This window comes from Ascaphus truei, chromosome 6, assembly GCF_040206685.1.
Source record: "Ascaphus truei isolate aAscTru1 chromosome 6, aAscTru1.hap1, whole genome shotgun sequence".
NCBI classification, from domain to species: Eukaryota; Metazoa; Chordata; class Amphibia; order Anura; family Ascaphidae; genus Ascaphus; species Ascaphus truei.
This window is the reverse complement of record NC_134488.1, coordinates 128,853,067-128,914,014: the sequence shown is the minus strand read 5'-3', so window position 1 is coordinate 128,914,014 and position 60,948 is coordinate 128,853,067. Positions and strand designations below refer to the sequence as shown.

At 41.3% G+C, this 60,948-nt stretch overlaps 1 protein-coding gene across 4 annotated transcripts; it reads left to right on the top strand.

The window, feature by feature from the left end:
• The first annotated feature begins 5,400 nt into the window (after nucleotides 1–5,400).
• LOC142497893 (myelin-associated glycoprotein-like) lies at nucleotides 5,401–29,786 on the top strand. 4 transcript variants are annotated; one of them, XM_075606296.1, is made up of 8 exons: nucleotides 5,401–5,486; nucleotides 6,947–7,087; nucleotides 10,102–10,464; nucleotides 15,778–16,071; nucleotides 18,351–18,438; nucleotides 19,379–19,445; nucleotides 21,273–21,344; nucleotides 29,536–29,786. In XM_075606296.1, the coding sequence occupies exons 2-8, from the start codon at nucleotides 7,033–7,035 to the stop codon at nucleotides 29,644–29,646; spliced, it is 1,050 nt and encodes a 349-aa protein (XP_075462411.1). In that variant the 5' UTR covers nucleotides 5,401–5,486; nucleotides 6,947–7,032; the 3' UTR covers nucleotides 29,647–29,786. The 4 variants fall into 4 exon arrangements, with proteins under 4 accessions (XP_075462411.1, XP_075462413.1, XP_075462415.1 ...); XM_075606298.1 differs by lacking the exon at nucleotides 29,536–29,786 and adding an exon at nucleotides 28,750–29,259; XM_075606300.1 differs by lacking the exon at nucleotides 10,102–10,464.
• The last annotated feature ends 31,162 nt before the right edge of the window (nucleotides 29,787–60,948 follow it).

Below are 60,948 nucleotides of genomic sequence, written 5' to 3'. Positions count from 1 at the left end.
TGCTAGTTTAGGTAAGAATGTAGAATTATACATTGTCAAAGGCTTTACATATACAAATAAAAAAAAGGGGGGGGGTTGTAGTATTGCTGCTTTAAAACCCTCCTTTCTGTTCTAGCATTAATCTATTTTTGCTGTATTTTATACCCTCATCTCGTCCCTTCCCTGAGGGTTCCTTCTTATTTTCCCTCATACCCTTAATTTCTCTTTTATTGTTCTACTCTCCCATGGGTTTCCTTTCATACGTCTCTGTTCCATCTCTTAAAATGTTTATCATTCAAATTATTCTTTCTGGTGATGTAGGAAGAGCATTAAAGGTATTTGAATTTCAGTGACCCTACAGATCATGGGTCTAGAAACCTCTCCATTGGGTCTTTTAGGCGGGGCTCGTTTCAATAGTCTATGCAAACAGGAAACATTCTGGATCTTCGGAATGGAAATTAATTTTCCTGCTGTCTGAATAAAGGTCTTCATGTTTCCACTATAGTTTGAACACTTTCGTTCATTTCCTTCCTTCTTAAATATTATTAATGGGTCCATTTGACTTTTATACCAACTCTTTTTTTTTTTTAGTGATTTTATTCATAATTTTAACTTAGATTTTTCTAATAGTAGATGTTTTTTCCTACATTAATAAATGATTCTTAATTACAAATATATTTTTATTATATAAATTGTGATGATTATGTATTCAAGATACTGGTACATTTACTGATACTGATATACACTAAAACTCTTGAGTCTAATATTGTACCTTACTGTGTTGCCCTGTCATTCTGTTCCCCTTATTCTGTCCCCCATAGGGTTATAAGCTAGTAACTGTGTGTGGGGGGTTAACTATGCAAGCCCAGTGGGCCAGTTAATGCATTCTATGCTGTTTTCCCTTTGACTCATGGTCCTGTAGCTGTCTGTGCAAGCTTATAAGTGGGTTGCCTTGTATGGGTGGCCCCTTATGAGAAATTGCTGCAGGACAGAGACTTCTGGAACATGAGGAAAAAGAAGGATATTTGGGAGCAAACAGTGTTAACCTGTATTGCCTGCCAGCAAGGTATTAAAGCTGAGTCTAGAAGGCATGCATGTTAACGCAAGTTTTAAAATCCCAGCTCACAGATCCCAGTTTTAGAGTGTCAGCTCTATGGATCAAATGTTACTGTTACTGTATTGGATGTAGGGGCTGGTGTCCTAGAATGGGATTTAGAGCCCCAATTCACAGACCCCACATTTGAAGTCCAAATTGTAGAGTGCAAGCTCTAGGGAACAAATATTAGATGTAAAGTGTTTTAAAACTACAATTAATTTTGTATTTGTGCTGTGAGCTGAACTGCATACAGGACAAAAGGCAGCCAGAGGTGAATTAGCATTTCAATGCCACCAGCCCAAGTATAGGGATTCCCTGTGTTAATTGCAACATGGTGAGGGGGAAGGGCTATGGACTTGCTATCTTCAGAGAAAGCCTTTGTTTCATCTAGACACAGGGGAGCAAGGAAAAAAGGGGGTATGGGCTATCCAGGAAAACGGTTGCTGGATTTCAAACTCATAAGCACGATTTCCATTGACAAGTTTTGAATTTTTCCCTCCTATCATTGAATGCACAACCACAATCCATGCTCTAATTTGCTGCCAGCCCCCTCAATGTATTAGATAGGCAGCAAGACCTATATAAGGGAGAGCAGTGTAGCGGATAACTCTCTTTTCTGTTGGAGATTTGAAGACAAAGAGCTGCTGGCTGGCTTCTCAAAGGTGCTTCTGGGTGAAAGAGCTATTCACACAGAGACGCATGGAGAAGCCCAGCCAGCAGGCTGGAACCAACCGGAGCGGACAGGGTAAACGCCTTTTGCTGAAGCAGATGCCCGCAACTAGGAAATGGCTAGATCTCAACCCCCAGACCCCAGCAAGTGTGAATATTCTCTGTATTTTGTGTTCCTGTGTGTTTCCAAGGTCTTATCCAAATAAACCTCATTTTATTTCACTGCCTTGTGACTGATCACTTAAATATAAATGTGTTAAAAGACCTGGTCTACCGTGACACTGACCTCCAGACCATTATAGAAGAATACATCAAATACATCCTGCAGCCTATTCTATAAGCCTTCAAAAAAAAAATGCTGGGCCGGTTAGGCAGTCAGTTTTTTGAGCCTCGACAACCTGTGATAGCAAAATTCCCAAAACTGGTGAGTAGCCAGCGATGGGATGTTCGCCTCTCTCAAACGGACTAACCCGGTAACCTGCAGCGATCTGGCTGATGCATTTCTCGCCAGCGATCGCAAGATTTTAATATAAATTTTAATACTAGTGTAGTTGAGCAGGGGGTCTCTGGAGCAGAACCGCATGGATTTCAGGTCCAGGGACCCCCTGCTTCCAGAGATACAGGCCCCGTTACGGGGTGCTGGTATCTCCTATGTATTTAAATGTCTCACGTCAGGCGACCGTGTGATTTAAATGCATAGACGATACTGGCACCCCATAACGGGGCCTGTATCTCGGGAAGTGGGGTGTCCCCGGACCTCAAATAAATGTGGTTCTGCTCCAGAGACCACCTGCTCATCTACACTAGTATTCAAATTTATATTAAAACAGCTTTATTGCCTTAGCGGCTAGCCACTAAGTCAATGAAGGGGTTAAACCTCAATAGCCTGTTTCTTGAGGCAGAGGGGATGGCCTAAGGGGGTAGTAGTCCCAAGGTGGGAGGTTAGGCCTTCCTGGAAGGTTGCGGGAGGAGTTAAGTTAAACCCTTCATTACCATAGCGGTGGGAACCGCTATGGTCATGATGGGGTTAATCAGTCTCGCTACTCCCCGGAAGGCCTAAACACCAACCCTTGGGGTAACTACCTCTTTCACCAATCCCTCTACCCCCAAGAAACAAACATACTACCCACCTCCTCTACCCACAAACACCCCCCATAACACATACAGTACATTCATGGGCAAAATAACTATTATCCTGATATGGATAATAGCTCATTTGCCCATTATAAAATCAAACATTAGTCAGCCGGCATAAATAAAGTAAATCCAACTTTCTACTTAAACCTGCCAACATCATCCTCGCCAGCATACTCCAGGTCCATGTCCTCCATTGTCAGCAAGCGTACATGAAAAAATACAATCTAATGGCCCCTAACCCCTTAATCACCTTATTACGGGATTAACCCACCCAACCACCCTCCCTGGGCCTACTTTACCCACCCTCTACCCATTGGTGTCACCTACGATCCGCTGTTACGCCGCGACCGGAAGTGACGACATCATCCCGCGACCGGAAGCGAAGCAGCGCCACCCGCAAACGGAGGTGGTGATCGGATCGGAGCTCCAGACGGAGATGTGTGGTGAGAGACGGTGTTTGCCTTCGTCCAACCCGCGTCATTTAGCTTTATAGTGCAAATGCTGTTTTAACTTTGAGACACTGTAAGTGTGCATTTTATACGTTTTTTTGATAAAGGGTCATTACCGACAGAACTGTACTCTGTGTGTTCTTCTCCCTTCTCTCGCTGAGGTACATCCCGTGAAGCACGGAAGCCAGTGATACACATCCATCATTATATTGATCTCTATTGCCTGAAAACTACTATCTTCTTGTGAGTAGGAATAACACAGGAGCCAAGCTTTATAGGGATATTCCCAGCACTGTTTATACATCTGCACTTAGAGCCTTTTTTATGTTTTTTTCCCTATTCTCCCCCTGGATCGTGTGATACAAGTTGTTACTGAATTAGTCAACTCATTCAGAGTGAGTCACTCAATGCTACTAGACGTGTCCATTGAGTGGTGATACACACAGATATAATACTCAAAAGATTGCTGACTTAGTGCTCTAGGTTTGGTTATTGATAAATGTGAGCAACATTTTCACTTAAAGAGTATGTCCCCCTCTGCCCCTTTCCACCTCTTTCCCTCTCCAGATTTTTAGTGATAAAAAGAAACATTGCAAATTTGCGGCAGGATTGAATTTTTGCTACTGTAACATTTCACCCATCTCTACCAGTGCCTGTCATAGGGCTGCAGTGTAACCGGGTAAGGGAGGAGGCATTGGATATTAGGACACAGGCCGGAAGGTCAGTAGCTGTAAAATGGTGAAATGTGTGTGCTGTGGGTTACAGGACAGCAGCAGAGGGTGGTGTGATTCACCCCTCCCAAAGTTGCTAAATATGTTAAAGTAGTTAAGGATGAAATTGATGCTCTGGGTAAAGTCATGTAATCTCTGTTTAATCATATCTAATCCCTCGTTATACCCCTTCATGAACACAATACTCTGCACTAACATGCCTCTATTACCGCAATTGTCTCCACTGCTTTGTCCCTTCTGAAAGCATTCTCTCTTGCAGTGGCCAGTACAGTATATCGGGAATGCTCTACCAACTCCCTTTTCACCAGTCCCCCAGTGTCCCTATGTTCAAAACCCAACTAAAAGAAATAAGTGGCTGTTATATAGGACCTCAAGGATCGCTTTGAATGTCATACATTTATTGTTTAAAGGTGACTCGGATAAGTAATTAATTAAGAAATAAAACCTGAAAACTCATACGCTCCAAATACAAAGATAATAGACTGCAAGCATAAAAAGAATCCATAAATAAATAATTAAAATGCAGAATAAATAAACATACACAAACATACCTAAAAGGACAAAATGTAAAAAGAGGCTACGGATGTACTGTTGGAGGAGACAAGTCAATAATATATATATATATATATATATATATATATATATATATATATATATATAATCCAAAAATAAATAGATGATACCGTTCTGTGGCTAACGAAATGCTTTTATTTGTGCGAGCTTTCGAGATACACTGATCTCTTCTTCCGGCGATGTTACAATGAATGAAGCAAGCAAAAGCTATACTATAAACAGTGTCTATTGGAATGTTATCTGTGCTGGTCCTTCCCCCGGTGTGGATGTGTTTTATGGCTGGAGGTGTCAAAAGGTTCCTGAAAGCAAGTGATGAAAGAGTGTGTATGTGTATCAGTGTGAATTAACATAGTGCTTCATTCATTGTAACATCGCCGGAAGAAGAGATCAGTGTATCTCGAAAGCTCGCACAAATAAAAGCATTTCGTTAGCCACAGAACGGTATCATCTATTTATTTTTTGATTATTGAAGCTCGGCTAACACGGTACTGATACCTCTATATGTATATATATATATATATATATATATATATATATATATATATATATATATATTTAAAAAAAAACAGAATACCTATAAGGCTTTTAAGTGCACGAGGAACTAGCGTCAGTTTTATTTTTTAGCCCTCTTGCAAATAATTTTGTCTGTGTTTGAAACACAGCATTTTCCAGAAAAACGATGGTTTGCCCAATGCCCTCCAGCCACGTGTCAGAAACAAAAGGGTATTAGCACATGTAGCCACTTCCCTAAACAAGGTGTCCTTCCCAGAATGTGAAGTCATTCGAGCCATTAAAGTGTTACAGTATTTATTACAGGAAGTTTGCATTCAGATGAGGAGGCAATGGGGACCTGTAAGTACCGTATCTATTCTTATTTATGACACTGGAAATATTTCGGTACTTGAGAGTAAAAAAATATACTTTGTTATATTGTGCCAGGGATTCATTTTTCTGTGCATTGACTTGTTACACTTTCCTACTATACTTATATTACACAAAACAAAGACAATTTCCACAGCTTGTGGTCTCGGATGCTGTGTGAAATACATATTGCAAAAGGTGCACCCTACACTACCGTATCTTACAGCGGAGGTACATGCTCAGACAAAAGCAACATTAAGCACATTATGATTGATAAGTCATTTCTGCAGCCTCCCAAACTGCTGTAATTTGTCAGACTGACTAGCATTGATCAGCGCTTATTTGTAACATTAAAGCAGCAGTCCATGCGGATTACTATTGTTTTGCATTTAAATGAAATTGTTTTGCCTTTGCCAACGCTGTTTTTGGTTTTACAATCCAATACGCCATTCAAAGACTGTATAAAATATTCAGGCCCATATCCACAAAAGGGTGCTAAGTTTAGCGGTGTATGAATTTGAGCTCAGAGGTGTGCTAAAGCTTAGCACCCTTTTGTGAATCTGGTGTTTTATGTCCGGGAGGTTAAAATGTAGTTGTCCCCTAAGCCAAGTACAGTCTAAAGGTTACCATGGTAACTACAGAAGCCAGCGATTAAAACCATGATTTTTAACACTAATTATTTTTCATTTTTAGAGTAGGACCTGCCCATGGGGCAATATAGTAACATTATATGAGTTAAACTCATGCAGGCTTCTGGGGAGGTTGAAGCTTTAATATAAAGTACTGCATTATTCAACCTACTTCAATATAATGTATTACTGTAAGTTTAACATCACATTTTCTCTGCTAGGTCCCCTAATAAATTAACGACTGTCTTTAGATTTACTGTGTGTGGCTAATAGGGAGCTTCATAAATCAACCCCTTGGTCACAGAATATCATTTTGTGTTTAAAATTATTTGTTACGGCACTTTTTGTGACGAAAGAGGGACATATGGCTGTCATCGCCAAAAAGTTGGATAGGTCCAATATTGTCCATGATATATAGGAATAGGGGAAGATAAATGATCTCTACGCTCCCTCTCTCTGTCCTTCTCCTAAAAGTGTGTCTTTAAAATGCTCTCCCTATGCTTACAGTTGGGGTATGATATTGCTTTAACCCTTTGAGGGCCGGATGGGTGGAGATGCCAGAGAGTTACGGCCCCCTCTGCCCCTCTGCACTCGCAATCAAGTGATCACTCCATCAGGGAGGATGGAATGGAAGTGGGTGGGCCACCCTGCAAACGCTTCACATCGTTTCAATGCTCATTGAAAGAGCAGCGGCTGACCTGTCCTTAGTTTGTGACGTTGCTACTACATCATGGGACACAGAGGTTGCTGCAAGCCATGACGTACTATCTCCCTCTATAGGGCACTTTATCTTTCCTGACATGTTTTCATGTCTTGCTGTAGGAATAACCAGCAGAAGCAAAGAGACAGAGGCAGATAATACAAACCCACCCAGGAGAAGAAGGCGGTGTGGGAGAATCCTGTAGAAGATGAAACTTCATTACAGCCCCGGGGAGAAGATTCTTCTCCTGTTTGTTCTTCAAGGTAAAGCAAATAAAACCAGATAAGAGATTCCTTAATGTGCAGCTCTTCTTAGTGTAGCCAGGTTTTCCTTTTTGACTACTATTCTACCCTCCCTTACACATGAGCCCTGGTATCAGTGCAGGCAGTGTTAGATCCAATCCGGATTTTCCCCTGCAGTAAATTACATATTTACATAGTTACATAGTAGATGAGGTTGAAAAAAGACGTACGTCCATCAAGTTAAACCTATGCTAAACAGATACTTTATCTTTTATCTATACTTGCTTATTGATCCAGAGGAAGGCAAACAAAAAAACCCCAGTGTCATATCATCCAATGATATCTCATAAAGGGAAAAATAAATTCCTTCCTGACTCCAAGAATTAGCAATCGGATTAATCCCTGGATCAACATCTTTCCCATGTTTACTTATTTGGTATATCCCTGTACTGTTTTCCTTTCAAAAAAGGTGTCCAACTTTTTTTTGAACAAATCTATTGTATCTGCCATCACAGTCTCCGTGGGTAATGAATTCCATATTTTAACTGCCCTTACTGTAAAGAACCCTTTCATTTGTTGCTGGTGAAAGCTCCTTTCCTCCAACCTTAAGGGATGGCCCGAGTCCTTTGTACTGCCCGTGGGATGAACCGTTTTTTGAAAGCTTCTTATACTGTCCCCGAATATATTTGTATATAGTTATCATATCCCCTCTTAGACACCTCTTTTCTAATGTAAATAAATCTAATTTAGCTAGCTACTCCTCATAAGTTAGATTGTCCATCCCCTTTATTCATTTGGTGGCTCTTCTCTGTACTCTCTAGTTCCATAATGTCTTTTCTAAGGAGTGGTGCCCAAAATTGAACTCCATATTCAAGGTGTGGTCTTACTAATGCTTTGTAAAGGGACATACTTATGTTTACTTCCCTTCAATCCATTGCCCGTTTAATGTCAGATATAATCTTGTTTGACTTTGCAGCTACTTCATGACTTTGGGCACTATTACTAAGCCTGCTGTCTACAAGCACTCCTAAATCCTTTTCCATCAAGGATTCCCCCAATGTATCCCCATTTAATTTGCAAAGTGTTTACCCATAAGAGTTTGACCAACATTGATAAAGTCAACGAGAAATAAGAGATTTACGATTTAACTTTTGCCATTTTCAATTGAACTTTGAAGTTCCCCAGATGAGAAAAAACTCTGGGTTTTGCAGGAGAAGAGAGAGAGAGAAAAAAAATCAGAGGGAAATACCGAATGCTAAATGGGAACTGCAATCATTGCTCTTCTCACCTCAAAAAGCCCTATTTTAAACTTTGAATTTGGGAGGGGGAGGGGGGGTGAAATTAAATATATTTAATTTGTACAGTAAGTCACCAGGTTGATGTTGTTTCCCAAATGCATAACCTTACATAATCTGTATTAAACCTCACCTGCCATTTACCTGCCCACGTTTCCAGTCTCTCCAAGTCCTTCAGGAGAGAAATGACATCCTGCTCTGATTCTATTACCTTACACAATTTAGTATCATCAGCAAAGATGGAGACTTTGCTCTCGATCCCAACCTCAAGGTCATTAATAACCAAGTTAAAAAGCAGGGGTCCCAGTACCGATCCCTGAGGTACTCCACTCACGACTTTAGCCCAACCTAAAAAAGTTCCATTTATGACAACCCTCTATTGTCTGTCCTTTAACCAGTTTTCAATCCAGGTGCATATATTATTACTGAGTCCAATTTTCTTTATTTTCTACACCAACCTCTTGTGTGAAACCGTATCAAAAGCCTTTACAAAATCTAAGTAGACCACATCAACTGCATTACCCTGGTGTAAATTCCTACTTACCTCCTCAAAGAAACAAATAAAATTAGTTTGGCATGATCTATCCTTCATAAATCCCTGCTGACTATTACTATTAATGTTGTTTTCCATGAGGTATTCCTGAATATTATCCCGTATTAAACATTCAAGTAGTTTCCCCACTATTGAAGTCAGGCTTACAGGTCTGTAATTCCCTGGTTGTGATCTAGCTCCCTTTTTAAATATAGGCACCACATCTGCTTAACGCCAATCTTGTGGTACTGAGCCTGTGGAAATGAGTCCTTGAATATTAAATGTAAGGGTTTGGCTATTACTGAACCTAACTCCTTGAGAACTCTTGGATGTATGCCATCGGGCCAGGTGCCTTATTTACTTAGCCGCTTATTAACTTCTTCCTCAGTTAACCAATTGTTTATTAATATGTAGGTTGTGGCTTCCTCCTGCGGCACTACTATTGAAATGTATTCTTCCCTGGTAAACACAGAGGCAAAGAATGTATTTAATACCTTTGCTTTTTCCTTATCTCCAATAATCTGCCTACCCATCTCACACTGCAAGGGTCCTATGTTTTCTTTTCTCATTTTTTGTTTTGTTATTAAGGTACTTAAAGAACTTTTTAGGGTTGATCTTACTTTCTATCATAATCCTTTTTTCATTATCCATTTTTGCTAATTTGATTGTGCTTTTGCAATTTTTGTTACATTCCTTATAATTCTGATACAATGTCTCCGTCCCTTCTGACTTCAAGAATCTAAACGTCTTCCTCTTCCTTTCCATGTCCTCCCCTCCCTGCACATACTGTAGGGTTCTGTACCAGGTCACAAACCTCATAAACCAGGAAAAATATGTATTTTTTTTATTTGTCATGAAAAAATCTGAGCTTAGGTCAGTGTTTGCAAGTGTTTCGTCAAGCATGAAGACAATCAACATTGAAATTGTTTATAATAAGATAGCTTAAATCACTAGATTTGCTTAATTGTGAGACTGTAAATATGGCACACATCATGCTCACTGTCTGGAGATATTTCTGAAAAGCTTACAAATTTGGCAACATTATTAGCCCTTTGAGGCTTGGCAAGTTAATGAGCTAGTCATGTTTTTTTTCATAGGTAAGTTTAACTGTTCTTGCTGCATACTGTACATCACATTGTCTTCTACCTGGGGTGTTATCTTGCCTGCTGGGGATAATATCTCTAGTAACACTGCTGTGTCTTTCTCAGGGGCTTTTCCAGGCTCAGGCTGTCAAGATTGGTCTTTTTCATTCCCACAATACATCACAGCATTGAAGGGATCCTGTGTGGAGATCCCCTGCACATTCACCCGGACCAAGGATTCGGCAAAGTTCAGTTTGATTTGGTACTTGTTCCGTCGTATTGGTTACCCGCAGGCTTTCAATAATAATAACCCCTCTGCAGTGTTACCGCAGTACCGGGGCCGCACCTCTCTGGTGGGAACTATAACAAACAGCTGCTCGCTGAGGATTGATGATGTTAGAAGTGACAGTGAAAAATATTATCCCGGGATAAATAAAGAAATAAACTCATTCAAACTTAATAAAGGTTCTGTTCTGATCCAAGTCACAGGTAAAATTTGTTAATTGGTAAAACATAAGGTGTAATTCAGTAAGAGGTAGTTACAGTCACTGTGCAGCCGTAGTTTCTCCATCGTAACCCAAAGTGCAAAAATTATATAAACTACACTAGAAGCTAATGGAGAACACTTTTGCTAGTGTTCTGGTTTTTCTTCTAGCTTTTGGTTGTTTCAGGAAGGGCACTTCTCATGGTCAGGGTAGTCAAAATCTGGTCATAGGTTATTTTGGTGCAGGGCTGAGTGAGAGAATTCAAAAATAGACGCTAGGGAGTTTTATATAAAAAATCTACTAAAAGTTAATTTAACTAAAACAATTGTGTATTTCTCCAACACAAAAAGACACCACCCTCTCCCAAAAAAGCGAGCCCTCTGGTAAGTCTTGGATTTTGCACAGAAGGGGTATACATCTTGTTGGTATTGGGAAAAGATAGATGGGTCACCAGGAACATAATCTTAGCACACTTGGGTATACCTCCATGGCACCCATCCCACACAGGTCCCATTAGCTAGGGATCCAGTAGGGTAGATGGTATATATATATATATATAATCACAAAAAGAAAGAACCGCTCTGGGGACTAAAAAATAACAAAATACCCCCTATAGATTAGAGAGATCCCAACATGATAATAATAGACACATGCTAACTCTAATGGTGCTGTGAGGTGTATCATATATAAAGACAAAAATTAAAACAAAAAAATCTCCAAGGACACAACACACAATTTAATCCACAAAATGAAAAAGGTTAATTAAAGACAGACTATCAACCATAAAATGTACAAAAAAAGGCAAAACGTTCACCTATGGATACAAAAATCAGATATCTGCCCCATGAACTCTTAGATACACATGGCTACAAAATCTAATGCATGACTGTCACGGGAGACCAGGTTATTTACACCTTTTTTATCATGATCATTCATTGAGCTAAACAAGTAAAGAAATAAATTGTAATTTATTCAGCATAATTCGCTTACACACAATGATACACAAAATAAACACAAAAAGACACACTTACTTTGGGACTGGGATCAAAAAATAAACTTTCCTAGGTGCAGGGAACTCTTTGGGAGAGTTTTACCCTGACCGTGACATAGCCCGGAAACTCCTAGAACTCAAATCGGCATAAAGTTCCACAAGCCACCGCTACGTTCTCTTCTGAGAACTGGGTCCCTCCTGACCGTGAGTTTATCCAAATCTCCTGGAACTCAAAGCAGCATAAAATCCCATCCGCGTCCGCTACGATCTTTTCTGAGAACTTGGACGCAAAATTCGGGACTTAGACTCTGGCGGGCTTTAAGGCTTGAAATCGAAGTCGGTTGCTCTGCTATTCACACGCACAGAAGCAACTTTGAAAAGCCCACACTATTACTACCAGAGACTATGAATCTGATTGGCTCATCTTTCTTATAGTATTCTGAGTTTCATTCACAAAACTCAGCAGCCAATCAATGCGTGGGAAAATTCCCTAGCAGCCAATCAGAACCAAGCCGGCTAGACAAGCCGGATCTGCGGGAAATCCGAAATAGCCAAGAGACATGCGCAAGCCTGCCACTTCTCTCCCTGCCCATCTCAATGCCACCCACTGGGCAGGCTCGACCAAGTCTGGCAGAGCAAGTGGCATCCTGGAGGACTGCCATTGATCTCCGGATCTAGTACTCTGCCTTTTCCTGCTGACCCGATGCTATTCACACCTCTGGGCTTCCTCTGACTGCTTTTAACTCCGATGTCCAGCAGACTTACAAGAGCCTATGATTTAGCTCGGGCAGACTGTTTGGACATTGGTTCCGAATGTAAAAAGCACACTAAAGCATATGTAAAATGTAAAAACATACTAATATAAGTATATTTTACTACACTTCTAAGTCTTGGGGAACAGGGGACAGAAAAGGAAATATGTTGTAGTTTTCTTTCTATCTGCCTTATTTCCCCACACACTTCCTCTTGGACTCAGTCTGGGCTCTCAGAGTCCCCCCTCAACCTTATATACAATTGGGGCACCCACAAACCGTAGACTGGTTGCGGGTCACCTTGGCACTAGCTGGGGTACCCCCCTTAATCTATGGATTCCCTCAGCCACAGGAATACACTTATCCCTGTGCCTCATTCTCCTTTCTGGGCTGTGCTGAAGCCGGGTACCCTAGTGCTGAGTCGCGCTTGTGTTTTCAAAGGGAGATATTGCCGGGACAATGTGCCTACATGTATCCGAGAATCAGGCCGAATTCCCAGGTACATTTATAGGGGAACCGACAACTCCGGACCCCAACCTCCTAGGCACATTCTGTCAACGGTTCCTCTGCAACCCCTCCCCCCACTTGAAACTCATCTCCTAGCAATCCCTGCTTCCTGGCATTCCAGGAAAGGGAAAAACACAAATACATACAGTATAACAGAATGGTACATTGTTACTGGGCACAAGAGCAAACTCTCTTGGACCCTTACACGTGGATCAGGGGTAACTAAAATGGGCTTGACCTTTATTTGAGAGACTGGTTACCCCTCCTGTCACATTGACCACTGCAGGGACACAAGTAAACTCTAGTAATAGGATTCATCAGGGACACAATTAAGGTTCCCTGCTGAACTTAAGGCCAGGCGGTCTAAGTGATTTTGAATTGCTGAAGCAGTGGATAGACAGAAAAATGTAAAATGTCAAACCTGCACTATACAACCAGACATAGAAATATAACCCTCAATATAGGTAGACAGTATCCATAACATATGCATAACACTATAAATACTAATAGCAAGGTGCATAAGCAGCGTGTGTTCCCACAAACCAAACAAACACTGCTATACCATGAATTGGCTGATAGATAAGCTGCAGCAAAATACCGCAATGTCAGGGCAGTACTAAGAGTGCAGCTGTGAGATTGCACATATAAGCCTGATGTTACTATAAATGACCACAATCCAGCCAGATATTATTATAAATATTAGGGAGAAGAGAAGAAATGCCTTTATACACCATCTGTATTCCATGCAATATAGTGTCTCACAGTGAGCTGTGCTCAATCTGTAGAGCTAAAATGGTGCCAAAGATTCAGCTGGGGGAGCTATACACAAGGCTGCAAACTGATACCTTATTTTGTTACTAATAACTATAATGTAGAATCCCTAGTAAATACAAGGCTCATGTATTCAGCACTGTAAAATGCGCCCTTATGTATCAAGGTCCTTGGTGTAGCTCAACCCTGCACCTCTCTCTGAATCTAGTGGGTTCCTCATTCGGCCCAAATCTTAGTTAAACTGACTACAGTAGGAAATTTACACACGGTGCACAGAGCAAGTTGCCCAGTGTTAGCATACACAAATACACACCCGACTAGACCTTTGTTTAAGTCGCGCTATTGATTTCCTGCTGACATCATCACCCCTTTGGTTAGTTTCTGCCTCAGATTTTGGCCTATAGGTCCAAGCCAATTTTAGTTTAGAATTTGAATTCCGGACCCTCGAACCAGTCAAACGAAATGTTTGGTTATCAATGTAAAACAAACTTATTCAATGAACCGTTTCAAATTAATTTACTGCGTTTGCATCAATACATTATTGAACAGTACACTGTATGTGCCTACATTATAGTCCCAAGCAATGACTTTATCAGGAGGTAAGGACTTTGGTTAAAGGATGATGTGGAAAATCAAACCCGGTATCAGCTTGCAAACTTATCAATCAGGGTCTGCCTTTGGAGTAGTATTAAGCCGCTGCTAGTAACTTTCACCGAAGTCCTAAACTCCTGATTAAGTCATTTTTTGGGACTCTGACTTTTCAGATTTTAAAGAAAATCAGTTGATTTTATAGGCAGCTGTTTTAGATCTTCAATTTAACCCATAATAACTGGTATTGTAACTTTGTATGTTTTGTATAGCAATATTGTATCACTGCACATCTGTTGCACACATGCTCACATACTGACACAATAAGTGTGTAATTATTGAGAGTCCAATTCGGCACCAGGTGGAGGTAATATGTCCCTAAATTATGATGCAAACATATTTCATATATAGGTGCATTGTAAAAGTAGTGTAAATGATGTCCCGATGTCAGTGCCAGCTGGCTGTGTCCCTTAGGCTAATCTTATAGTGATGGCAACAGCGTCGCGACCGATGACGTCACCCGTCGCTGTTGCCATTCGCTGGAGTTGCACTTTAGTTTTGGGCAACGTCGCTGGCTGTGAGTTGCAACTGAACAAACCACAAGACGTCTGTAACAATAACTTCATTTATCCCCTGTAGGCACTAACAGATGTAGGCACTAGGACAGATTAATTTGTTGGTTGATGTTCATACATTTTCAATACATATTTGTCAAATGCAGATGGTTGGGAGGAGCACACGATCTGACGGGAGCAAGGAGAGGACCCAAAATATCAAAAAATTAAACTTTATTGTGTCATGAGACCTAAACTCCAACGCGTTTGGAACGCAAGTGCATTCTTTATCAAGGAGATTGATATTCCTTGATAAAGAACGCACTTGCGTTTGAAACGCGTTGGATTTTAGGTCTCATGACACAATAAAGTTTAATTTTTTGATATTTTTGGTCCTCTCCTTGCTCCCGTCGGATCGTGCGCTCCTCCCAACCATCTGCATCCTACTACTACATTTGGAAGCTGTACATCCAGCCAGCTACACAGAGGAACTTTGAGTACTTATTCTGCTACAGGGGAACTTCCAATGAGATTGACCGTGGGGGATTATTCCTACCCATTACCTGTCTTCAGGAGGTTCACTAACCCATTATTGTTAGCTGCATTACTACAACTCATCATTATTGTCTTCTGACAATCCCCGGATGGTGGTTTTGGCAATTATTGGTTATTATACCCAGCATTTGAGCATTTCTCCACGTCTATCTATATTTGCCAAATGGCCTGTTTAGTATTTACAGGTGGAAAGCTTGTACATTAATTAAAAACCACTACTCCATTTTTTTATACTTAATATAGCAGCTCCCCATCTTTTCTATGGAAACAAAATCTCTGCCCAATCTGCTTTATCACTGTGTTGGCGCATCCCTTTTGCCTCCCTGATTTTCATCACATTTCACACATTTGGTAAACACTTTGAATGTCGTGTTTTAGATTCATCCTTTTTTTTTGGGATCCAGAAATCACATTCCATGTATGGGAAAATTATTACATCTGTGCAACCACGTACATCTGTAATCAAGAACACTAAGCGCGAGAACACTGACAATGTGCATGAAAATGATACTATCAGGGCAAATAATAACAATTTTCCAGATATGTGTCTGATATGTTTATACATATATACAAACGTTTTTGTGGTATGTTTCCTTTAGATGCCCCAGATGAGCCATTACTAACTGGAACATGGGATCTAACTGAAGGAAATACTATCAACATCACCTGCTCTGTAAATCACACCTGTGCCTCCGATCCCCCTTCTGTGCAATGGAACAAGGCTGGTCACCGTATCAGTGTACGTCATGAAGACCTCACAGGAGGACATTGGAGAGTTATATCCCAAATTCAATATTGTCCTTCCTCTCAGGATGATAAAACACAGCTGGAATGTACAGCTGCATATCCAAATGGACAAAAAACCCATAAAGGAGCCACCTTATCCGTTAAATGTAAGTCCATCCGTTGCCATACGCTGTGTTGCTTTGCCTAAGAATTAATAGCTGCTGTGACTTTAGCAATGAAATTATATTGACAAGATTGTCACAATTAAATTATAGGAGAGATGCATTAGGGACATTTCTGAGCAAAATTAACACAAATGGCCAGGTCTATTAAGCAACATCAAATGATCAAAAATAACACTATTTTAAGAAAAACAGTATTGGTTTTTTTTTTTGCGCTGTGCATTATGGCCAAACATCTCCACTTTGGTCTCATCTGTACAAAGGACATTGTTCCAGACGTCTTGTGGTTTGTTCAGATGCAACTTTGCAAACCTAAGACGTGCTGCCATGTTCTTTTTAGAGAGAAGAGGCTTTCTCCTGGCAACCCTTCCAGACAAACCATACTTGTTCAGTCTTTTTCTAATTGTACTGTCATGAACGTTAACATTTAACATGCTAAGTGAGGCCTCTAGAGTCTGAGATGTAACTCTTGGGTTTTTTTTTGCAATTTCTCTGAGCATTGCACAGTCTGATCTTGGGTGAAGTTTCTGGGACGTCCACTCCTGGGAAGATTGGCAATTGTCTTGAATGTTTTCCACTTTTGAATAATCTTTCTCACTGTAGAATGGTGGACTTTAAATTGTATGGAAATGGACTTATAACCCTTCCCAGATTGACGGGCAGCAACAATTGCTTCTCTAAGATCATTGCTGTTGTCTTTCCTCATTGGCATTGTGTTAACACACACCTGAATGCTCCAGACCAGCAAACTGCTAAAACTTCGGCTTTAATAGAGGTGGTCACGCTTGCTGATGATCAATTAATCAAGGGCATTTGATTAGCAGCACCTGTCTGCTACTTAGCATCTTAATTCCTATGGAAGCAGTAAGGGTGTACTTAGTTTTTCACACATAGCTTCTCCATTTTGGCTTTATTTTTGTTAAATAAATCATGACACAGGGTAATATGTCATGTGTTGTTGTTCATCTGAGGTTGTATTTACCTAATTTTAAGTCCTACTAAGGAACAAATTCAAAGAGGGTGTACTTTCTTTTTCACACAAGTATATATATATGTGTATGTGTGTGTGTGTGTGTGTGTGTGTGTGTGTGTGTGTGTGTGTGTGTGTGTGTGTGTGTTTTAATTCTTATACAGTAGCTCCAACTAGGTACTTACATTGCAATACAATAACAATAGAGGGAATATTATAAGATAGAAGGGATAAGTGAAGAGTCCTTGTCCCTTACAGTACAATCCAATCAGCATGCGAGGAAACTTACAGAGACAGTAAGAGTAGATGTGAGTGTATGTGCTAGTGTGCATAAGAGCATACTGTAGCTTAGCGAGTAGTGTGTCCTTAATGGTGATACATCAACCTATGGCGTTGGACCTGTTCTCAGTCATGTTGTGCCAGATGGGAAGGAAGCGCCTGTCGCATATTACTCAAGAACCTTAACTATCACAGAGTGGAACTCTGCACACATTGATAGAGAAGCTCTCACTGTCATAGCTGGAGTAAAACAAATTCACAGTCACATCAATGGACATGTGTTTCAAATTCATACTGACCACAAACCCCTTTTAGGTACTGTATACTCTGAAAGAAAACCAACAGCTCCAGCTGCTATACTGTATGTTACATTGCATGCCACAGTGCAGTGCCATGCTAAGTGAGAAATGACTACATACTTACCTGCAAATCAGGGAAGTTTATTGCAAATGCTGATGACCTGAGTAGCGTTAACAGGTACCAGACTGTACCATTCAGCCCCCAGTTGAAGTACTGACGTTGGAAGCTCTCTTGCGCTGCCCTGTTTATGTCTGTACGCAGTTTTAGTTGTTGGTTCATTTAAGTCAGATCAGTCTGTAACAAGATTTTGCGTTGCCTGTTTCTGCAGCAGAATAAAGTGTGGTAAGGTATAACTGCCTACTAAGTGACCAAGCAAACTCTTTCCCACAAATACCCAAAAGGTGCTTTGCCATACGCGAGGGCTCAAACCTTCTCCTGTATTTGTTGATTGATTTCAAATGTTTTAAATATTTGCTTATTTTTGTCATAATACTGTGATGATTTTTTTGTACAAGGAGGTACAGTCTTGTAGTCTTCAGTGGAAGGCATCATCTTTTTAAGTTGGGTGACCCTAGTTTAAGACCAGTCGCAGTCACATGTTACAGTACTTTCAGCTTATCACTTTATTCCAATGTGCTTCATGTACCAAAGATTCAATGATATTCTCTACAACAGAAATGTTATTGTATAAATATTTGTGTTCTTCCATTGACAGCTCGGATGTATATAAATGTTGCTGTATCTGTTGTGTCTGGAATCGTCGGTCCTGTCCTACTGCTTCTGATCATCTACTTGTGTTGGAGGTATAGTAGTTTAACCCTTTTACACTATAAGGTCATTCTCCGTAATTTTCCTGTAATAGGGTAGTAACGGCTAGATCTTGGATTATCTCCTTAGAACAATGTCCTATAGTACTTTATTAAACTTTTCACATTGTTGTTTTATATACCAAGAACTATAAAAAGAATAGCATAACCAGCTGGCATGGTAAATGGTCTAAAAAAGATTGAACTAGACTAAATACAGTACTGATGCTAAAATGGATATTTCTTGTTTAAAGCTCCATTTTTCATGGTACTCCAGAAGTCTCCATCAGATGCCCTCAAATATTTTGTTTTGTTCAGATGTCTTCAAAGTTCAAGATTTCTGAACTAACAATTTCATCTTCTAAAAGGTAACTGACCTATGATGAACCTGCATTTGTTCTCAACCAATACAGCTAGCAAAACATTGCTACATCAATGAAACACTAAAATAAAACATGTCCTTAGACAAATCGAAGATCCATGCTTTTTTGTTTACGTATTTTGATATCCTCTAAGTGAGTTGAAAGTCAGGAAAGGACATTGGCCTAGGTATCAGAAGATACCGAGGTCACCATTAGAGATAAGATGAGAGACTGCATCATCACAAGGTTTTGTCCAGGTATTTTCATCTAGTCTGGGGATGTTATCATGCAAAATATCTCACAGGTCCCAATAGCATTAAATTAATTATGTTTTTCTTCATGGTAAAATTGCTAAACTCCGGAGACCATAGCAGTTCATGGTGATCTTTGAATGTGCAGATCATGGCCGATTACAGCCTACAAAGTGGCTTTATGAAGACGGTTCACCACATACTTCTTTTACTCCTCTATCCCGTTCTCCCAGTTCAGCGGATGCAGAAGAAATTAAATGTCGGCATTTTGCTCACTATCTGTAGGTATACTGTAGGTTTACTGCATTTCTCTTCATGTTTTAGAAAGAGAAAATCTTGCTGGGTTTCTGGTGATGGGAACAACATCAGAGAGGAAAGATTTCCACCAAAGGTGAGTGAGAATGAACAAGATTAAGCAGATTGACCACCTTCATGGTTTCATTTAATAACCTAGCTTATAAGAACGAATGGGCCAGATGCTCTATGCTCTGTTTGTGACTTAACGCCTTGTTAAGTGCTAACAGGGATTTTAAAAGATCCCAAAAATACCATTAAGTACTGTCTTATTGCGAAAATTATTGCCATTAATGTTAATGATGGGCAAAAGAGGTGTGGAAATCCTCAATGCAAAATATCCACAGTTGGCCATTAAACGTAATACGGGAAAAAACACAATTTTTTTTAGGTCATAGCTAAACCTGACCGTAGTTGCTTCTAGGTTCGTCAGGTATATAAAAAGCCAAAGTGAACAACCTGGATTATGAAGGGGAAATAAAGGAACCAAAACCTATGTATTAACCTGTTAGAAGCCGTTGTGTCCATGCATCCATACTGCATTCCTTCACTGTCACCAAGGTAACCAATGCGCTAATATAAACACTTTACTGGCCTTACTACCCATTGTATGGCATAGAGGTACAATACAATATAATGCATAACTTGTTATATATATTTTGTTGGTTGTAGAGTTATTTAGAGTATCTTGTGTTTATATTTGGCATTTGACTTATTAGCCACTTTTGGTTATAAGTGATAATGGCCAGTAGTGTCAAGGGAGAGGGGGGGCATTTAGGTTTGTTGAGGGTTTGGTGGTATGGGGGGCAGAGGGGGGTGGCAAACCCCTTTTATATCATAGTGGTTGTACCTCTATGCCATACGATGGGTAGTAAGGTAATCGGGATGTTTGTATTAACCCCTTGGCTACCTTAGTGACCATTAAGGCATGCCTAATGTCCCACTTTAATAATTTTTTTATATATTTGTTTTACAGTGCAATACATAAAAATACAGAAGTATGCAAAATTACTATTATCCAGATATGGATAATAGTGCATTTGCCCATTAAAAATAAAACCAGCCAGCCTAATGTAAACCCCTGCCAGGATGAAGGCCGTCCTCATCACCGTCCTCTGCGTCCATGTCCTCCGTTGGTAGGAGCATCACAATAGAAAACAAACGAATAGCCCCTAACCCCTTAATCACCTTCGCGGTTAGTAACCTCTATAATAATGAAGGGGTTAACCCCCATCCCCCACTATCCACCCAGGCGGCCTAACCACCCTCCCCAGAGCAACTACCCCACCCTTGCTACTCATAAATTGGCACAGTGTGCTCCCGTTTGGATGAGCATCTATAGAGGGACTTCTTGGAGAGTTTCATTCTGGGTATAAGAGATATTATCCCCCCTATTTTCATTCACTTTATCACTGCATCACATTCTTTTTAGTATTAAGAACACAGAAGTAGCGCTGATGAAATTATAATGTTGTTATGATTCACTATGTACTGTATATAGTCAGTGTTCGACAAACCTATACATTTGCACGCCCCGGGCGAGTGGATTTAACATCGTGGCGAGCTCCTATTGGCCCAAGCAGGACACGTGTGGTATTAGGGGGCGAGTAGATTTTTTTGTTCGGCGAGTAGATTTTTTGGTGATTTGTCGACCACTGTATATAGTTATAGATACCAGGTATATATCAAAAGAATTTACATTTATTAGTGGTCCACTTTGCAGAAGGTTACTGTAAGTTGCAAGAAAAATCCTTAGTTAACCGCTGTATTATTTGAAGTGACAAAAGCTTTCTGTGATAGCAGATATACAAATGTTTAAACCCTTCTACTTCAGGCCAATCTACTAGTATACACATAAAAAACATCTATATTTAGTCGTTGAAAATGTAGAGCACAAAGTAAACATTTTTATGATTTTTGCCAGGATGAACCATCTCCTGAAGGATTATACATGGACCTTATGAAGAGAGACCCATCAGAATATGATGAACTGAAGGTAAACCATCTGACCGATTTATTTGTCTATTAGTTACTTGTGACGATAGGGGGTATCCGCCTTTATTAATAAAGGTCACGCCAAGCTGATTACCCCTTAAACATGAGTGTCAGCTCTTTGGTCTAATATTGTACCTTACCGTGTTGCTCTGTAATTCTGTTCCCCTTATACTGTCTCCCATAGGGTTATAAGCCAGGAACCATGTGTGTGGGGTTAACTACTGTATGTAAGCCCAGTTAATGCTACTATGTAGCATATTCTATGCTACTGTATGCTATATTCCCTTTGATTCATGGTCCCATAGCTGCCTGTGCAAGCTTATAAGTGGGTTGCCTTGTATGGGTGGCCCCTTATGACAAATAGCTGCAGGGCAGAGACTTCTGGAGCATGAGGAAAAAGAGGGATATTTGGGGGCAAACAGGGTTAACCTATATTGCCTGCCAGAATAGAACAATGGTGCTCAAAGTGCTGTATTTTGTGTGCTTCTGAAGGGAGGGAGACACTGGGTATTAAGGTATTGTGCATTGATATACTCAGTCCATAATGATGGGGGTGGGGGCACCAGGAAGCCCTGAAGATTAGGGAAGTTGTCCTAGGACACCCTCCTTCACCTCATTGGGATAGCCCCTTAAGAGTACTCACAGTCTGTTCACCTCCAGAGTCTCCCTTCCAATGCGTGCTGCTATATAAACGAATTCCAGAGATGTAGGTGTGTAGCGCACAGCATCCAGCAGAGAACAGGTCTGGCAAAAACTTTCTTTATTGGCAAGGCATTAAAAAGAGGGGCGCAACCCTTCAACGCGTTTCGTGCAAAGCACTTTGTCAAGAAGTGCCTCTACACGATATACAGCCATTTAAATACACAAAGTCTGTCAAATCTCGCGATATCTCGTGACGTCATCAGACCGCTACTATCCAATCAAAAGGACATTCCCCGCGCATGCGCGCCGCGATCGAGCCCAGCGTCAGCAAGATCACCGCATACCACGCCTCTCACTATCCCTGCGATGTGCACCCGCTGGTAAACACAACGCTGATCAAGAGACCAGCCATGGGAGCGGCAATCAAGCACACCGGACCCCCCGCCACGCGCATGCGCATGCGGACATTCCAAACATGCCTGATCTACTGACTGATCGGTGCAGCTGAGCTGTCAAGTGTAAAAGAAGCAGACTCATCTGCACCGCTCCCCCAGCAGGGCAATAACAGGTTAATACAGTACACTACACATAAAAAGGCGGCCCATATCCACACAGATCTACGTTTAGCATGGCCCATAATGTTGCTATGCATCAAAGCAATTTAAACAAATACAATTTATTATCTAAACACTTAGCTAAACTACTCTAAACAAGATACCTCATTAAAATATAAGTATAAGCTATACTCATGTAAAAACAAATAGCTCCCCCTTGATGAACATGATCATTATGTATATATGAACAACAATAATAATTTGCATGTTAATTATTTCTACTGTGGAGAGCCTAATAGAAAAAACACAGAAATGTATACTTTTTGACAATGTACACAAAGGTATTGTTGAAAGCCATTATACTACAATGGAAGTGAGGGTCTACCAATAGTTTTATATTTGTGCCAGGTTTTGAGCAATTTTTTCATTTATTAAAGATTTTAGATTTATAATTGATACTGTTCTTATCCCAAACCAACCATATAATGAATCATCAACACAAGAATTTGTTATCTATAGACAATTCGTATAAACAAGTTCAATCATATAAACTGTCATATGATGTCCACACAGTGTATTACAAAAATCATTATCAGGTCTGTTCCCAAAGAATGCTGTCAAAATTGAAATACATTTTTATTATTATTATTTTTTTGTAGATATTAGAACAATTCTATTTAGATTACACGAATCCGTACTTTTCTATCATAAAGTCCATGATTACTTTATGAAGTGGTTTATAGTCCACTCCACATTAATTCCTTCTGGGAACCTTGTTCTGAGCGTAAAGATCCAAAAGGATTCTCTACAATTCAGAGTCTTGAGAACATCTCCCCCTCTCTCTTGTTTTTTAGTTTTCTCTAAACCTATGAACGTGAAGTTCTTTATGCTGCCCTTACTACATTGCGTAAAATGTTTCGACACTGGGTGTTCCAGATCCCCTTTGCGAATTAGTCTACAATGTTCTTGCATTCTAATTTTTAGAGCCCTCGTAGTTCTACCAACATATCTCTTCCCACATCCACAACTGATAAGATAAACTACAAAACTTGTATTACAGTTAATATAGCTACCAATGTTAAACTTTTTATGTGGACTGTGGGAAAAGAAATGCTGCGAGGGCTTCATAAATTGACACATGTTACAGCTATTGCATCTATACGAGCCCTTCGTCAGGAGCCGGTCAGGCTCACCCATTTTGGTAGAGATAACACTTGGTGAAATAAACGTGGCCAATGTCTTAGCTCGCCTGTATACACACTTTGGGCCGGACTTTGTATACTCACTCAGAATGGGATCCATTCGTAATAGTTCCCAATGTTTGTTTATTATCTCTCGAACCTGACCACTTGATCTATTGTATTGAGATATAAATAGGGGGCACACCTTGTCATTGTGGTGAGTTGTATTCTTCCCCTTTTGCTCATTCCTCATCCTGGACCCAGGGGGAAGTGTGTTTTCTCTATCCATTTTCATTACTTCTGTTACAGTGGATTGGAGGGTCTCCCGATCATACCCTCTTTCTATGAATTTCTTGGTCAGCACCTCAGACTGGGCCTTGAAATCACTCATTGTGGAGCAATTCCTCCGTAGTCTGATGTACTGACCTTTGGGTATTCCCTTTACCACTGATCTGGGGTGACAGCTGTCCGCTCTAAGAAATGAATTCCTTGAGTTCGTTTTTGTATACACATCTGATTGTATTTTTTGGTCCATATCAATATAGAATAGAATGTCAACGTAGCTAATGTGTTGTGAGTGATAATTTATCGTAAAGTGAATATCTAAAGTGTTTTTATTAATTTGATTAAAAAATTCCAATAGTGTTTCTGTGCTCCCGTGCCATATAAAAATTAAGTCGTCTATAAAACGTTTATAAAAAATGATATTGTGTCTAAACAGATTGGTGCTATTGTAAATGAAAGTGTTTGCCCCCTCCTATGCCAATTTATTTATGGGGTGGTGGGAGAACACTTTCATTTACAATAGCACCAATCTGTTTAGACACAATATCATTTTTTATAAACGTTTTATAGACGACTTAATTTTTATATGGCACGGGAGCACAGAAACACTATTGGAATTTTTTAATCAAATTAATAAAAACACTTTAGATATTCACTTTACGATAAATTATCACTCACAACACATTAGCTACGTTGACATTCTATTCTATATTGATATGGACCAAAAAATACAATCAGATGTGTATACAAAAACGAACTCAAGGAATTCATTTCTTAGAGCGGACAGCTGTCACCCCAGATCAGTGGTAAAGGGAATACCCAAAGGTCAGTACATCAGACTACGGAGGAATTGCTCCACAATGAGTGATTTCAAGGCCCAGTCTGAGGTGCTGACCAAGAAATTCATAGAAAGAGGGTATGATCGGGAGACCCTCCAATCCACTGTAACAGAAGTAATGAAAATGGATAGAGAAAACACACTTCCCCCTGGGTCCAGGATGAGGAATGAGCAAAAGGGGAAGAATACAACTCACCACAATGACAAGGTGTGCCCCCTATTTATATCTCAATACAATAGATCAAGTGGTCAGGTTCGAGAGATAATAAACAAACATTGGGAACTATTACGAATGGATCCCATTCTGAGTGAGTATACAAAGTCCGGCCCAAAGTGTGTATACAGGCGAGCTAAGACATTGGCCACGTTTATTTCACCAAGTGTTATCTCTACCAAAATGGGTGAGCCTGACCGGCTCCTGACGAAGGGCTCGTATAGATGCAATAGCTGTAACATGTGTCAATTTATGAAGCCCTCGCAGCATTTCTTTTCCCACAGTCCACATAAAAAGTTTAACATTGGTAGCTATATTAACTGTAATACAAGTTTTGTAGTTTATCTTATCAGTTGTGGATGTGGGAAGAGATATGTTGGTAGAACTACGAGGGCTCTAAAAATTAGAATGCAAGAACATTGTAGACTAATTCGCAAAGGGGATCTGGAACACCCAGTGTCGAAACATTTTACGCAATGTAGTAAGGGCAGCATAAAGAACTTCACGTTCATAGGTTTAGAGAAAACTAAAAAACAAGAGAGAGGGGGAGATGTTCTCAAGACTCTGAATTGTAGAGAATCCTTTTGGATCTTTACGCTCAGAACAAGGTTCCCAGAAGGAATTAATGTGGAGTGGACTATAAACCACTTCATAAAGTAATCATGGACTTTATGATAGAAAAGTACGGATTCGTGTAATCTAAATAGAATTGTTCTAATATCTACAAAAAAATAATAATAATAAAAATGTATTTCAATTTTGACAGCATTCTTTGGGAACAGACCTGATAATGATTTTTGTAATACACTGTGTGGACATCATATGACAGTTTATATGATTGAACTTGTTTATACGAATTGTCTATAGATAACAAATTCTTGTGTTGATGATTCATTATATGGTTGGTTTGGGATAAGAACAGTATCAATTATAAATCTAAAATCTTTAATAAATGAAAAAATTGCTCAAAACCTGGCACAAATATAAAACTATTGGTAGTCCCTCACTTCCATTGTAGTATAATGGCTTTCAACAATACCTTTGTGTACATTGTCAAAAAGTATACATTTCTGTGTTTTTTCTATTAGGCTCTCCACAGTAGAAATAATTAACATGCAAATTATTATTGTTGTTCATATATACATAATGATCATGTTCATCAAGGGGGAGCTATTTGTTTTTACATGAGTATAGCTTATACTTATATTTTAATGAGGTATCTTGTTTAGAGTAGTTTAGCTAAGTGTTTAGATAATAAATTGTATTTGTTTAAATTGCTTTGATGCATAGCAACATTATGGGCCATGCTAAACGTAGATCTGTGTGGATATGGGCCGCCTTTTTATGTGTAGTGTACTGTATTAACCTGTTATTGCCCTGCTGGGGGAGCGGTGCAGATGAGTCTGCTTCTTTTACACTTGACAGCTCAGCTGCACCGATCAGTCAGTAGATCAGGCATGTTTGGAATGTCCGCATGCGCATGCGCGTGGCGGGGGGTCCGGTGTGCTTGATTGCCGCTCCCATGGCTGGTCTCTTGATCAGCGTTGTGTTTACCAGCGGGTGCACATCGCAGGGATAGTGAGAGGCGTGGTATGCGGTGATCTTGCTGGCGCTGGGCTCGATCGCGGCGCGCATGCGCGGGGAATGTCCTTTTGATTGGATAGTAGCGGTCTGATGACGTCACGAGATATCGCGAGATTTGACAGACTTTGTGTATTTAAGTGGCTGTATATCGTGTAGAGGCACTTCTTGACAAAGTGCTTTGCACGAAACGCGTTGAAGGGTTGCGCCCCTCTTTTTAATGCCTTGCCAATAAAGAAAGTTTTTGCCAGACCTGTTCTCTGCTGGATGCATTGCGCTACACACCTACATCTCTATATTGCCTGCCAGCAATGTATTAGAGCTGAGTCTAGAAGGCTTGTATTCTAGAACAGGTTTTGAGCCCAGTTCACAGACCCCACGTTTTAGGTCCAAATTGTAGAGTGCAAATTTAATGTTGCTGTGTTTTAAAACTAGTGAAGAAAAAGAAGTGTAAGCGCAAATAACACTACTCAAGGTGATAAACAAAATAAATACTGTCCTTTACAGACAGTGCAGTTTACAGAACAGGACACAATCCCAGTCCAGATAACAAATGATGAAAACAACAGGGGAGCAAATTTAATCCAGGACATAATAAGAAATATAAAACAGAAAATAGTGCAACACTGTATATCAAAGTGTAACAGTATGGGTTAATCTTTGAATGTTAGACTCACGTGTTCCACGTGATAAACAGGCAGTTTGGTTATATAGAGTGACCAACACTGAATTCATCCATGGGAGTACTTCACACCATCACAAATTATGTCTCAGATGAGCCATAGGAGAAATAGATGGAGCGGAACACCACATACAAGAGGAGAAAGCAAATATAGTGTAACGATGCTTTAATTAATATAAAACACAAAGTAATGCACCTAAAGTACATACAGTGTCTTTGTGGTGGGAATTCAGACCACCCTGGGTCACAACACAGAAGCTAGGCAGACGACAATCCAAAAACAGCTTCAGATGCTGCTGCACGGCCGATAGGCAGTCACTGGGCTGAGTAATGAAGTCCACCAGCAGTGAATGAATGCCTCCAAAGTCTCTGTACTGCACGACTCCACCCTAAGCGTTTTGACTGTCCGTCTTCCTCAGGGGCTAATCTAATGTAATATGGTGTCTCCCTCCCTTAAATATGCACTGCTGCCTTCCAAAATTAACTCGCGTTGCATCATTGATGACGTCACAGCGCTCACCGACATCCGAAACGTCATCACGCAATGACGTTCCTGAGGCTGTATACATCTGAGCAGAGTCCTCAGTGATTCCCTTACAGCAAAGTTTGTTATTGCTACAGAAACCAACACAAGCTTTTAAGCTGACATAAATAGGTCACCTCATTTTCAAGCAATACTCCAACATGGGGCTACTAGACTATACAGTAAGTAAACACAGTTGCATACTACCATCTCGTGAATACACATCATGTTAAATGGCATAACTTTAAGAAGTAATGGCATCTAAAACACAAGAAGCCTCTATATAACCAAACTGCCTGTTTATCACGTGGAACACGTGAGTCTAACATTCAAAGATTAACCCATACTTTTCCACTGTGATATACAGTGTTGCACTATTTTCTGTTTTATATTTCTTTTTATGTCCTGGATGAAATTTGCGCCCCTGTTGTTTTCACCACGTGTTTTAAAACTACAATACATTTTGTGTTTGTGGTGTGAGCTGAACTGCAAGAAGAAAAAACAGTTTTGTGACAAAAGGCAGCCAGATGTGGATTAGCATTTCAATGCCACCAGCCCAAGTATAGGAACTCCCTGTGTTAATTGTAAAAGACATGCAGGTTTGTGGCACATGTTAAGGCGGAAGGGCTGTGGACTTGCTATCTGGAGTAGAAAGCCTTTGTTCCAACTAGACATTGAGGAACTTACTCAGTAGGGGGTATGGGGCTAGCCGGGAAAACGGTTGTTGGGTTTCAGGAACTCAGAGGCACGATTTTCTTTGGCAAGTGTTTGAATTTTCCCCTACTCATTTAATGCACAAACACAATCCATGCTCTAATTCGCTGCCAGGCCCCTCAATGTATTAGTTAGGGTCAAGCCCTATATAAGGAAATGTAGTATAGCAGATCTGTCTCTTTTTTGTTGGAGATTTGAAAAGACAAGGAGCTGCTCGCGAGTTTCTCAAAGGCGACTCTGGGTGAAAGAGCTATATAACCCCCAGAGAAGCATGGAGAGGCCCAGCCAGCAGGCTGAAACCCACTGGAGTGGACAAGGTAAAGCCTTTTGCTGAAGCAGGCACCTTGCAACTAGGAAAGGACTAGATCTTAACCCCTAGACCCCCAATAAGTGTGTATATTCTCTGTATTTTGTGTTCTTGCGTGTTTCTGATGTCTTATCCAAATAAACCTCATTTAATTTCACTGCCTTGTTATGCCTATTGACTGATCCCTTAAATATAAATGTGTTAAAAGACCTGGTCTCCCGTGACATTATTGAAAATGCTTATCAAGGAAATATACATTGACCTGGTTTGAGAAAGTCTTGGCTCACGTTAGAGAGACTTTGTTGTAAACAGAATCAACAATTACATAAGTGATTAGAGATTAGAAACGTCCAAACATTGTGCTTCACTATTTTAATTTATTTCCGGGTTTTAAGCAAGAATCACGTAACATTTTAATAAAAATGTAAATGGAATTAACTGGCTCGTGTGCCTTGTCTCTGATTTTTTGGCAGTATGTTGATGCTTTTCTACTAATTTGTAACAGTATAATAAAACCTGGACTTTTAATGCAGGTTATTTCCTTTGGACAATTTTGCTGTAACTGTATTTTTTAAATGAAATTGCTACTGTAAATCTTCTCAATTTCCCATTGAATATTTGGCACCTCTATTTAATAATCTCCATTATTCATGTGCTTCTCTGTTTTTCAGCCCAGACCCAATTACCCAGTACATGCCAGGAGATCCAATTTATTTGATTCACCCGTGTATGTAGAGGTCTATTCAATAAGCAAAGGTGTAAAACCTACAAAACTCCACTAGCTCTCATACAAGCAAAATGTTCAATGTTCATTTCAACAACTTGGATTCAGTTCAATCATCAGTCACTTCAACTATAATGTGTGGGTAAACACAGAAAATCAAAGTCATCGTAAAATAAAATATGCCTTTATTTGAATTAATACCAGACTTATTACAGGTTGTGATGCCTATTAATTGACCATAGATGGTGCTATATAAATTAAGATATACACACATGATAATTATTATACATGAGTATAGTGTATATGTCGTTGTAAATTCAAAACCTACAAAATCTCTTCCTCTCTGTTGTGTTCTTTGTAGAAATGATATATATGTTCTTGCTCTTTATATAATACCAGCCATGAATGCTGTACGTCACAGAATTAGTGTATATTGATACAGGGTTATGGAAAAGGGGAAAAAGTATATACTATAGTTCTAGCAGAAACATGCAAATAAAGCAGAAATACCACGATCAAAGCAATAGTCAGGAAATTGGGCACATTGAACACTGCATATTTTTAACCCATGTTATTTACCAAGTCTCCATTTTAAAGGGACAATATCTTCAAGGACAAAAGGGAACTAATGGCATGTTCAATAGCCTAAATGTATGCAGCTGACACAATTATTAAAATATCTGGGAAGCATGTCTAGCCTTCTGATGAATTTCAACATGTTCCATTATATATTAATGTATCTCCAGCATATGAGTGCCCTGCCAAATCCTAAGACTAAAATATGTGGGGGTATAATGTATCTTCTGACAGAAACCAGCATTATGTGAGCTCCAAACAGACACTGTCCCCTAATAACCTGTATCTGTTATTGCTGAGACAGGCAGAAGTCAGAAGCATCACAGGATAGTGTTACAGGCATATATAGCTTCCTACTAGGGGACCAATCCCAACTTCTGCACGTCCATAGAGAATGGGATGGAGATGAAGCCCAGGCACCTGGACCTCTAAGGAGCTAAAGAGAAGTGAGAGAAAATGGAGGACAGTTAGAGAGAGAAGATGAAGTAGGAAATCCCTGTTTATGGCTAAATTATATTTATGCCACTGGGGACATTTTCAGCCCAAAATGTTTCAATGGGGAGTTTTGGCTGAAATTAATAAAAAGAGCAGCTTCGGAGTAACTAGAATTTACCCTTTTGTCTGTTAAAAGTTGTTGATGGACCAATTGTCCAGAAAGCCACAGACTGAGCTGAATAGTAGAAGTTGTTTTATTCTGCACCTGTCCAGTGTTATATTATCTTATCTTTATAAAGCGCTGAATACACTGTAACGCTATATAAATAAAGCTACGCATCCATTCTAAGCCAGTCCAGTGTTACTGGGAGTGCATTAGAGAATCAGCAGTCATCAGATTCACCACGCAGCAGCTGCATCAGGACCAAGTACACCCTGGAGATCAAGCACTGGACAGCTTTATATGGACACAGGGAGGGGTGTCAGTTACTGCCCACACAGGGGTAATAAGTACCTGGGAGTGTTACTGATTTGTGACCTGTGGATGTTACTGTTTCTGTTTTTAATGTATCTTTCCTCTGCAAATCAGTTTAAATAAAACTTTTCGTCACCAACTTGTGAGTTTTGTGACCACACATTTATATAATTTACTAACCATTTTATAGGAGGAGGTACTGGGGCACCCTATCTGTGCATACTACACTTTAAGGTGGAGGCACCACAATAGTGCTAATTATAATAATCTCATTATACCTGATGAAGAATTAACTTATCTTCTTTATAGAAGCCTGAGGAGTAAGCTGGTTTCTGGTTTTATGGCTACAGGTAACAGGAAGCAAAACGAGACTTAGGGCCACATTCTATATACTACAAAGAGGCCGCTTCTGTCATTCTTTCACAAATAAATGTGAAAAACAGCTGAAGTTCTCTTTCGAGTATTCGATATGTGTTAAAGAGATTACTCATTAGGGTCGGCCTTTTATTGGTTGAAATGGGCCCCAGCTCTCGCAATCTCTGTGCTGCACAACTTTGCCGACTTCATTATTGCCAAGTGCAAATAATAAGTGCTAATGCTGACAGGGTAAAAGGGGGGTATAAAATCTTTTTTTTGGAACCTCAGAATTTTGTTTGTTTTTTAAACATTAATTTCTATTTTCATTTTAATTTTCACAATTTTGAGGTACAAAAAAATAAGAGGGGGTTTGGATGGGGAGTTAGATGGGTACAGAAATAATAAAAGGGAAGGGTGGGGGAGATAGGAGGATGCACAGTAGCTTTACTTACAACACAAATGGTATAACACATAAATAGGGGGGTTCCCAGCGCACAATAATAATGAAAGAAGGACAACAAGAGAGTTACAGCCAATCGATTAACAATTTATATTGGATGAACATATGATGATGCTACAAGCAGTGCCAAGCAGTAGCTTACAGAGAGACTAACAAATCAGTCAAATATATGCAATATCTACAGAGGGGGAGGAATGGGGAGGGAAAGGACATGGATAAATGACAAGACAAAACTATTTGCCCACTGATGCTTCATCTTTCTCTATAAACCCATTTGACCCACTGTGGAGCTGGACATTTGTGAGGGTTTGGGCTGTTACATTCTTTAGCCTGAATATTAAGAGTTCTACACTAAGAGGATTTACTTGTTTTCTTATTTACATAGGGGCATGTGAAAGGTTGCATCCCAGCCTTTGTTTAAAGAAGCCGCAGCATCAGACCCTTGGAAGAATGGAAGAGGCTTTTGCTGTTCTCTGAACCTTCTTTTTATTAGGTATTCCACATTCAGGTGTACAACAACCAGTTCCCCCAGCGTGATGTCTCCATACAGAGAGTAGCCAGCGATATCTGCATTAGAAAGTTTGCATCCTTTCACTGAAGTTCCACAGACATCCTCATATCACATAACAGCAACAAGGAATGCAGAAAAAGAACATCCTCCAATCACACAGCAACAAGGCGTGCAGAAAAAGAACAACCTCCTATCACACATCAACAAGGAGTGCAGCAGCCCCAAGGGCAAGAAACCCCCTCCCTTTTATTACTGGTTAATTTGGACCAAACCAAATTAGGTAAACCACACAGGGGAGTTGTCTCCCAAAACTTACACAATTAGCAAACATAATACACTTCACACAACATACAATTTTCTACAGCAAGCCCCAAAAACAGTACCTTTTACAAACATCCCATGCATGTCTTTACTCTGCTAAATAAATGACATTCAATATCACTACTTTAATTCCCCACCCCCTATACCACCGTATAATCCACCCTGGATGGTATGCAGGAAGGCAACGCCCTTTTCCTTTTTAACAGGGACTGCCCATGGCTGTGTAACATCAAACTGTGTTTAACACCAACCATACCTGCATTGTACTGACTGACCTCAGGACACCACATTAAAGGTTAGTAAAGTTTAGATAAAGGTAACAAAAAAAAAAAAGATCGCTGGGCCCAGCAAAGAAAACAGAAAGAAAGAAAGAAAGAAAGAAAGATAGGTGGTGCACTTGATGCCAGAAAGCAAACATGCCTTTAACTTCCACAATAATGCAAGCAGCCCTGTCACAGGGCATTTAACCCCTTATACAAAGATCTATACCATACAAATTTGTATAGCAACTCCAACAAAGTTGCCTTCGGTTTTAACTATGTATCCTCTAATACAGAGGCAATTTATGTTTATTTGATATACAATTGTGTTGATACAATAGCCCTGTATATATCTATGGGCAAATATCCCCATTTGTTAGTTTGTATCTCAACATTAATGCTAACACACTACATCCTGTAGATGGCAGTATCCACATATACATAGATTTACTGCATCTATTTTGACCGCATACCTACCACTGGGGATTTTATACACACACTGTATATATTTCACTATTTTGTATATATGTTAATAAAATGTTATTGGTTTTGAGTACATTTGGGACTTTGGTTACCAATTTGGTGACTTGAGCATTATATTCGAAGACCACTGAGTCCTTCCCTAATTCCATATACTAAACTGAGTGAGTGCAAATTATACAGGAACCTTTTCTTATTGCCCATCCTGTGGAAACATTGTGATGGTGAGGGGTAACCAGGCTCAATTATAAAAGTTAAGCCCACTTGGTTGTGCTGATCCATGTTTTGGGGGTACTAGATTGTCAGCTCTTGGACCCGACTGTCGTATATGCAGTACTCTGACTGTGTGTAAATTATGCGACAATATAGAATGTTTTGTGTTTTTGCCTTTCCCGGAGTGCCAGCCAGCAGAGAGGTTAGAAGTTTCAGTGTGGGTTTTGCATAGAAAGTTGTTTCAGATTGTGGCTATGTAGCAGGGTCCCTGAGTTACGGATACCCCAAAGATGTACCCGAGAATCAGGTAAGATTCTCGGATACATTGAAGCACAATTCTCCGGCCAAAATCCTACCCTGGAAAAGTTCTTGCTATCACCGCCAGGATTCCCTGCTTCAGCACAGACCAGGAAGGTAAAAAGGGCATAGTGAATTAAGTTATCCCCAGAATGGAACAGGGGTCCCTAGTATAAGGGGGGATGCGCAGTTCATGCCCAAGTCACCCTGACCCTGGTATAAGGGTTCAGGGGGCGCCCCAGCTATTTGATGAAGCTGGGAGTATATTTATTTGGGTGCCAAATGTAAAGTCAGGTTTCAACAGCGTGGCAGGGATAAGGCTAGTAAGAGTAGAGAGTATATCTTCTTTCTTATATCTTTCTGACACCAGACAGGGGTACAGACATTTTTAGCACAAGATATTGTGTAAAGGTATATTTTATTAAAGGATTATATTTTTTTTTTAAAAACACACCTTTATTTACTTTATTTACTTTATTTAAACAATCAACAATAGTGGGAAATTAGTGAGAACTACTATAAATAATCTAGGTATTTTACAACATGTGGACTAGTTATAACACTTATTAGCAACTTGCTTCAAGCACTACATAAGCATGCAAAGCACCTGCAAATCTCTGTAGACATACTGCATTTTATGTCAGTATACCATCTTATATGGAGAGGTATTACACTTATTAGGTTATAGGTTCAGTACCAGTATAAACCTGTCATTTATCCTATACAGTGTATCCCCTAGCTCAGGGATCTCCAAACCTGTTGTCAAGAGCTGCACACAGGCCAGCTTTTATGGATATCCCTGTTTCAGCACAGGTGGCTCAATCAGTGCCTGAGTGCTTGACTGAGCCACTGATTGAGCCACTTGTGCTCAAACAGGGATATCCATAAAAGCTGGCCTGTGGGCGGCCCTTGAGGACAGGTTTGGAGACCCCTGACCTAGCTGATATCTCCCAATGTGGTTAATCTAGGATTCTCAGCAGTGTCATATTGTTACACAGGTTACAATCATTAAAGTACCAGTGTCAGCCATAGATCTGCATACTTCAGATCTTCAGCTCACATGACACCTTGTGGTATATACACTCATGGACATATTCACCTATAGCATTCTAATTTCAATTCAACATTGTCCGTGGTCTAAGAAAAAGGAATAGTTGTGCCATCCGTATCATCGGTTATCCCTATTGGAGAATTACTGTTTAATGTAAGTGTGTTCCTATTGAAACCTACTTATTACATAGTTACATAGTTACATAGTAGATGAGGTTGAAAAAAGACGTACGTCCATCAAGGTCAACCTATGCTAAATTTAGGCAACAGATACTTTGTCCTATATCTATACTTACTTATTGATCCAGAGGAAGGCAAACAAAAACCCCATTAAGGGGAAAAATTAATTCCTTCCTGAGTCTGTGGAGTCTGGATGCACTTCTTCTCATTGCCATAAATTGTTGGCCGCTTCTGAGTTTCCAATCTCTTTTTTACTTATTTGTTAATAAAACGGTGTTATACTATATTTCCCTACTCTTCCCTAATTTGAGGAATCATCAGGAAGTATCCCTTATCCCTATTGGAGAATTACTGCTTAATGTAAGTGTGTTCCTATTGAAACCTACTTATATGATCCATTGTTTTAATCACCCCTGATTGTGGTTCCTTTTTCTGTTTATTATTTCATGTGTCCCGGAGTCACAAGTGGAACCAAGCGCCGGAGGATCCCTTTTCTTTTATGACTGTTACTTAGAAAGGTTGGTGAATCACCTCTAAGAAACTCTGGCAGCAGGGCTCCATTTTGTGTGGGACTGAATTTCACCATATACCTAATACGGTTGGCGCAACTATTCCTTTTTCTTTTATCTGTTCTGTTATTCTATATAATTTGCAGCGTCCCTTTTAAGTATGGAGAAAACATCACTTTTTTATAATAGGTTGCATAGAGGCTCTATGTTAGAAGATGTGTTTAATACCTCTCTAGGTGAAGATATGATTACAACAGATGAGATACAGGCTAGAACAGGTCTAGATGAAGAAAAAATGTTTTTTGAATTTCAAAATCTAGAAAAATTAATGACAGGCGAGATTAAACAATGCTGGGAGCTAGCCGCTATTGAAAAGTACATAGAGCAGGAAAGAATTCCTAGGGGGTTACGTCTTTTCAAATCCCAACATTGGAGCAAGATAACCCAATATTTCTGGCAGAGTGGCACAGAATTTTGGATAATTGCTCCTTCGAATTGATGAGATTCATTACTATCACAGGAGTGAAACATTGAGAAAGATTGATAAACAAATTGTTGAGACCCAATGCAACCTAGAAGCATACGAGGAACATGAAGAATTTAATTTCTGTGAAATAGAGATTAAAGAAAGGTTAGATAAAATAGAGGAAACCATCAAAGAAAATAAAAGGAAAAAGTTTAGAAGGGATAAAACTGACTACGATGAAAATAAATATAGAGATTGGAAAACCAAGGAGAAAACCAATGGGGTAACAACAGCACATAAAGAAATAAGTACCTCTAGGGTACAAGAAAAAACAAATAGAAGAGAAAGAAGTAAATCAGTAAAAACAAATAGACAAGAACCTAAAGACAAATATAAATATACCCAGCAAATTACACGGAGTGAGAATCAAGATAGGTATATGGATAATCATAAATATCAGAATAAATACACAGAGGGGAAATCAAATAATTACAACAAAGGAGAAGGGGGACATTCTAGGCCCTATAGAGAGAGAGAACCATATTTTAGAGGAAATAAAGAATCAAATAAAAGGGATCACTACTATAGATAGGATAGAGAGCTGGAAAATAGGGATTTTAGTATTAGGAGAGAAAAATATAAAGGACGCAGATCCCCTTGGAGAAAGGAAAATCACTATCAAAACCAGGAACCTCCTTTTTTAGGACAGAGGAGAGGAGGGGAAAGAGACAGAGATCAGGAAGGTTATTATCCAAGAATGTGGAGGGTGAATTCAGCCATAACCTCCAGAGAGGGGAGAAACGGGGAAAGAAGAGAGGATGCAGAGGGGGGAAGAAGGGAGCAGAGAAGATAAATAAAACAAAGGAGACAATAGGAGTTTTTAACTTGAGTAAATATAAATTGAAGAAAGAAGAAGAAACACTCCTAAGTAGAGGCTTAAACTTTGCCCCATTTAATAGGACATCATCGTTCCAGGTCTTTATCGATGCCCAGAAATATGTGAGGAGACTGACTCTGAAAAGATACTTTGCAAAAATTAAGCAGGATCAAAGAGAAACAGCCAGAGTAAATACAACAAATGAGCAATTTATACACATGACATTAAAGAAACCCTCAAAATTCTATCCAAGCTATTGCAAGGGTCCATACTTAGAAACATTCCAGAAACTAATTAAGGAAGACTTAAAAGTGATAGAAGATAAGAAGAGTAATAAGAGACTAAACTTGACGAAATAGAAAGAGAAGTCTTAGATCCTCTATCTGAAAATAAGGATGTGGTAATTAAGCCTGCAGACAAAGGGGGAGGTGTGGTCATTTTAGATACAGTAGACTACATAGAAGAGGCAGAAAGGTTGTTGGGAGACAGAGCTACATATAAAAAGCTGAAGAACAATCCCAGTACAATTTCACAAAGGAAATTATGTCCCTCTTGGACGATGGTCTAAAGAGGGGCATCCTTTTAAAGAAAGAATATGATTTTATCAAAACAGATAACCAGAAGATGCCTGTTTTTTATTATCTTCCTAAACTGCATAAGTCGTTAGTCAAACCTCCCGGCAGGCCAATAATATCGGGAATAGGATCATTGACACAGAACTTATCCGCCTACATAGATATAATATTACAGCCCTCAGCAAAGAAATTACCGTCACATTTAAAGGATACGACCAAGGTAATACAGTTACATAGTTACATAGTTACATAGTAGATGAGGTTGAAAAAAGACGTATGTCCATCAAGTTCAACCTATGCTAAATTTAGACAACAGATACTTTATCCTATATCTATACTTACTTATTGATCAAGAGGAAGGCAAACAAAAAACCCCATTAAGGGGAAAAATAATTCCTTCCTGACTCCAAGAATTGGCAATCGGATTAATCCCTGGATCAACATCCTTCCCATGTATACTTATTTGGTATATCCCTGTATACCTTTCCCATCTAAAAAGCTGTCCAGCCTTTTTTTTGAACAAATCTATTGTATTTGCCATCACAGTCTCCATGGGTAATGAATTCCACATTTTAACTGCCCTTACTATAAAGAACCCTTTCCTTTGTTGCTGGTGAAATTTCCTCTCCTCCAACCTAAAGGGATGGCCCCGAGTCCTTTGTACTGCCCGTGGGATGAATAGTTATTTTGAAAGCTCCTTGTATTGTCCCTGAATATATTTGTATATAGTTATCATATCCCCTCTTAGACGCCTCTTTTCTAATGTAAATAAATCTAATTTAGCTAGCCTCTCCTCATAAGTTAGAATGTCCATCCCCTTTATTAATTTGGTGGCTCTTCTCTGCACTCTCTCTAGTTCCATAATGTCTTTTCTTAAGATTGGTGCCCAAAATTGAACTCCATATTCATGGTGTGGTCTTACTAATGCTTTGTAAAGGGGCATAATTATGTTTACATCCCTTCCATCCATTGCCCGTTTGATACAAGATAAGATCTTGTTTGCCTTTGCAGCTACTGCATGACATTTGGCACTATTGCTAAGCCTGCTGTCTACAAGCACTCCTAAATCCTTCTCCATCAAGGATTCCCCCAATATATCTCCATTTAATTTGTAAGTCGCCTTTTTATTCTTGCATCCCAAATGCATAACCTTACATTTATCTGTATTAAACCTCATCTGCCATTTACCTGCCCATGTTTCCAGTCTCTCCAAGTTCTTCTGAAGAGAAATTACATCCTGCCCTGATTCTATTACCTTACACAATTTAGTATCATCAGCAAAGATGGAGACTTTGCTCTCGATCCAAACCTCAAGGTCATTAATAAACAAGTTAAAAAGCAGGGGTCCCAGTACCGATCCCAGAGGTACTCCACTCACGACTTTAGTCCAACCTGAAAAAGTTCCATTTATGAGAACCCTCTGTTGTCTGTCCTTTAACCAGTTTTCAATCCAGGTGCATATATTATTACTGAGTCCAATTTTCTTTATTTTGTACACCAACCTCTTGTGTGAAACCGTATCAAAAGCCTTTGCAAAATCTAAGTAGACCACATCAACTGCATTACCCTGGTCTAAATTCCTACTTACCTCCTCAAAGAAACAAATAAAGTTAGTTTGGCAAGATCTATCCTTCATAAATCCATGCTGACTATTACTAATAATTTTGTTTTCCATTAGGTATTCCTGAATATTATCCCGTATTAAACCTTCAAGTAGTTTCCCTACTATTGAAGTCAGGCTTACAGGTCTGTAATTTCCTGGTTGTGATCTAGCTCCCTTTTTAAATATAGGCACCACATCTGCTTTACGCCAATCTTGTGGTACTGAGCCTGTGGAAATGGAGTCCTTGAATATTAAATATAATTGTTTTGCTATTACTGAGCTTAACTCCTTGAGAACTCTTGGATGTATGCCATCGGGGCCAGGTGCCTTATTTACTTTAAATTTTCAAGTCGCTTATGAACTTCTTCCTCAGTTAACTAATTGTTCATTAATATGGAGGTTGTGGCTTACTCCTGGGGCACTACTATTGAACTTGATTCTTCCCTGGTAAACACAGAGGCAAAGAATTTGTTTAATACCTCAGCTTTTCCTTATCTCCAATAATCTGCCTGCCTATCTCACACTGAAAGGGTCCTATATTTTCTTTTCTCATTTTTTTGTTATTAAGGTACTTAAAGAACTTTTTAGGGTTGACCTAACTTTCTATTGCAATCCTTTTTTCATTATCCATTTTTGCTAATTTGATTGCCCTTTTGCAATTTTTGTTACATTCCTTATAATTCTTATACGATGTCTCTGTCCCTTCTGACTTAAAGAATCTAAACGCCTTCCTCTTCTTGTCCATTTCCTCCCCTACCTGTTTATTTAGCCACATTGGTTTTGACTTATTTCTTTTATACTTATTACCAAAGGGTATACACTGATAAGTGTGCTTTTCTAACAATGTTTTAAAGACTGCCCATTTATCTTCTACATTTTTCCCTGCATAAACATCATCCCATTGTATTACTACTACTGTAGATTAGACCTCAGTTTATTAAAATCTGCCTTTCTAAAGTTTAAAGTCTTTGTTGAACCCACGTAATCTATTTTTTGATAATTTATTTCAAATGAGACCATGTTATGATCACTGTTACCCAAATGTTCCAGGACTTGAATATTTGTTATTACTTCTACATTGTTTGATATGACCAAATCCAGAACTGCCCCTCTCCTGGTTGGTTCCTCAATCCTTTGGGTCATATAATTGTCTTTAAGCACCCCCAAAAACCTGTTTCCTTTTGTTGTAACGATAATCTCATTGCCCCAGTCTATGTCTGGATAATTAAAATCCCCTATTATGCAAACATGACCCAGTTTTGATGCCTTCTCCATTAGCAAAAGTATTTTAGCTTCCTCAATCTCACAGATATTTTGTGGTTTATAGCATATTCCCACAAACATTTTCTTTATACTTTTACTTCCACTGCTAATTTATATCCACAAATTCTCTACATTTTCATAATTCCCTTCATAGACATCATCCCTTATAATAGGTTTTAGATCCGGTTTAACATATAAACATACTACACCTCCCCTTCTATTTGTTGGATCCTTCCGAAAAAGAGAATAACCCTCTAAATTAATTGTCCAGTCATGAGTTTCATCCCACCATGTTTCAGTAATGCCTATGATATCATACTGCTCCCTTGCAGCTATTAATTCAAGCTACCCCATTTTATCTGTCAGGCTTCTTGCATTATCAAGCATGCATTTAAGTTTTTTTTTCAGCCTGTACTATTATCTTATCTGCTCCTTCCTTTGTGCTCCCACTTGGTTTAGTCTTTAGAAGTTTGCTAGTATTATCTGTATTTACTATGGGTTTCTCACTGCTTGTCAAACTTGCACTTGCCCTCATTCTACCTCCATACCACCTTGTATCCTCATCTATTCCATTTAGTTCATTATCTGCTTCATTTTCCTCCCCCCTCCTTCCTAGTTTAAAATCTCCTCCAACCTTTTTAGCATTCTCCCCCCTAGCACAGAAGATCCCTCTTCATTGAGGTGCAATCCGTCTCTAGAATATTGATGGCACCTCTCAGAAAAGGAGTCCCAGTGCTCCAAAAACACAAACCCCTCCTTCCTGAACCACTTTCTTAGCCATTCATTTACCTCCCTGATCTCTGACTGTCTCCCTGCGGTAGCGCATGGCACTGGTAGTATTTCAGAAAATACTTCCTTGGAGGTCCTTGCCTTAAGCTTTTGGCCTAGATCCCTGTAATCATTTTTTAGGACCCTCCATCTTTCTCTAACTTTGTCATTGGTGCCAACGTGTACCAAAACTGCCAGGTCAATCCCAGCCCCCCCCCCCCCCCAACAGTCTGTCTACCCGATCCGCAATGTGCTGAACCCGAGCACACGAGAGACAACAAACTGTTCGGTTCATGGGGTTCCGTCAACAGATTGCCCTATCTACCTTCCTAATAATGGAGTCCCCGTTGGAACAGTTTTTGGAACAAGTTGTCTGGCAACCAGATTTACTGTTAGCTACTTGTGACATCACATCACTATATACTTGCATAGATCATGTACAAGGTTGTAATGCCACATTATACTGTCTGAAGAAATATGAAACGATAGCTCCGACACAACTAGATTTTATAGTAGACGGGATCAAGTTTATTTTAAATCATAACGTATTCTGGTTTGGAGGGAATTTTTATCTCCAAACTAGGGGAACCGCAATGGGCCCCAGGTTTGCCCCCAGCTATGCAAATCTTTTCCTTGGTTGGTGGGAAGATCAAGTCATCTGGTCCAATCAGAGCTGGGGAGCAAACCTGGTGCTCTATCGTCGCTATATTGACGATATTATTATTATCTGGAGAGGGGATCAAACGTCACTACAGAACTTTTATAATGCTATCAATCAGAATAATTTTAATTTGAAATTCACCTGTAATATCAGCACATCAAGAGTAGAATTTTTAGACTTAGAGATTTTTATAGAATCAGGCCATATTAACATAAGGACACATTTTAAAACAGTAAATTGCAACAATTTTATTAAAGCAGATAGCTGCCATAAAAAGAACTGGTTGGAGCATGTCCCCTACGGGGAATTTAGATGTCTAAAATGTAACTGTACAAAACAGGAGGACTACGAGAGACAGATTGCGTCCATTAAAAGACAGATTTCTTGAGAAAGACTATAAAGTAAAAACTATAGAAACAGCAATTAAAAAGGTAGATGAACTGAAAAGATCAGATATGCTAGTATATAATAAAAAGAAACAAGAGAACCCGATGGGGAAATATTTTAATCCTTTTATAACAACATTTAGCACTCAATCAAACCAAATTAAGGGTATTTTAAGGAAGCATTGGCATATTTTTAGACAAGATCAGTGGCTAAAAGAGATTATAGGGGAGAAACCAGATGTGGTTTTTTCTAAGGCACCTAATTTAAAACAAAAACTGGTACCAAGTTTTCTCCCCCCTCAACAAAATCAATGCTGGCTGGACAAACTTTCTAAAGGCTTCACAAAATGCCTCAATTGTAAAGCCTGCAGAAACAATACACAGCTAGCTACAAAAACAGTCTCATTTAAATGTTCTGTCTCATTGATCGATTACCCAATTAAATTACATGTTACGTGTAGTAAATAGTAAAGGAATAGTCTATGTCCTGTAATGTGGATGTAATCTCCAATATGTGGGATACTGTGACGTCATGACGCAGACGTCCGCATGGTGAAACGGACCGCCAGAATGGAGCTGGGAACCGGGAGCTACGGAAAACGGGTTGTATTGCGTTGGCGCCAGCCTCCACACACATTGTCTGTAGTGTGGTTTATTGCAAACCCTCTTAGTTTACTGCTTTGCCCAGGATTATCGCTATTCATTAGCAATGACGACACAAATGCAGGGAGGCTGTAGTTGCAGTTAGTGGCTACAAATAGATATCAGGTGGCGTGGCATTTGTTTGCCATACTTGGCTGCTTACATTGTTACACAGCATGTGTTATACTGATATAATTCTGTAGGATACACTGTTGATAAGAAATGTAATTGACACACCTGGTTTAATTTGGCATCAGTACCTCCTGCTTGCATTGTTGTACCTTGTGACCATAGCCATAGCCGTCTGTCTATACATTGTTGCATGCTGACATATATGTATGTAGACAGAGCCTTATACCTGGTGGTGAAGCAATTTAGCATTTGATTTGATTTACAATCATTGATACTCAGCTACTTATTATGCTATGTTCTTATAGGACATTGCTTCTGGGGAATGACGTGGATACCTAGCATGTCATTCTATCTCAGGGTCTTTCTCTGATACCTTGTCACTCCTAGACATTTAGCTGCAGTAGTGTATCCTATACGCTGTATCTTGGTGTATTACGGGCGCATGTACCACAACCAGTGGGGTTCATTGCGCACCTTATACATATTTTACCCAATCAGACGCTATACCTATGTACTCCAATATTCCAAGCTCCACATGACGTTGAGTGTTTTGTATGTTGGAGGGACTCAATATTGATTTTGATACTGTTTATTATGTTTGACAGCACAGGGTCCCTTGGGCGCCAATACTAGGGGCATCACCAGGGTAGTAGCCCTCTAGCCCTTTATACATCCCAATATATTTACCACTCAGCAGGTCTGTTCTCTCCAAGGGGATTTTATTTACATTGCATTTTAATTCACATTGTGTTTGTTACTCTCAACGCATATATGTTAATAAAATTGTATTATTTTCTATTAGTAGGGTCTTTTGGGACCACTTTAGTTCTCAGTCGTCCTTGATGTTTTGAGTATTTCATTATTATCATTCTTAGGTAGAGTGCATTAACATAGGGATTCTTTTCGTGAGTACCCTTAGGGGTCTCACCAAGTGTTGTGTTCTAGTTAGATTCTATCCCTGATGCACCACCTCCTTTCACCAACATAGATGTTCATTGTATTGTATTAGGTGAGCGGCAGATTTTGTTTGTACAGTATAAGTTGTCCAAGTAGAAGGGGAGCAAAACACATTCACATTGTGTCTGATCAAAAAAGGCACTCCTATGTGCGTAGTGTTCACTGCTACAGATGCGTTATTCGAACATTTCACGGGTTGTATAACTGGACAGCATACTTGTAATGGATCGGGGGACAAGTGCCTCTCAGCATGTCCCCTTCACCTCAAGCCCCACTGCGCTCAGCTGCCCTGCGTCCCTGCTCCCTCAATCTCTCACCCCCTCCACATATAGCTGCTTCCCTGCGGCACACGCCGCACATCCAGGCACACGATCGGGGCGCGCGTGCCGTAGCCTCGCAGAAGGTGCGCGTACCCGATCGTCTGTGATGGATCGGGGGACACGCACCTCCCAGCGTGTCCCCGTCACCTCTGGTCCCACTGCTGCTGCTTGCCCCGCTCCTTCACTCCCTCGCTCCTGTACCTCCTCCACGCCGAGCCGCTCCTCCGCAGCACACGCCGCACGTCCAGGCACACGATCGGTGCGCGCGCATGGCAGCCTTACAGAGGGCGTGCGCATCCGATCATTTTACCAGCCCTCTCGCAACCGTGGCTCCTCCCCTAATCGGCTGCAGGCGATTGCTGTGGATTACACCCCTGTCTCCTCCCCTGCTCACCTGTACCTATCCCTGCACACACCCAGACAAACCCCTGCTCCACCCCTTGCTTCTATTGGTCCGCCTTCCCTTATAACCCCACTCAGTCCTCTCATTCCTTGCTCTGCATAGCTTCTCTGTAGCTCCTGTGTGCAGTGTCTATGCCCAGCTCGGTTCCTGATTCAGCTCTGATTCCTGTCCCTGCCCCTGTTTGGATTCCTTTGGTTTGATCTTGGCTCCGTCTGACTACGTGTACCTCGCTACTCCTGAACTCTGCTTTGGACCTCACTACGCTGCTTTCTCCTGCCCCTGACTCCTGGCTCTTGGACACTACCCTCCGACTTCTGGCACCCCGGACTCAGCAAGTATAACATTAACCCTTCTCTCACCAGGCCCGGCAACGCAACTTACCACACACCGGGCACGCCCTCACTGCTGTGGGTGCGTGTTATACCCTTACCCACCTCAGTACTGGGGACTGGCCGGGTCTGCGGGCATACAGGCGTTACAATACCAATGTCATGGTGCATGATTTCTTCAAACGTTACCGCGTTAAGACGCGTGTTTATTAGTGTTTTTATCGAGTGCAGAAAATGGCATTTTGGCATTGTCTGCAATACCCTCAAGAAACTCAAGTGGGCAATCGCGAGTTGTTGTCTTAAAAATCTAATAGCATTTCAACCTATCTTTTATTGCCATAAAGTACTTCAAGTGTGTGTAATTGTAATTTCAAGATTAACGATACAAGTTCATACTGTATAGTGTACATGGGAAATAAGTCCTTTCTGAGGCTCCTTAGCCATACACAAATCCTCTAACTATAGAAGACTAAAAATATGAGCACACACAACAAAAAGTATTTTTAACGAATTAAATGTTGTAATTGTACAGGATTGTAACAGGGGGTTTATCTCTGTTCAGAAATGTGCCTCTAATCCAGCAGTGTGGTGGTTAACTGCTGGTAGACAATTAACCAACACCACCTGGCTTATTACAGGTGTCAAAAAAGCCTGCCTCAGAGACAGGAAAGGAGATTTTCCTCAGTACACAAGGGTGCTGACAAGAGGAAAGAGGTCTTGAGCAGAAATGCTCTGCTGAAATCAAGACACCCAAAGACATATTCCTGGACACAGGGGACCCAGGAACCTACCAGAAACTGACATGAAGGGCTTCCTGCTGTAAGGTCTCTTGAGACTTTGGAGAGTAAGGTGGTAATGGGATTATCCCTCCAGCCCTGGAGAAAGGGACTGGGGAAGTAAGTTAGCCCTTAAACAGGGCTAGGCGTTTGTTGTTTTCATATGTTTTGCTGTGTTAAAAGGGACAGGGGCAATAAAGCCTTATTTTAATTTCACCTTAAAAACGGTCTCCATTGCATACCTCTGCCCACATGTTACAAGGATAATAAAGGAAAAACGAATAATACAAAAATACAACGTCGCTTCTTCTTCCGAATGAAAAATATTTTTTTCGCGCATGCGTGTATGTCTATTTGGAACCCTGTTGAAATGCATATGCGTGTCATCATTTATGCGCATGCGTGTATGTCTAATTGGAACCTTCTTGAAACGCATATCATATTTCACTAGATACTATATCTGCTAGACAGTACTACAGTACTACTTCAGTTGGTGTATCTAAATACAGTAGTAGCAAACACTTTCATTTGCTAGCTTAAAACTGTATTTTGTACACATACTATACTGTACTGTATTCTGTACAGTATACAATATCAATGACATTTCTATATATTTAAATGCCTTTAGAACTTTAGAACTTTAGGTGTAGTACTCCTGTACTGCAAGTGTATAGACAGTAAAAACATGAACACACAAAAAAGTATATTTAAAGAATGAACTGTTCAAATTATTTCTTTGAACTACAGGTACAGGTATAATCCTGCACACCCAGACAGGTAAAGTTACTGGTTGCACCTCCCCCCCCCCAATCCCCCTCAGCCTCCCAAAGCTTAACAAACAAAAGCAAATTCAATTGCTTATCGACACCTCCCCCAGAGCCATTCAAAATGTTTCTGTTACGCCGGTACTGCCCGCAGACCAGACCCGTCCCCTGTGCTGAGGTGGGACTTAGGGATACACGCACCCACAGCACAGGGAGCACGTCCGGAGTGTGGTGTTAGTGTTGCCAGGCAAGGTATAGTAAGGAAGACAATACTTGCCCGTACCGGTAGTAGAGGAGAAGTAGTTATTGCCGTTGCCAAGATCAGGGATTGGAGAGTTGCGGATGGTCGAAGGTATAAGCCTTGTTACAGGGATGCCAGAAGTCACGAAGTCCAAGTAAAGCCGAAGTCGAGAGCCAGAGGGGGTAGTCGTCCAATCCACGTCAATACCTGAGGAGTCACTGAGAGAGTAGTCAAATGCTTCCATACAGAACTATGTCGAGCGATGAGTGATGGGAAGCACAGGCATAATAAAGCTGGACAGGCCAATGGGAAGAGGGGGCAGGCCTGGAGGACTGCAAGGAGTCCTCCCTGATAGGAGGGAGGTGTTACAGCCCAGCTGAGTGTAGTTATTGATTTGCATGGAACTGTGTGATGCTTGGGGGCGACGCCTCACTGCAGGAGCAGTGGTTAAAAGTGCTCTGTTAGGCGTGTGCTCTGTAAGCTGGGAATGCATGCACATAACGTCTGGGGCTGGCGTGCGTGTGTGCGTGGATTCGGTGACTGACGCGCGTATGCGCATGGGGTCAGAGACAGATGCACGTGTGCGCATAGAGCGCGGAGCTGGGGACACACGCAGAGGCTGGGTTTCAACAGGCACCTCTTCGGTTGGTGCAATCCTGTGATGGTGAGGAGCCAGAGTGCCAGTGGCAGACAACGGAGGTATGTGGGAATTGCGCTGCAGACGCTTGGACGCCTGAGTACCGACGGGAGATGAGTAATGGTCATGCTGACGGCGCTTAGACACCAGATTCCTTACAGTACCCCCCTTTTCAGGAACGGCCTCAAGACGGTCCTTAAATGGTTTGTTTGGAAACTTCATCCTGAAAGTCTTCAGAAGTACCGGAGCGTGGATATCACGAAGTGGAACCCAAGACCTTTCTTCTGGGCCGAAACCCTTCCAGTGCACGAGGAACTGCAGTTGACCCCTGGATATGCGAGAATCGAGCAGGGACTGGACCTGATATTCTTCCCTATTCTGGGTAATAACCAGATCAGGCTTACAGTTATGGTTGGGGAAGAAATGACTGGATACGAATGGCTTGAGTAGAGATGTGTGAAACACGTTTGGTATCTTCATGCTGTCGGGAAGTTGAAGCCGGAATGCTACCGGATTAATCTGTTCAGTTATCGGAAAAGGGCCCAGGAACCTCGGCGCCAATTTTGGGGAAGGTACCTTCAAATAAATGTTTCTTGAGGACAGCCATACCATATCTCCTGGCTTGTATCTCGGTGCCGGACGGCGGTGGCGATCTGCCTGATGTTTGGCCCGTTGAGAGGCGGTAAGAAGAGCAGACTGAATCTTGGACCATGCTGATTGCAGAGATGTGACACGGTCGTCTACAGCCAGGACTCCGGAAGGAATGTTGGAGACGGGAAGACATGGGGGATGAAAACCGTCGGGTGGACTCGTTGGTAGCGGAGTTAAAAGCATATTCGGCCCATGGCAAAAGTTGTGCCCAATCATCCTGAGAATTTGAAATGAAACACCTCAGGTATTTTTCCAGGGACTGATTGACCCTTTCTGTTTGACCATTGGACTGAGGATGGTAAGCTGAGGAAAAAGAAGAAGAGATCCCTAGTCTTTTGGTAAAAGTTCTCCAAAATCTGGATACGAACTGTGACCCTCTGTCAGACACGATGGATGAAGGAATACCATGAATGCGAAAGATGTGATCAGTGAAGATATCAGCATAAGTCCTTTGAGCGGGATAAAGTGAGCCATCTTAGAAAAACGATTCACCACCACTAAAATCGTATTCATCCCTTTGGACCTTGGCAACTCCACAATAAAATCCATTGATATGTGTGACCATGGACGTTCTGGGATGGGCAGAGGAAGGAGAAGACTGTGAGGCCTTTGATGAATTGTCTTGTTTTGCGCACAGACCGGACAAGCGTGTGTATATTTGAAAATGTCTTTGGACATCTTGGGCCACCAAAAGTTGCGACGTATAAGGTCCAAAGTCTTTTTGTAGCCAGGATGACCAGCTGCTCTCGAGGCATGTCCCCAATCCAGAACCTCGGGTATGAAATTAGGTCTCACGAAGAGCTTGCCCCTGGGGACCTTCAGGTTCTTTGGAATGGACCTTTGTGACTTGACGATCTTGTCAAAGCTTCTGAAGGAAGATGCAGCGAAAATCTTCTCGTGAGGTAAAATGGTCTCCATGGAATCTCCTGGTCTCTCTTCGGAAGAATGTTGTCTTGAGAGAGCATCGGCTTTGACATTTTTAGTCCCAGGAATATATGACAGTTGGAAATTAAATCTGGAAAAGAACAAAGACCAGCGGGCTTGCCGTGGACCCAGACGGTGAGCGTTCTCTATATATAATAAATTCTTATGGTCTGTGAGGATGGTGAACGGTTCCCTCGACCCTTCCAGGAGATGCCTCTATTCTTGAAGTGCCATTTTAACAGCCAGTAACTCTCTGTTCCCCACGTCATAGTTCCTCTCCGCTGAGGTAAATTTCTTCGAAAAGAATGCGCAGGGATGCAATTTTTCTTGGGGTGAAGGTCTCTGGGATAGAATGGCACCGGCGCCAGAATCAGAGGCGTCCACCTCCAATACGAAAGGGAGATCAGTGTTGGGGTGATGGAGAACCGGTGCGGACACAAAAGCCTCCTTAAGTGTGTTGAAGGCGGTATTGGCCTCTGGTGACCAAACCGACGGATCGGCCCCCTTCTTCGTAAGGGCTGTGATAGGTGCAACAATTCTGGAGAAATCATGGATAAACTTGCGGTAGTAGTTCGCAAATCCCAGGAAGCGCTGGACGGATTTAAGAGAGTCGGGTCTAGGCCAGTTAGTAATGGCTTTTAATGTGTCCGGATCCATCATGAAACCATCGCTGGAAATAATGTAGCCTAGAAACTGGGTCGAAGTCTGATGGAAGGTACATTTCTCCATCTTGGCATATAAGCGATGTTCACGAAGGCGAGAGAGTACGTAAGATGTATGAAAGATGTGGTCCTGTAAATCCTTTGAAAAAATCAGGATATCATCCAGATAGACTATAAGAAAGTCTTTGAGTACTTTACGGAAGACATCGTTAATAAAATCTTGAAAAACGGGCGGAGCATTACACATTCCGAAAGGCGTCACAAGGTATTCGTAGTGGCCACTACGCGTGTTGAAGGCCGTTTTCCATTCGTCTCCTTGACGTATGCATACAAGATTATAAGCTCCCCTGAGGTCCAGCTTGGAGAAGACTTTGGCACCTTGCAACCTATCAAAAAGTTCAGTGATAAGGGGGAGTGGGTAGCGATTCTTTACGGTGATGCGGTTAAGCCCTCTATAATCAATACAAGGTCTTAATGTTCCATCCTTCTTCTTTACGAAGAAGAACCCTGCTCCAGCTGGTGAAGTAGATGGACAAATAAAACCTTTCTTCAGGTTCTCCTGGATGTACTCGTCCATAGCCTTAGTTTCGGGGAGAGACAGAGGATAAGTCTTGGACTTAGGTAATGTGTAACCAGGAATCAGGTCAATAGGACAGTCATATGACCTGTGTGGGGGTAGAAGGTCAGATTGTACCTTATTAAATACGTCCAGAAACTGGTGGTAAACCGTAGGGAGGTTCGTCTCAGGAACAGTGGTATTCGCTAGGAGTCGCTGTGGTTCGCCTGACCTTGGTTCCCAAGTGATGGGGTTGGTGGATGTCCAATTGATCCGTGGATTGTGTAGTTGTAACCATGGCAAACCTAGGGTTATGGGTTTTCCCGGAGCCTGAATTACGTCGAGGGTCAGGGTTTCCTTGTGATTATCAGAGGAAAGTACAACCGGAACCGTCTCTAATGAGATAAATGCCGGCGTGAGTGGATGCCCATCAATTCCGACCAAGGCGATGGGGATCTTTTTCTCCACGAGCGGTATCTGGTAGTGTTTGGCGAACTCTTGATCCACGAAATTGCCTCCGGCTCCGGAGTCTATGAAGGCTACTGTGGAGACGCGGAACTTACGGCCTGAGAGGCAAACGGTATAGTGAGAATCCTTTTTGGAGAAGGGGACGAGGAGACATAACACCCACGAAGAGCCCCTTTATACTCACTGGGTGTTCCCGTTTTCCAGAGATGAAGGACATTCTTGGGTCAGATGTTTTTGCAGGTCCGCAATAATAGCACAATTCATAGTGCTCCCCCAAGTTAATCAGGGAAAAACATTTCCATGGAAAAATTATTTTTTTTTTACAAAAACATTTGCTACGATATGTTAGCCTTAGTTTTACAGCTGGGAGACTTGATACATAACTGTCAAAATGTGAATATAAATGCAGAAAGTATAACAAACGTGATTACTGTATGAAAACAAAATAGTCTAATGTAACGGATTTTCTGGCCTAGCCTGGCCTGGCCTAGCCTGACCCACCCAATCTCACATTGGCCCCTGTGGTCTAACTAGCCCCCATTACATGGTCGTGTCTGGTGGTGCACCTGTTGGCAACAGGACTCCTGAGTCTCCTGAGTCTCCCGCATGATGTTGTGTGGGGATTGCCAACCCAGAAAGGCAGCTGAGGTAGTGTGTGCGAGTCCTACCTATATACAGTGCAGCGCCTCCACCTCATCAGGATCTCTGCGTCCGCATTGAGATGGTCCTGATGAGGAACTCCTTCTTAGTGCCATCCTCTGTAGAGTAACTCCAGACTCACACACGAGGATATCTTTAATGAAGGTCATCTTTATTGCTTGTGATGGTATGGGCCAGCTGCCCCTCACAGCTGGCAGCTCAGCCGCACATCTTTCTGTACTGTCCCTTAGAAAGGTACGCCCTCCCAATGGAGTGGGATCCCCCCTCCCCTCAGGGAGATCACCCCTGTGCCAGGTCCCTGGACACAGTGTGGCCTTGTCAAACTTGATGCTGCTTGAATTAGAATTGGGCCACTAGTTACTGCACTAGTGGACCCCTCACTCGCAAGTCTCAACCCAGACTTATTCCTTTCTCCAACAACTAACTTTTGGCAGTGCTGTGCCTTATATACTTCAGGAACTGGCACAGCTCTGATGTCACTAACGATGGACTCAGAGTATGCAGCCACTCCCCTCCATGTATATGACACCTCACCATGGTGTGAGGGCAAACCTCCATGATTACTGCTGGTAACCCTGTAACTTACCAGGCTTACTGCCAGCAGGAGAGGAAGCTGCCGACCATTTTACAGCATGGCTACATTCTCCCCCTGGTGAATCCCAACGACTCGTCTGGGACCTAAATTTGTTGTACCTTTGTCCAGGAAGCACTGTAAAATACAAACATAATTAGTTAGAACATCAGTTTCCATAGTACTATCATGGTGCGCACTGACCAGCAGGTGGCACTAGCTAGCACAACATCACTATCCTGTCTCCCTAATAATAGTGACGAGGGTCAGGCTTCTTTACTTCCCGACCACTCATATCAGTGACAGTTATGCTGTACTCCAATGGTAAACCATTCTCGGGTCTACTGTATATACAGCCTTATGCATATAGATGCTACGACCTATGCTCCACAACCAATATCAGTTGGGAAATCCTCTCCTCCGCCTTATGCCCAGTAATCGCGCCACCTTTGTTCACCATGTATTGCTCTATGGTTTCTCGTAGCCACAAATCCCTCTGATCCTCGATCTCCTGCATGAGGGGCTCGGGAACATAGGATACTGTAATCCATGTGAATTTTTATATTTGGTTTCCACCCGACTGGACCGTATCAACCTAGTGTTACCCGCTTTCCCTGGCAACACCCACGATAGGGGTTCATCCGGGTCCACCGTATCCTCCAATTTGCTAGGACCCAATGGTTCTATCAGCCCATGACTAATCTTGTACCAACGGTCCTGTAATGCCTTTAACCGGCCCTCCTCAGTGAACTCCCCCTTAGCCCACCAATAATCCACCACCCCATCTTTCTCCAAAAGAAACCTGGTGCGATCTAGCCAGGCCTCATATCCCTCAAATAAGGGGGCCCACCACCGGGTCTCCCTAATCTCTTCCTGAGCTGAATCCACTGACTCTCCCTCTTCTGGTTCCCCACAGGAGGACACCCCGGATGTCCCGGTAGACCGAGACTGAGGCCCTACCCTCTTGGGCCTAGTGGCAAGGGTGACACTGACTACACTTGGGCAGTCACTTGACACGGACATGCGCCGAGAGTACCCCCACCCGCCGACCCATCATCAGATGTAAAGCAGTCCAGTCTCTCCTCAGTCCGCTCCTCGGAGGTGGCTCGGGACCCCCCAGACATCCCCAGGCTCGAAGATGACCCATGGGAAAAGGTGACAGGGGTCGGGATTTTAACTAGGGCCTGGGGTTGGGCATAGGGACGGGCTGTCGGTATCCGCGGTGTTCTGACCCGCTCTCCACCGCTACCTGGTCCGGTGCCACCGCAGGGGCTCTCCGCTGCTCTGGTCTGGCTGCTCTCAGGCTTCCACAGGGCCTGCCAGCTCTTCTTCAACCCTGGTGATCGGGAAACACTGCTTGATCGGAAGGGCGCGGTCATCTTTCCATCCGCTCCGCCACGGCAACCGGAAGTGACGCCCTTGACCATACTGGAAGCGCCGCCATCTTGGGTTGGGTCCCCAAGCGAGACCTCTTCCTCCACCACGACATCCGGTAGCTCAGTTTTCCTCTGCTGCACCGCTTGGGCCTGGCACCGCCCTTCCTCCGCCGTTGCCACCCTCGGATCCTGGTAGAAGCTAGGACTATTCTTACCGCTCCGTGGAGTCGGGGTGGATCTGCCCCCGCCATTGGAACTGCTGGTCACCATAACCGTGGGACTCCGCCTCTCTGATTTCCGCTGCACGGGTGACACTCGGCTCCGCTCACGGACGATACAGGTGAGTGGTATCTTTCTGCCGTTACCGCCACAGGGGATCGCCGGCTGTCGTGTTGTTACTGCGGGAGATCCCACGGGTTCCTCATCGGAGGAATCCAACCCCGATTTGGGGAGGGGTACTCCGCTTAGTGACCGCCTGTGGGTCTCTCGCCCAGCACTGCTACTGATATTGGAAAGTAGGAGAAAAATCTATAATACCGTGCTCAGCTATATGGTATTCCTTAGAAAAATATAAATCATGTATCATGAAAAAGGACAAAGTGGAAAAGGCTGTCTTCTCAAATATAGGTGCCGTGTGTTCCATATAATTAACCCCTTCCTCTAGCGGGCGGGACCTGAATCTACTGGTAAAATCAGTGAAAAATATCTGATTACCTAAGAACAGTTTGTAGTCCCCCTCGGAAGTATATGGGTACAGGGAACGTAACCCCCAGAGCGCAGGTGAGCGGACTGGGGTACTCACGGTTGGAAGGTCTCAGCAGTTCCTTAGGCGTGCATCACGCTGGTAATGGACGAGTAGAGAAATCCTGCAGGAGGTAAGCGGAGCACAGCGAAGCAAATGCAGGGGCTATACACCAGAGTAAGTAAAAATCCTTTATTGCATGATCAACATCATGTTAGTGGACAAGTAAAATCTCTTACGCGTTTCAGGCTTCTGCCCTTTATCAAAGAGAACTGTTTTACTCTCTGCAAACGCCCTGTTAATATAGGTCTCTCCCCGCTAACAGCTGATCTCAGTAAGATGATTTGCGCGCGAGTTCGCCAAGCTACGATCTCATTGGTTGTCTAATGCAACCAATGGAATGAATGAAACATTTCTACTGTGTGTAGCGAGTACGGGTAGTGTATCTGATCAACAGAGCGGCTGCAGAGTATGTCAGTAAAGAGAAACAGTGTGTACAGTATAACAACATTAAAACCTAATCAAAACAATGTATCAATATAGGAAAAACAAGAAAAACAATCTACTCGGCTGAAATGGTAGTAGGGAGATAACGGAATGGTATAAGTCATATGGCAAGGCTGTTGATATTGGTGTGATGAAATAGTATAAGTTAGCTGGTGATATAATAAGCTATAAGAGCCTAATAATAGTGCAGTTGCATAGATGTATTGATAATTTTCTAATTATACTAGTATGTTCTTCTATATATTAATTATATCATTATACTTCTCACTATAACAGCCTTGTATGAATAGAGGATGTTGGGAACTACCACAGTATATTATTTATCATAAGCATTTGTATATATAGAATAGATACATAAAAGACAGATACATGAAAACAGGTACATGATAAGAGTGGATAGTGTACCATCATAAGATTGAAAATAAAAATAAATATGGAACTAAACATATGTATACATGTCAGTCCACAATGGAAGAATTATATTATTTCCCAATATATCATTTAGATGTTCATGAAGGATCTCTCAGAAGTCACCCATTTATTGACTGTCATTTGTATACATATTTTATAATGGTTCCCATTTGATTTGTTTAATACACTTTATAACAACCCATCATGCACTGTTTTATTGTGTTTTTGATATGTCAAGGCACACCAAACTTGTTGCGAGAAGAATATGCTATATGATTTGGACATTATATATCATGTGATAATTTGATATTGGTTCAATTTAGTTTAAAAAGTGTTTCAGCTCCCAGTCAATGTTCATACCCTTAGGGGCCAATGTCCCCAGGGGATAAATCCAGTGCATTTCTCGACGGTTAAGGAGTGTTTCTCTGTCTCCTCCTCTAGGGTGAATAGGTATGTATTCCAAAGCACTGAATGTTAAGTGATCTATAGAACCCTGCACACATTTATTGAAGTGTCTGGCCACTGGGTAGTTATCATCTTTATTTTTAATGGTTCTGATGTGTTCCCTGATCCTTATTTTTAATGGTCTTATTGTCCTACCAATGTAACTAGAACCACATGCACATTTGAGAACATAAATTACATATTTTGAGTTACAATTTAAAAATGAGTTAATACTGTATTTGTGTCCCGTGAAAATATTCCTCATTGTTTTAATGGGGAATGCATATTTGCAAAAGTTGCATGTTCCACATTTGTAGAATCCCTTTGGAAGCCCTTTCTCTGGTAACATTCTGTCTCTGTACATACTGGGTGATAAGTAGTCTCTCAATTATTTGGCTTTGCGATAGACTATTTTTGGTTTAGAGAGTGTGACTCTGTCTAGGTCCCCGTCTAATCTAAGTACTTCCCAATGTTTGTTAAGGATTGATCTTATTGTGCCAGCTTGTCTTGAGTATGTGGTAATGAATAAGGGTATGTCACCCTCCTGAATGTTTCTTTTCTTTTTAGTGTTCTTTTGTCTACACAATGTATCTGTTCTTTTAGATTGTATTGCATTCTGTAATGCACTTTCAAGAATGCAATCTGAGTAACCACGAGCCTTGAATCTTGTCTTAAGTTGTTCTGCTTGGTCATTAAAACATTCATCTTTCGAGCATATCCTCCTGAGACGTAAGAACTGACTCCTGGGAATGCTGTTCAAGAGTGGTCTAGGGTGTGCACTATTCGCTCTGAGCAGAGAGTTGCGGGAATTTTCTTTTCTGTAAATATTAGTTTGTATGGAGAGATCAGTATCCACATACAAGTGGAGGTTTAAAAAATTGATATGATGATCATGTACCATATGTGTAAATCTAAGGTTGCAGTCGTTGGATTCAAGGTATGTAAAGAATAAAGAAAGTGTGTGTGCATCTCCAGACCAAATTAATAACAGGTCGTCAATATAGCGACGATAGAACTTAATGTGATGTCTGTAAGGGTTGGTGTCACCGAAAATGTGTTGAGTTTCCCAAAGTCCCATAAACAAATTGGCGTATGAAGGTGCAAATGAAGTCCCCATCGCCGTGCCCTGTGTTTGTAAATAGAATTGATTATTAAAAGTGAAATAATTGTGCTGTAGTAGAAATAATACACTATCCAATAGAAAGGTGATTTGTGCCAGGTGAAGATTAGAATTATTCAGAAAATAAGTGACTGCTTTAATACCTTTAGTGTGTTCTATGACTGTATATAAAGACGTCACGTCTAATGTGACCCAAGTGTATGTGTGACACCATGTGAAGTTTTTAATTCTAATCTTCACCCTAGACCACTCTTGAACAGCATTCCCAGGAGTCAGTTCTTACGTCTCAGGAGGATATGCTCGAAAGATGAATGTTTTAATGACCAAGCAGAACAACTTAAGACAAGATTCAAGGCTCGTGGTTACTCAGATTGCATTCTTGAAAGTGCATTACAGAATGCAATACAATCTAAAAGAACAGATACATTGTGTAGACAAAAGAACACTAAAAAGAAAAGAAACATTCAGGAGGGTGACATACCCTTATTCATTACCACATACTCAAGACAAGCTGGCACAATAAGATCAATCCTTAACAAACATTGGGAAGTACTTAGATTAGACGGGGACCTAGACAGAGTCACACTCTCTAAACCAAAAATAGTCTATCGCAAAGCCAAATAATTGGGAGACTACTTATCACCCAGTATGTACAGAGACAGAATGTTACCAGAGAAAGGGCTTCCAAAGGGATTCTACAAATGTGGAACATGCAACTTTTGCAAATATGCATTCCCCATTAAAACAATGAGGAATATTTTCACGGGACACAAATACAGTATTAACTCATTTTTAAATTGTAACTCAAAATATGTAATTTATGTTCTCAAATGTGCATGTGGTTCTAGTTACATTGGTAGGACAATAAGACCATTAAAAATAAGGATCAGGGAACACATCAGAACCATTAAAAATAAAGATGATAACTACCCAGTGGCCAGACACTTCAATAAATGTGTGCAGGGTTCTATAGATCACTTAACATTCAGTGCTTTGGAATACATACCTATTCACCCTAGAGGAGGAGACAGAGAAACACTCCTTAACCGTCGAGAAATGCACTGGATTTATCCCCTGGGGACATTGGCCCCTAAGGGTATGAACATTGACTGGGAGCTGAAACACTTTTTAAACTAAATTGAACCAATATCAAATTATCACATGATATATAATGTCCAAATCATATAGCATATTCTTCTCGCAACAAGTTTGGTGTGCCTTGACATATCAAAAACACAATAAAACAGTGCATGATGGGTTGTTATAAAGTGTATTAAACAAATCAAATGGGAACCATTATAAAATATGTATACAAATGACAGTCAATAAATGGGTGACTTCTGAGAGATCCTTCATGAACATCTAAATGATATATTGGGAAATAATATAATTCTTCCATTGTGGACTGACATGTATACATATGTTTAGTTCCATATTTATTTTTATTTTCAATCTTATGATGGTACACTATCCACTCTTATCATGTATCTGTTTTCATGTATCTGTCTTTTATGTATCTATTCTATATATACAAATGCTTATGATAAATAATATACTGTGGTAGTTCCCAACATCCTCTATTCATACAAGGCTGTTATAGTGAGAAGTATAATGATATAATTAATATATAGAAGAACATACTAGTATAATTAGAAAATTATCAATACATCTATGCAACTGCACTATTATTAGGCTCTTATAGCTTATTATATCACCAGCTAACTTATACTATTTCATCACACCAATATCAACAGCCTTGCCATATGACTTATACCATTCCGTTATCTCCCTACTACCATTTCAGCCGAGTAGATTGTTTTTCTTGTTTTTCCTATATTGATACATTGTTTTGATTAGGTTTTAATGTTGTTATACACACTGTTTCTCTTTACTGACATACTCTGCAGCCGCTCTGTTGATCAGATACACTACCCGTACTCGCTACACACAGTAGAAATGTTTCATTCATTCCATTGGTTGCATTAGACAACCAATGAGATCGTAGCTTGGCGAACTCGCGCGCAAATCATCTTACTGAGATCAGCTGTTAGCGGGGAGAGACCTATATTAACAGGGCGTTTGCAGAGAGTAAAACAGTTCTCTTTGATAAAGGGCAGAAGCCTGAAACGCGTAAGAGATTTTACTTGTCCACTAACATGATGTTGATCATGCAATAAAGGATTTTTACTTACTCTGGTGTATAGCCCCTGCATTTGCTTCGCTGTGCTCCGCTTACCTCCTGCAGGATTTCTCTGCTACTGATATTGTCCATTTCCTCCTGTTCGGTTTTAATAACCGGCCCTGATCCCCATGCTCCGGAATCCTCAGACTCCCTCCAAAGCGCACCTGGAAGTTCCGCTGATAACATGGCTACGTCTCCCGCTACCTCTACGGCCTGGACCGGCACGAAGGTTGGCATGGGCCACGGATATTGGAGGCCACATTGCGGGCATCGCGCAGCTGTTCCCACTGCTCCCCCGGTAGTCGGCATTGTAGGTATAGACACGCCACTGTCTCGGTGCCCGCCATTCGAAGTACCAGGAAGCCTCCTGGGGCCGAATTGGGCTGGGTGGATATCATGGATCCTTCTTCAGGTTTGCAGGCCATGGTCACTATGGGAGGCACTCTCAATAGTGGTCTGCTCTGCTTACTGGTTCCTCGTGACTGAAGGGCAGTGGCTGGTTTGCCAACCCCTCCCTCAGCTAGCTCCACCCGCTTCTGGCAAAGCTGAAAACCAGTGATGAAAAGTTCAGTCCGCGCTCTGGCTCTTTAGACTTGGAATGTTGATCCCTCTCTGTTCTTTTGCTGCTCTTGTGTTATGAGGTGTCTCCCCCACCTCCAATTGTGGCTTCCACCGGAAACTCCGACGGCGATACCAATGTTAACAAAAAAGAAAAAACACAAAAGCGCACCAAGATGAGAGATATATATTGTATTAGCAACAATTAAAAATAGTAGTAACTTACATATAAAATTCCTTTAATAATCCCCGATTCTGATGTCTATCACAGGAGTAGGGCATCACATAGGAAATAGAAGGGTAGTCTCAGTTCTGGGAGATCAGACCCGCGCGCTGGGGCTGTCTCCGTTCAGTCTCCTATCCTCCACGTGTGGTAGCGTGGTGAGGAGTGTAGCGCGCATGCGCAGGAACCGGAGCCCTCTATAGGTGTCCTTTGGATGCCTGTCTGTTTTTGATAGCGTAGAAACGATCGGGAACGGGCAGAAACGATACACTTGAATGTGTACTGGTGGTGGGTAGTAAAACCGCCAGCCACAACAGTCGCTGTTGCATGCGCACTACACTCCTCACCACGCTACCACACGTGGAGGATAGGAGACTGAATGGAGACAGCCCCAGCGCGCGGGTCTGATCTCCCAGAACTGAGACTACCATTCTATTTCCTATGTGATGCCCTACTCCTGTGATAGACATCAGAATCGGGGATTATTAAAGGAATTTTATATGTAAGTTACTACTATTTTTAATTGTTGCTAATACAATATATATCTCTCATCTTGGTGCGCTTTTGTGTTTTTTCTTTTTTGTTAACAAAGCTGAAAACCACTCCCACTAGTGGAGATTAGGGGAGGGTCCCACAAATGTATTGGATGTCCTGGGATAAGTGCTGAACTTTTCACAGTCCTGGGGGTCGCGGCCTCGGGTTTCGCACCACCACCCCCTGAGCACCACTCCTTATTTGGCGCCATCCCCGGCCAATTTCTCCCAGCCTCGTTGTCTCTTTCTCCACAGGCAGCACTAATTACAGGAACTATTTTCTGTAGGAGTGCGGCCGGTTCACCAGCTCCTCGCTCAGCTGGATCCGTTCCCACTGGGCATAATTGGAAACTACTCCACCTGGTTGAGATTAGGGGGAGGTCCCATAGGTTGATCGAATGACCCAGCACTGGGGCTGAGTTAGTTACAGTCCATGAGGGCGCGGCTGCAGCTTTCGCGCCATCCTCCCCATCAGGGTGGGGTTTTCCTGTTGGCGCCACTCCTGGCCAACTCTCTGCAAGTCCCGCAATTTCATAATTTTCTGCAACTGGTCCACGCGGTCTCCCAGGGAAGCAGGAGCCGCCATTTTGGTTTGCACTGTCAATCTCTTTAATGGTTGAGGTAGCTTCTGATTGTTTGTACGCCGACTGACAAGCAAATCCATCATGTTCCACACACATCACTGCAATGTCCTCCTCAATGTCCTCAGGGGTAGTACCCCTAGGTCCCAGACAGGACAAAAACGGCGCGGCCACAGCTTTCGCGCCACTCCACAGCATGCTTGCAAAAGTCCCTTCTGCCGCTTGCTCTTCAGTGAGACGCACACCACGTGCGCTCCCTCCATCTGC

Coding starts and splice junctions, on each gene's coding strand:
- LOC142497893 (XM_075606296.1), top strand. CDS start 7,033: ATGAAACTTCATTACAGCCCCGGGGAGAAGATTCTTCTCCTGTTTGTT. Junction 16,072..18,350: donor AGCCACCTTATCCGTTAAAT/GTAAGTCCATCC, acceptor TTCCATTGACAG/CTCGGATGTATATAAATGTT. Junction 19,446..21,272: donor AGGAAAGATTTCCACCAAAG/GTGAGTGAGAAT, acceptor GATTTTTGCCAG/GATGAACCATCTCCTGAAGG.